This window comes from Ixodes scapularis, unplaced genomic scaffold, assembly GCF_016920785.2.
Source record: "Ixodes scapularis isolate PalLabHiFi unplaced genomic scaffold, ASM1692078v2 PGA_scaffold4__175_contigs__length_147842914, whole genome shotgun sequence".
Lineage (NCBI taxonomy): Eukaryota > Metazoa > Arthropoda > Arachnida > Ixodida > Ixodidae > Ixodes > Ixodes scapularis.
This window is the reverse complement of record NW_024609879.1, coordinates 16,126,033-16,198,121: the sequence shown is the minus strand read 5'-3', so window position 1 is coordinate 16,198,121 and position 72,089 is coordinate 16,126,033. Positions and strand designations below refer to the sequence as shown.

The following is a 72,089-nucleotide window of genomic DNA, read 5'->3' as shown; positions in this document are numbered from 1 at the left end:
ACGAGTCAGCGTAATTTTGCAAATAAATGCAGAAAAATGACACTAATAAACTTTAAAATATCACATTATTTAGCAATCACTACGTCAACGTTTAAATTGCTCTCTAGGAATCTGGGCCATTTTTTTTTTTTTTTTGCGTAAATAAGCAGAAATTTGTTGGTTTGACAACCCCGTATTTTCACCAAATCTTTGCCGAATTTCTGTAAAAGTTGGGCAAAGATTCGCCAAGGGCAAAGATTCGCACATCACGCAAACACATCAGTCGGAGACGCGCTCCAGGCGTTGGCTCTGGACCCCTAAGCTGAGACTGCAGTGGGAGGTACGTCCTCGTTGGACCAGTGATACGCCTCTCTCTCCCACGTCACCACGCTCCCGGCCATATCCACGCGCGGAGAGCCGGGTCAAATGATAAGAGGGAGGCGGCTGATTGGTCGGTCGGGGACTGTTGCACCTCAATTTTTATTGGCGCTGACGTGATTCCGAAACCGAAACTACGAAGTGATTTTGACGAAGCAGCCTGTTATATTTTATTGTCAGCACACTGTATTAGTTATTTACAGAATATTAGTCGACGAAATAAACTACCTTATTAGGGAGCGCAGTTGAGTACGATTGATCTTGAAACATCCATTGGGGTAGCAAGAGTAGCAAGCAATCCAGTTGGCTGGCTAGCGAGCGCGCCAGCAAATCAAACCAAATACCATGTGCCAACGCAGGGGGGTAAAGGTGGGTGAGGAGGAGTGGCAAATCCCGTGCGCCGACACCCGGGGTCCCGAGTGAACGATCGCAAAAGAGAGCAACAGAGCACGAGAGAAAGAAAGCAACGTTGCCATGGTAAACGCGAAAAGTGAAAACTCTCAGCAATATAAACAGTGATAATTTAACGTTGTAAACTAAATTCTGAGCTATTCTAACGCTTATAAAAAGCAATAAAGCCATTACGCCGCATTAACTTCCCTTTTATCGAAATCTCGGAAATCTGGTGGTTGCGCAGTTTCGTATTCCTCAACCGCGCCCAGCCGCGCCCCACCTGCGAAGCCGGGTATATGGTTTAGTTTAGCGTTAACGCGAGGCCGTACATCTGCGCACTATGCAAAAAGAAAGCTTCGAAAGGAACGCGAATATCTTTCCACCGGTAAGTTCGTGGATTGTTGAAGTTCACGAAACTGTTCTGATGATGTAACCGTGTTTGGGACCCCGAGGGTCTGCCTGGTTTTCCCATACATTCTGGCCGCCGCTTGCGGCAGCCAGAATGTATGGGAAAATGGCGGACCTTTTCCTCTAGAGTTAGTATGTATCAACGTTACTAAAACACTCAGTTGGGAAACTCCCATAGAGACAGCCCTAAATATATGGCCCCAATCTGTCTCCGAGCACCGAGCTAATGACGAACACAACGCCACCATTTCTCCCGCAGCGGCCACTCGAGAAACTGCACGTGACTTCTACTTTTGGCTTTGACAGGGGTGAACCCCTGTCTCCCCGGCGGACGCGCCGCGTTGAACTACTGAAGTTAAAATGCACCTAGGTCGGGACGCGCTACCTAAAAGGCCCGCTGAGGCATGGTTTTATAAAAACAATATTAATTGTTCCGCAAAACCTTGCGAACTAAAGATGATAAAAACATCACGCGCCCATCATTTGGTACTAAACTCCAATAAATTTCATACAAAAAGAGTCTTTTCCGTTTGTTTTTACGCAAAAAACAGCCTTTCAAAAAGCTCGAGGTGACCATAGTACAGACAAATGATAAAGAGTGGCGCTGTTGTCGCATTTAGCTCGGTCTCGGTGGACGCCAGCGGCCCAGGTTTTGACGGCGAGTTTCCCAACTGAGTGTTTTAGTAACGTTGGTATGTATGATCTCTATGGTGCCAACGGTGTATCCAACGAGGTAGGGGTGTATCGGGCAGTGTTGCCAATTTAGCGGTTTTCCCGCTAAACGTAGCGGTTTTTGGTTCTGCTTAGCGGGATAAATTATCGTTTTGCGGGCGGCGGGTTTTTTAGCCGGTTTTATGTCATCTTGGCGGGTTTCTAGAGATATACAACTTTTATATCGATTTACTGTCGACTGTGCACCTTTCATATCCATAATAATAAGAATAATAAGCCACAGTTATCTTCGCTGACTCTCAGTAATGTTCTGGTTTGTAAGAGTAACGCCTGTAACGTCATAAAAACATTAAGACATCGAATATCGAAACATGCCTCCCCGTTTTGTGCGCGCACGCTTGAATAGAATGAATGTTCCAACTTTCCTTTGACGTTTTTGTCACTGTTTCGTGAAATGGACGCGGTGAAGTACGCTCAAAAGTTTAGAAAAGACTGACACCCCCAAAATTTTTTTTTTAATTTTTTGCCAGGCGCTTTATTATGGTGTCGGAGGACTACCCAATTAATATTTTGCAACAGAGTAGCGTATTTTTTTACTAAAGCCAAAAGACGCAACTGCTCGAAACCGAAACCGAAACCCGACGGAGGTCGGAGAAGTGGAGAGAAGAGAGTGAGTGGCGGAAGTCACGTGGCTACACCCGACCGTGTTTTTTTTTTTTTTTTTTTTCTCCTTCCCGGTAGCAGACGACATGCGGCGTATGGGAACTACTCGCCGTGGGATTCTTTTGCAGTTATGTATGTTCCGCTCGTTGTTCTGTACTCCAAGATGAGTTGTTTTGTACATTGAGGAGTTGGAGATGAGTAGTGAGTGCCCGTGGTGAATTTTCATCGGCTCCGAAAAGAATACACCCAAGATGTTGCGTGAAGAGCTGGCTCACATGTCCTGCGTCCGAAACAGAAGTGGCATTGTGCGACAGAGTTTCCGAACGATCAACGGGATCGGGACCAATGGCTGGCTGCAATTCCTGTAGACCATTTACGGGCACCTCGGAAAGCGGACGCTACCTGATTTGTATGCTCCTTGCAGTTTGTGGAAAGTGATTACATTGAGTTCGCAGGTGTCAAAAAGGATAATCCCATACCATCTAATTCAGCGACGTGTCGTCCACAACATTTGTTTCTTATTTTTCTTTTTTTCGTTTCTTCAGTAATAATTGTAAAAAAAAAAAAGAAATGTAGACATCAAAAAATATTTAGAAAAAAAAAAAAAAAAGTTTCACGGGGGATTGAACCCGGCTCTACCGAGTGTGAAGGGGACGTCTTTCCCACTGAGCTACCGGGGCATACCGAAAGTGCGGTATCTTTTTCCTTGATAATAATTCAGCCAATAAACTAAGTTGGAAAGTTTGCTGCCGATTTTCCTCTAGCAAAAGCACTCCCGGGTCGAAGTCGGGATGCACCACGCATTGGCGACATTCTCACCTAGTAAAGAAATCGTACGCGTGCATATTCCACTCGAAGTAGACACATCGCGCTTGACGTTTGCGCGAGCGATGTCTTCAGCCACAAGGGAGCGACGGCTCGGCGACGTCTTCGTGCAAATCGGCTTGGTGGTCGGGCGTGTCGTACGGGATGAATACCAATTCTTTTGACCAGTCCCAAATTTCTCTTTTAAAGACAGACAAAATTCGCCGGTACCGCGAACGACAGTTCTGAAATAGAGGTCCCACGCCCGTCGACCGCTGCCATCGCCGTCCCTGCGAGTCCCACGATACGCGAAACGACGCACGCACAGAATGCTTCCGGTTGTCTGTGGAACTTTTTTTTTCAATCAACGTATTTGCAGCTTTTTAGAAACCACAAAAAATGGGTTTTATATTTTTTTTTTCTATTTTTAATATTGAGTGTGTGCTTTCAGTGACCCACGACTTTGATTAAATTTGGTGGTCGCATCGATACCTTAGAAAACGGCCCGTGACCGCGAAAATGAGAGTGAGCGAGACTCGAACCGGCCAGTTCTTGATCGGCGGTTTTCGGGCGGAAAGAAACCGAATTTCGAGCCGCAAATTCTGTTCTGGGTAGTTGAGCTCTCATATGTCACGTACAACTAAAAACCTCGGCGAGCATAAATACCCTGTCAGTGTCCCTTAAGACTGGCTACTGGAGGTTCCTGGTGATAGCAGACGAGCCAGGTGCCGCTATTTCAAAACGGAACTATCTGAGAAGAATGTGGATTTGGTCATGCACGCTGCAACGAAGAAGCATGTTTCGGCCGCTGCACCTTTCTCCTCTGGTAGCAGACGACTCTACAAGTTGAACGAGTCTGACTATTCGCGACTCCAACTAACTATAGGTGGCGCCACTCATTTTCCAAGATGGCGGGTTTAGTGAGGGTCAGAGATGCGTGCCGCTGTTGAGCCCGTCTAGTGTGCTGGCTTCACTGAGCGACATAAATTATTTCTGGTAATACGAGGAAGCTAATGTTTTATGAGCTCAGGTTACCTCTTTAACCTGAAAACAAGAACGGTGTTTAGCGTATTAGTTACGGAAGGATGCGCGTTTTAAGTCTGGAGCGAAACCGAAACTTACCTCTATTTTGGATTTACTTTCTCGATATAGGTCTTAATTTCGAATTATTTCATGACTCAATATGTGTCTCACATCGAAATTATTTACTTAAAAAAGTTGTTCGCGGAAACTTTATTTTGTGACATACTGTTCGATCAGGCTGATTGATATTTGTAGTTGTTGAAAAAATCAGTGCTGATATCTGTGCGTTCTCGCTGCCTTTCTCTCGCTCAGATAATTGTCATGGGAAATAATGACAATTATCCCAGCACAAGAATAAGAGAATAATTCCAATTTTTATAATATGTCCACGAAACGCATAAACTAATAAACGCTGCTCTCACTGCAACAACTCAAAGACGGAATCCGAGTCAGACAGCTGAAGTGTGTGTGTGTGTGTGTGTTTTTATAGCACCGCGTGACACGTAGGACTTCATATTACATCCAGTGTTTGACTGCTTGTTTTTCTTGATAACTATGTCAGAGTTTTTCATATGCTAAAAAGAGAACAGAATTATATACCTTTCTGGAAAGACTATTATGGTTAAATAGCGTATTCTTGTGATCTTGGCGTTAATTGGAGGCATACATTGCCGCGATTTGTATTAATATTAATAATATTAAAATTCACATATTTGAATAAGTAATTTTTCAAGCTCTAATATAATCTGTTGCTTATGATCTAATTTTAAACGCGCGAAGAAACATGACAATGAAAACTGTGGTAATTATCATCACTGGTTTCAATTGCTGCATTTTAATTACCAATAAAATAAAAAATAGTCTAAAATAAATGGAAACATTTTAGCTAATGTGAGAAATTCATGTAAAATTACATTAATTGTGCATAAGGTATATTGTGCTATCAAAGTCACGACTTTTGACAATCGGCGAAACGCCCAAAGTCGCCGGCAATATACTTCCAAACCAAATGCCCAAAAGTAAAAAAAAAGAAAAAGAAAGAAAAGAAAAAGCTTTTTTATTTTTAATTATTAGCTTTTTCATAACATTTATTTACTTTTGTACTTGCTCGCCGTCATTTTGCCAATCTCAACCTTTCCAGTTCGAAGGAACGCCTACCTGCTTGCACGTCTGCTCGCTGCAGCACGTTTTGTTGGCGTTGGAAGCCGGTGAAACAGTAGTTAGTTTTAATATTGCGTATACTAGCGAACTCAAGCCCCGTGTGTTTGCGTTAGCTTTGCGTGTTCCACACTGCGCTTGCGCGGAGCCCAAAATTGCCGTCTTAGATGGCGCATGGCGATAAGGCGCACGCACAACGTGGGGCATGCAACTCTAACGCAAACGCACACCGCTTGCGTTTGCTTCTATGCGCAATACTAAAACTCTCCAGTAAGGTACAATCCCATACCGGCTGCAGCACTACGTTGGGACAGTGAAGAGTGTTGTTTTCATTCGGAAACGACATTTCGCGAGCCACGATCGCGAGCAGTTCCGCCATGCCCGCTGAGCAGGAGAATCGAGGGACCCTCACTAGAGCGCTTCCCGTTTCCGCCGCAGGAGGGCGAGCGTCGAGCTGGAGACGCGAATAGTCAGTTACAGGTTAAGAAGGTAGCGGCAAATGCCCCTCAAAGGGAATCAGATATCCCTCCGCCACCTCCGCATCCAATAGCGTCCCACCGTTTCCGTGACGTCGCGGCCAACGCGCGAGGAGGGTCTTGCCTTTCTGTACATATTTGCTTTATCTTTCGACTTTGACTTAGCATTGTGGAAGCCACGAGAGGGAGATTAGAGTTCTCCCCCACCGACGGAAACAAATACGACTTTCGGGGATTAGCTTCCCCCCGATGGATACAAAGGCTGCTTTCAGGGGCTCGGTTAGCCTCTCCGATGAATACAAAGGTCGCTTTCTTAAAGAGTGGGATCGGGGACAGGTTGGAATCCATTGAAGCGGAACAAGGAGCGTTTCCAGTGAACTCTTCTTTCGACTGCGGAGAGATTTGAAACGGGCGCATCACACTTGTGGGAGGAGCTTCTCCTACCTTCTTGACTTGTAACCGACTATTCGCGTCGGATGGATGGATGGATGGATGAATACGGCTGAGCCCTTTGGATCGGGCGGTAGCTTACGCCACCTAGCCATTTTGTTTTACCATTTAAGCTTAGAATATTTAAATGTGAAATCTATATTCACACCGCAGTGCAAAGAAAGTGAGGCTATGAAACCCCCTTGCCATCAGTGGATAAGAAAATACCTAGTTTTCTCTCGATTTCTACCACCATTCACTTAATCTTTGCTTGGTAATCTCTACAGATTTGAAATCCACTCTCCCTTCGCTGTCTCTAAAACCCAATAACTTTATTAAATCTATGTTGTCTTCGGTAGGCATAGGGTGAAGCCCTTTACAGTAGAGTATCAAGTGTTCAGCCGTCTCGTCCTCCTCTCCACAAGCAGTGCACACTGTATCAATTTCCTGGTACTTCACTCTGTATGTTCTGGTTCGCAGAACACCCGTTCTTGCCTCAAACAGCAATGAGCTTCCCCTAGAATTGTCATAAATGCTTTCTTTGGCAATAACTCTTTTGTTTAATCTATAGCTTTCCAGAGCCGTCTTTGTCTGCATTCCCTCTAGCCACCAATCTCTTTCTGTGGCCTTAACTTTCTTCTTAACTGAGACTTGCTCTTCCGTATCTTCGCTATAGCCCAAAAACTTTCCTCTTAATTTCCTAGTGCGCTGTCTCCACTTTGTGTCTACACTCCTCATGTATAAATAGCTGAAAACCTTTCGTGCCCACTGCTCCCCGTCCATTTGCCTCAACCTATCCTCAAATTCTACCTTGCTCACCGCTTCCCTGCTCTCAAATGATGCCCATCCCATGTCTCCTTCTACTCCCTGGTTTGGCGTTTTGCAATGTGCCCCCAAAGCCAGTCTACCTACTCCGCGCTGTCCGCGTCGAGATCGAACCGTGTCGCCACCGTGCGGCCGAAATTGGAAACACACGAAAGCGGGGATACCGCCGTGCGTCGTCTGCTCCGGGCGCACGCTCAGTCCATACCTCGGCGAAGTCACTCACGAACTCGCTCACTCACACTCACTCACGCTCACCGCGTCATGGTGAAGGGCTGTGAATGACTTCGTGAACTCGGACGAAGTCGTGATGTGAAGGGGATGTGACTTCGTGAACGCGGAAGGAGTCGTGATGTGAATGGGCGTGACTCCGTGAACGCGAAAGAACCCGTGATGTGAAGGGGATGTGACTTCGTGAACGCGGAAGGAGTCGTGATGTGAATGGGCGTGACTCCGTGAACGCGAAAGAACCCGTGATGTGAAGGGGATGTGACTTCATGAATGCGGAACGAGTCGTGATGCGAAGGGTACTGACTTCATGAACTCGGAAGGAGCCGTGGTGTGACGGGGAGTGACCTCGTGAACTCTGACGCACCCGTGATGCAGTAGTGAAGGACTTCGTGACTCTGGTGTATACGTGATGTGATGGTGAATGAATTCGCGAACTGAATTTGTGATGTGATGGGGACTGAGTTCGTGAACTAGGAGTCAGGACTCGGGAGATGTCGTTATGGATTTGCTTGCTTGTGCGTACTCTTCGCGACTGATAGCCGACTTGACATTTGGAAGTGTCTGCAGCATGTTGGTGCCCCTACACACACAAACATGCTGTGGCGGTTAGTATAGAGTGCAGACGGAGCAGAAACTTGGAAGGAACTTCTGTTAGAGCCCAGAACGAGATTCGTAGGGGTGGTCTGGTAACGTTTGGGGGAAGCAACTGCAGGGGGCGTTTGCTTTGGAGGACTTTGACAGAGGATGTGACTGACACCCCAAAGGTCGTATTTATTTTTATTGTCTAAAACGATGCAAGTTGCAGTCATAGACACGCAAAAAAAACCGCATCGCGAAAAAAAATTTTCCCGCGCGCGCGCGCGCCTTTTTATTTTTGGCGTTTGATTTTCCCGCCTCTCGCCTCCTCGCTTCTTTTGATCGGTGACGTCAAAAATCAGGAAATTTAGAAGCTTTGTAGGCAACATCTCTATAAAATTTAATTACGGCAATCCTAAAACATGTTTTTTAACGCAATTGCGAACGCACTACGGCCCTTCTTTTTGAAATACCAAAAATCGGGAGTTCGTTGTGGTGCCGTCTCCTGGATTTGTATCCTCCAACGGAAAACAGGCGACACCGCTCAAAACCGGTCCGCCTCAACGCGGGCGCTCGCTCCTTTCCTCCTCGCTTTGGGTCGCCATGGCAACAGCCGGGAGTGGTGAAAGGAAGTCGACTCTCAGGTCTCCGCAATTTTTGACGTCAAGGCACCGGTGCCGATCGCGCGGGAACTTCGAATTCGGCATTTGGAAATTGTTTTTTTACTTCACAAATACTGAATTCCCAAATTTCAAATTTTGAGGGTAATGTCCCGGCATCGTTTTCAATCGTTTCGGATAATAAAAAAAATTATGATTTTGATGTGTCAGTGCCCCTTTAAGCGCGAAGTCGGAAAGGGGGAGGGGACTGTGTATTGCAGACGAAGCGGCACCAGCGCTTCCCAGATGGGGATTGGGGGGGAGGGGGGGGATGTTTGGACCGGCACAGACTCAGCGGCGACTCCAACGAGTTTGGCGGACCTCCGGCTCCCTTGCCCCGATACTGCGGGCGTGCGTACCCGCGTCGCGTAGTACATGTGCAGCTTAGCGAACGTTAGGGGAGGCTTTGTCTGTGCGCGGCAGCCGTTTGAGCCTCCTGCATGGCCGTGGGGTTCCGTTTACGCGGCGCGGCTTGGCGGCTCCTCCTTTCGGTGTGTGTGTCTGTGTGTGTCATTGTGTGTGGGGGGCCGGGGAAGGTGTCGTTTTGCCAGTGTGCTATTCTGCCACGGGAGGGTTTCTCTTCGCGTTGATTGCATCTGCGTGTGTCCGTGCGACCATATTTTTGTCTTTTGTAAGCGCGTGCGTGCGCGCACCCCTCAAGGAAACACAAATAAAACCGTCTTCCCGGAGCTTTTACGCGAGTACTGGTGTGACCCTAACCGAGTATACAATGTTTGTTTTCTCGCCCTCGCTTAATAATGCTTACAGATATTCTGATGCTGGTAATATGCGGAACACGCTCGTTTTTATCCGTCCACACGAAAAAGCGTGCGCCGGATTTGATCTGTTTCGGCCGCTTCCGAATTTTTTCAAACGCTATTTAGCATCTAAGATCTCGGGAAGGCTTGACTCTATTCTAGAAAAATCACGGAAGATTACGGGCTTTATCCATATGCCGGAGAATTATGATAATTTTAAAAATGTGAGGAAGCAGCCGATTGGCATCACGGTTTGTCGCCCACGTTTCCTAACAAGCGCGCGGACATGTCCGTTGCAATAAAAGGCGGAGAAGATTTTACGTGCTCTCAGGCGTTTAGGTGGGGGCTTCGCTTGCTGTTGCCGATAATAGTTTTCATCACAGTCGTGCATATTCCCGAGTTCTTGAATTCTAGGAATACGAACAGAGTTCTTCGATTTCCGTTGAACGTGAATATTGACTAAAGAGGTTTTTGTTTCTGTTTATTTGAGCAAAAGTCAGCTACTGGCACGATACTTGTGTGTAAAAGCCGGACCCCATCAGAAAATGTGCGACGAACACGTGGCGAAACTCAATCCACTAAGCAGCCTAGCCTTACTCCGTGAACGGCGCTTCGAACGCGAAGGCGGAGTACGAGTGTTCAAAGATTCTTGATAAAATGACATAAATCTTTTACAAGGGGGGAAGACAGATAGTCCGTCCCCATTTCTGAATTTATCTCTTTTTTTATGCTAGCTAGTTTTGCATACGAACCATATCGGCCACATTTTTCTGGAGTGCTTTTCATTTGAAATCGAGACCACTCTTCTTACATAAGCGCTTAGACACTCGTCTCCTCGCTATTTTCCTGAGCAAGTGACTCAGTCAAAGGTCTGCTGAGTTTTTTTCAACAGCGTCGGAGCGATACGAATGGCTCTCACTTCGATCGGAAGTGAGAGCCCATCACACAGAACCACAAGCAGACCGCGATTGCGTTGTCATCACCGTCATCCTGCTGTTGCAAGCAGGCTACCAATGAAAAACAAGGTGCGCGGTCGAGGTCGAAGTCAAATTCGAAGTGTTTATACGACGTGCAAGTAGGGGTACCAAAACGTGTCTTCCGCGCTTGCGAACGTTATCGTGACTTATTGAAAAGAAGTAAATACGAAGAGTGGCACAACAATCAGCGGGAAACATAAAGGGCGCTCACAGAACGCGCGAAGACGAGACAGAAACGCGCGCGCCGTCATTGGTCAAAACCAGGTGTAAATAGAGGTACGTCAGAGCGTCTGAGGGGTAAACAAACACACGAGGTACGCAAAGAGCAGAATAAGCCTGTTATTTTTAAAACATGGAAAACTATTGAACCGGGCTTGCCGCGTTTGTTTAAACTTTTTTCATGCACGTCGCCGTGCTGTTCTGGGGCACGTATCGTCGGTTCACTAAAGAGCTTTTACTTTCCCACGCTGTTTAGAGCCTGACATGTCCAGTTTTTATGACAGGCTGTGTTCCCCGTCTAGAAGTGTGGACGAGCTGTTTACCCGTCCTCCCATCTTGCATTTCCCACCAGACCTTGTTCCAAAATGACCTTTCTTTTGTAACGAAAACAAAATTAAGAACCTGCCTCTATTCATCTCAAAGACTATGTTTGATGTTCGCTGAAGGCGTCCTCACTGGCTCTGTCTGCTTGAAGAAATCACCGGTTATCAAGGGGAGTTGAGGGAGCGAAGACGACCTCTGTTTCCCTTCCCTTCGAGGTTAGTTAGCTTGCTTCTCCTTGCTAACGTCGTCTTTAATTTCACTAGAAAAACGATAAACGGTAGGGAGTTCTTGTAGACGGTTTTTGTGCTCGGTAACGATACCCAATAACGATACTACGCATGCACTAAGACGGCAGAGGAGTATCGGGTATCCTTACAGGAATTATTGGAACAATACACAAAACTCCCTAGTTTCTTAGACGTGTAAACAGGAAGTATAAGCACTTACTTAATTCGTCCCCAACACGCTCGTTTGTGATTAGTGCTTTAGTGTTTCAAGCTTGGGATAAACTTTTGCGTTTCAAGCTTGAGGCAACCTGTAGGTACAAAGTTTGACCTTGCCAAGTGTAGGGAAAAGTTCGCTGTTCGGGTTTTTCCTTTTACGTCCTTTGTCGACCCGTTGTGGCCTGTTCTTTTTTGTTACTGGTTACGTGTGGAGTCTGTCGGTTTTGGTTTTAAGGAGCCTTTTGGTTTTTGTTTTAAGGAGCATCTCTGTTACGCCTGACGCGCCACCACCGCGCCGTTACGTAACAGAGATGAGTTCATGTATAGGTGAATATGTCGCCGAAATTATGTTCTGGCAATACACGAACCAACGAACTCATCTCTGTTACGTCACGGCGCGGTGGTCACGCGTCGGGCGCACTTCCGGTCTGGGACTGAAGGCGGAAGTCCCTATGTGAGACGTGTATTCTAGCGTTGTATTAAAAAAAAAACCTGACAAAAACTTGCCTTCTCGTCAAAACGCCGCGGCTGGGGCTGTACCAAAAGAGTCGAGAAAGGTTTGAAGATCAGTTTTCATGTGCTCGGTTCGTCCGAGAACGTGGATATGTGCCGTGAAAATGGAAAACCAGTCGCCGTCGGACCACGATTGCTTGGGCGGGAAGCAGTTTGGGTTAAATTCACGGATACTTGTTGTCATCAGATTTATTTGTTTTTTTCTGTCATGAAAGCGGGAATATCGAAAAGTTGTTGGGACCGCCTGCATGCGGACGTTCAGTGCGTATTCAAGATCGAACGGCCGCCTGATTGCTCGAACTGTCGTCTGCTCTTTCAAACGCTTCTGCTCGTCGTCTGCTCTTTTAGACGACACCGGCCCGTGGACCAAATGTTGGCCCGGTACTTGCGATAAGAAGTGAGTGCGGAGATGTTAATCGTTGCTACCAGTGACCATCAACGACTTGTTATGCCTCATTCACTTGGTCCGATTCTGCTTGCGATTTTCAGCATCGATGTTGAACATCTCAGCTACGGTTCACGCTGTTGTAGCCCGAGCGACGTCATGACTGAAAATTGCGACCGAAATTTCATCATGCGAATCAGGCTTTAGCGTATCCTCTGCGGCGTTTACGCGGAATGAATCGCCGCATGTCACAATATTCACGCGAAGTTTTGTGGTGTAGCGAGCCTCGGTAATTTCGCTGAGGCTGCTCAAGTAGTCAGGCATTGCCAAGGAAGACGTAGAATCAACAATTCCAACGCAGAAAAGTGCACGGGGACTCACACCGCCGCCGACAACAACGCAATTCAATGGTTTGTTTATCGGCGACGCGGCGAGCTTCTTGCCCACACCCCATCGCGCATGCCCGGCTACGATGGCGTCGGCGAGGAGCGCTCCAGTTTGTTTGTAAACATGAGTTGGTGTATAAAATATAGTGGAAAAATGATGTGAAATGAGGTGCCACTGAGCACCACGTTTTACATGCTCACGTCACGTCATGTGAGTATAACGTTAGAAAATTCATAAGTCTAGATACTTTAGTCCTTGTCATTCGCAGAGTTTTCTCCGTAGGTAGCAGCCGCCTGCATTACTGGTGTTCTCGCGGAAAGTGGCGCACTAGCTCCCAATCAATCGCACAGCGTGCCATCCTGACTGAAAGCAATGCCAAGGAGTGAAACTTGAAGACCCTGTCCTCTAATAAAACGCTTCGTAGAGATTCCCACCTCAAGAACTTGCGTCCCATCAGGTTTCCGAGTCTATTATATTCGCGAACACCGCCCCGTCGGACTTTAGCAAATGATTGACTCTTTGTCCAACAGATGTTTAGTCGAACTGTGGTAAAGCTTTAAGGTGGGCCAGTCGGTGCATAGTGCACAGTCTTTGTAGCAAGTTCGGAGCCCTCACCGGCCTGGCCGGAGCGGCTTGGTTGGTTGTGAACTTTTGACAACGACCGTTCATACAAGGAAAAACGGCGTAAGAGGACCCAAGGAAAGCAAGTAGAGGACAGACAGCGCTGTGCACGTGTCGCTGTTCTACTTGTGTGTGTGTCCTTTTGCGCCGCGGTTCCTTTCATGTTTAGTCGAACGGAGCTTCGGATGCGTAGGAGTTTAACGAAATACGGAAACATGCCGCCCACAGGTATCGACATAGGTGTAGCGTGCCAAGTACATTCAGCACATTGCGCTATTGTACTTATATTCAGTGACCGGTGAAGACCGCAGTGCAAGGTCTGCCTTCAGCGCGAGGTTTCTAGCCTCCGGGTCACCACTGCGCATCCGACTGTTGGGGCTGGTATACGTTCTCTGTGCCTCGACTCTCGAGGCATGCGTATTTTGCGCGCCCCGGGAACTTTGTCTTTTATTGATTTTGTATGCATGATATTTTCGTGGACCTGCGTCACCAGAAAAGCACAAGCTTGCAAGCGCAGCGAATGCTCGGCGGAAGGGAGCGAGTGCGCGCTGGGGGCGTCGAACTGCAGTTTTAACCAAGTTAAGAATGCAGTAAGCTCCGCATTTTGCGTGAGCCCACTACAGTATAATTAGGGCTCCGCGTTTTCGAATAAACCCTATGAAATCCGAAGAACACTTGCCGTTTAAACTTTTGCCGAATCGGGTTTATCCGAAAAACCCCGAATATTTGGGGCTTCCAGAAGTAATAACGCCCGACAGGTCTTCATATTTCCCCGGAATTTACAACAAGCTTTACGTTTGTCATCCTTTCTAGTTGAAACTTATGAATTTATCCCTTTATTATAGAAACGTGGTAGCTTCTCTTACGACCACAGTCGAAGTCTCGCATATGAAAAGGCTGATTTACTAAATTCGGAAACTGCTGTTTTCTAAATTTAATTCGCACCACCGAAGAAGCCGACAAACTCCGAATTTTGTATACCATTAAAGAAAGCTCCGAAAAACACCCCGAATTCATTGTAAAAAAATTGCAGTGGCTTAGCTCGGCTATGCCAGGATATACGTAGCGTAAGCTTAGGTTCAGCTGGTTATTCTTAGCTTTCCTGGTTGTCTACGATTAGCTTGATTATCATGCTTACTGCTGCTTCAATGACACGGACGGTTTACGGATTATGTGACTACTTCGGGATCCAATGAGTTAAGCTTCTCCGCTCTTCTTATTGCGGAGGGGGCGCCGTGTAACCGAGCCTTCGGTTGCACGTCAAAAGATCCCCAGATGGTCCAAATTAATTCTCCGCTGGGGCGTGCCAGATGCCCGTCGTTGGTTTGGCCAGCTGTGCGCCGTGTTATGTATCAAGCAACCAAGCTGCCGCCCAGAACAACCGGACAGCGCGAGCCATGATCTCGAGCGGGTCCACGCGCGCAGCGCGTGCATCGGGGACTGACACGTGTGACGCAGCACGGCTCGCCAGAAGCCACGCGAAACTGCTCAACCTCGGCCAGTGTAGCCTACGCTACAAAATAAACTCCTAAAAACACGCTCCGATTCTATTCAAAAATGAACTCCGAAAACACAGTACGCTCCCTATAAAACGAGTCTATGCGCAGCCAAACCCCGGCGTAAAACAACGAGCGCGAGGCGCGCGTGAATCGCGCGCCTCGCCTCTGTTCAAAGCTGAAAAATGTGGAGTCGACCGCCATCATTAGTTATCTCGACTGCATTTCGCTCAAAGTAGGTTGAGCGACACGAACACGCTCAGAAGTAAACATATTGCTTTGAGGTGAATGATCCAATGAGTGGTTTAATTAATGATGAGGTGTCTCTGACCTACGGGTTCGAATAAAACAGATTTCATTGCTTCGGCAAGCTGCAGGTCGCCTCTTGAAGAGGTTTTTCAGGGGAGGCACTTACTTTTTTTATTTATTTGTTTAACTGACATACCCTCAGGGCCATCGGCATTACAAGGGTGAGCGGGAGTTAGAAGAGAACAGAACAGAGCTGTACACTTTGGAGCGCAGTCTGAGCTGTATAGATTATTAACGGCAATTTTAAACATATAGTAAGTGGCAATTGTGGCAACAGATGAGGGAAGGTAGTTCCAGTCCCTGGAATTTTTGGGAATGGATGACTCTTGTTTTGGAATGTCTACTTTATATATATATGATGAAATCCGTGACAAAATATTACATGGGTGATTCAGCGGTCCGTTGTGAAGTATTGCGTTATTATGGTATCTCTTATGAAAGTGACATCATCGCGCTATTTTACGACGTAAGTGAGGTAGGCAACGATAGGCTGGTTGCCATGGATCATAATTTTTAAGATAAAACACACAAAACAATTTTGTACTGATCGAACGACGGTTAGCGAGCGAAACCTGGCCCACGACGTTTCATCGAATGACACTTTAGCGAATGGCGACGTTCATTTAACCGAATAGATAAAATGGAGGCCGCCGCCGTCTTGTTTTCGAGCTTGCCGAACCTTTGGCGATGGACGCTCGAACTTGAGTTCATTTAATTTTCCCCAAACTATAGCAAAGCACCCCTTGCTATCGTTCCGAACAGACCGCCTGGCGCGGTCTGTTTGGATGCCCAGTTTGCCGCCCCTACAAATGCCTAAACGTCGACTCGCGTATGTGATCTCTATTCGCTAAAATGTAATTCGCTAAAACGTCTTCGTTCATATATTATGGACTCGTATTAATGTTTGTAAGATGTTTCACAAAAATCGTGCACGCAGGTTCGTGTCTGTCTCTCCTTTTTGCCACCTCGGTGAGCGGTCGTTGGCAAAAATATAAGCGCCTTCTTTTTTTTTTTTTCGTAGAAAAAACCGTGCGCAACGAAAGTAAAAAAAAAAAAAAAAGACAGGTTAGAAGATTTTGAGGTGGGGTCCCCTCCACAATCACAACGCCGACAACCAGGCGAAGTCTAGGGAACCTTCATGTGCGCTTTGCTAGGGTGATGCCACCCTTTGTAATACCGCTCGCCGACAAACCAGCAGCCATTTTGGTTCTGGGCATCCGTGGGGCCTTTTCATTTAAGTAGTTGCCTGACCGGCGGGTAGAGGGCGCTGGCGCATTCGGCGCCATTAGGTTGCTTCAATTTGGTCGGTTTCGGTTTCAACGTACACGCGATTGTGATGCTGTTTCATGCCACTTTCGAGTGATTTTGCGACATGATTTTTTTTTAGTAGCCCACAGCGAATGAAACAATAGTATTGAGCCACTTGGCCAAACACGAAGTGGTTTCGAGCCTAAATTGCGATCTTTTTTTTACTAACACCATATGCATCTGATTCCGTCCATCATTAATTTCGGCCAGGTTCGGCGGTGAAACATCTGCGCTAATGCACAGGGAAAAGTATCATTGTCCACGGCCGTACCCGCGGACACTAATTTCAAGAAAAAAAAATAAAGAGCAGGACAAGCTCCGCCTGCAGCGTGCGCTCGTTGCCTGCCGCCATGCTTTGGCTGTGCGTGCACCGAGCGGTACGGAAGTAGATAGCTCGCGCTCAAGTCATATATTGAAGTGATCATCTTATATTGCAACAGACTATATTGCATGAGTGCTTAGGGAAAAATCAGGTCGACAGCATGATTAACAATCTCCTGAATCACAAAGAACAGATGAACTGACGAGTTTACTGTTCGATGTTTGGTTTCCGTATACCAACATTTTCTAACTTCGAGACTGGAAACGTCTTTTATAATGACTAGAAAAGTTTAATATAATCAGGTAGATTATATAAAAAAGTGCTAATGTCTCGGTCTGTTTTATTTGAAGAAATTAAGCGCTCGAAAGATATTTTGATAGACCAGCCTAGGCTGACTAGAAAATTTCTTTAACTAAAGTGCTCATTTACAGCATTTCAGAATATTGGCCTTATGAAATAAACTTTTTGTTATATGGACATTTGCTTGCTACGTTCTCAAGGTATGAGAATGGTAAGATAAGTGAATGCCAGACTTCAAAATAAAGTCTGATATTCATCTTCCGCAAAATTTGCCGAATGAAATTGAAGAGTGCAAAAGAAATTCCCTCCGATAAGTGTGGCTCATGTCGAACGCCAGGCGCCACTCTGTGTAGAAAGCTGTTCACTGATTTGAAACGATGCGCTTTGCACATTTTGACGTCGCCATCTCCTGAAAGTAACTCCCTATTCGCCGTCGACAACCGGCTGCACTCGGGTGATTTTCATGCAGAAGGATTCTTTTCGGCGTCACATTTTATTAATCACAGGCACTATCAAGCTGTCGGTGGCAGTTTCTTACGCGGGGAGTTCAAATATTTGTGTTCAGATAAATTAATTGAAACTGCATGATTATATTAAAAATGACTTAAGCAACTGAAAAACTATGGACATGGGACCAAGCACGATTCACAATTCCGTGGAATTCATAAATAAACCGACAAAGCGAATCACACATGCGATTAAGAACGTAAAACAAATATAGGTGTGATATTGCGAACAAACAAGTTGCCTAATGTTAAGGTACCATTATTTCTAGCATAAAAAATAATTCAAACTAAATGTTTGTTCCCGCGCCTTGTCCACTAGTTCCCTAGTGTAATCAAAAGAAACTGTTTTCGATATGTTGGAACTACCATGTTTTCAGGAAAAACACGTGGCTAATTACGCTGAGTGTTTTTGTTTTCTTCCTTGACACCAATGCGCACTCATATATATAAAAACATTGGGCTTCCTATTGTAAATGTTCCGCCCTTATTAGCAACCAAACCTCAGTTCTCACAAGTTATTGGTATTTGAACCCTCGAGGCTCTCTTCAAGTCATATATGTATTCAATGTGCGCAAGTGCTAACGCTGATTCCTGTTCCTATAAAACCTTTCACACGTATCCCGCACGCCGACGGTAAAAAATATTCAAAACGTGTTACAAAATCAACTACAAAAGTTGCGCGCATATTGATGGAATGCAATTGCATGGTAAGGATGAGTATAAGACAACACCTTACGGAGTAAGGCAAGAGACGCGATGAAGCGCGACGAAAAACACGAGTTCAACGCATCCGCCAAGGCGCGGACGGGAGAGCGGAGCAACAAGTTGAAGCAACCTAATGGCGGCCGCATTACGTGATTCCAAAATGGCAGCGCCCATGCGGCGGAGGGTGAAAAGGTCTTATCTCACAAGTTCGGAGCAGGGAAGTCAAGAAGCCGCTCGCTCTCCACAGCATGCGCACACGATGAAGAAAGCGCGAAACAAAACGAAAATAAAAGAAACGGGACAACAAAACTAAAAGCCAGAGGGAACTAGCTAAACAAACAAAATGACAAGAGCAGGGTGCGTCGCCCGGCCCAGCCCAATACTCCCCCCCCCCCCCCCCCCACACACACACACACACAGACACACACTGAAACACACATCTGGAGTCGTCAGCGCCGCTGCGAAAGAACTTCGAGGATGGCTGAGAGCCGGAGGCAGTGGCGGTGGCCGCGGCTGCAGGGGCCGACGCCGCTTTCCGTGACCTCGGTGACTCGGTGACTCGGTGAATGGCTGTGACTCGGTGAACGGCTGTGACTCGGTGAAGGGCCGTGAAGTCAAACCGGTCGAACGACTTCATGAACGGGATCAGTTCACGGACGTGAGGGGAACGACTTGCTGAACTCGATGAGCTCGTGATGGGACGGTGAGCGACTTCGTGAATTCAGAGTTGGCGGTGATGGGATGGGGAATGCTTCATGAACTCTGTCGGATTCGTGATGTGACGGTGAAGTACTTCGTGAACTTGACGGATTCGTGAAGTGACGGTGTATGACTTTGTGAGTTCAGAGATTGCGGTGACGTGATGGGGATGAGTTTGCTGTCCGGTTGAACTCCGTGATGTGAATGGCCGTGACTTTCGGACGTCGTTGTACTTTGTGATGTGAAGGGCCGTGAATATTAGACATCGGTGTACTCTGTGATGTGAAGGGCTGTGACGTTTGGACGTCGGTGTACTTTGTGATGTGAAAGGCCGTGACTTTTAGACGTCGGTGTACTCTGTGATGTGAAAGGCTGTGACTTTTGGACGTCGATGTACTTTGTGATGTGAAGGGCTGTGACTTTTGGATGTTGCTGTAATTAGTGATGTGATGGTGAGTGAGTGGGCTCGGAAATGCCGACCTATGGATTTGAAATCCACTCTCCCTTCGCTGTCTCTAAAACCCAATGACTTTATTAAATCTATGTTGTCTTCGGTAGGCATAGGGTGAAGCCCTTTACAGTAGAGTATCAAGTGCTCAGCCGTCTCGTCCTCCTCTCCACAAGCAGTGCACACTGTATCAATTTCCTGGTACTTCACCCTGTATGTTCTGGTTCGCAGAACACCCGTTCTTGCCTCAAACAGCAATGAGCTTCCCCTAGAATTGTCATAAATGCTTTCTTTGGCAATAACTCTTTTGTTTAATCTATAGCTTTCCAGAGCCGTCTTTGTCTGCATTCCCTCTAGCCACCAATCTCTTTCTGTGGCCTTAACTTTCTTCTTAACTGAGACTTGCTCTTCCGTATCTTCGCTATAGCCCAAAAACTTTCCTCTTAATTTCCTAGTGCGCTGTCTCCACTTTGTGTCTACACTCCTCATGTATAAATAGCTGAAAACCTTTCGTGCCCACTGCTCCCCGTCCATTTGCCTCAACCTATCCTCAAATTCTACCTTGCTCACCGCTTCCCTGCTCTCAAATGATGCCCATCCCATGTCTCCTTCTACTCCCTGGTTTGGCGTTTTGCAATGTGCCCCCAAAGCCAGTCTACCTACTCCGCGCTGTCCGCGTCGAGATCGAACCGTGTCGCCACCGTGCGGCCGAAATTGGAAACACACGAAAGCGGGGATACCGCCGTGCGTCGTCTGCTTCGGGCGCACGCTCACAAGCATGGATCTCGACGACGCAAGCCCCGTGTCAGGCTGAGCTTGACATTCCTTATTAAATGTTCTATGTTTTTGTTGCCGTTTCTTCTTACTAAAGGTTGTGTTGTATTGTTTCCCATGCGTACAAATTCAGTAAAGCGATTATAATTAAGTCGGAAGCTTCCATAATCTTAGTGTTTGTTTGTATACAATCGCTGGTCCCACGTATTTTTGTTATCTTGCACAAACCGTGGCTTTCATAAAGCATTGAATGTTGAGTGGGTCTGTGGTTTGATTAGAAAATTAACCCGACTGATCGCTATCTCCTTTAATATACTAATCAATCAATAAATCCGTATGTTGATTTTTCGACGGTCATATTGTGTGAAAGACGTTAAAACTACACATTTTTTACTGGTTTTACTATGTCATAAATGACATATTGCATTCACATTCTAAACTTCACGTTGTGAGTCCTACGTAAATATGAACGCGAAAAGCCTTTTAAAAATATTTTTTTAAAGTTAATATTGAAACAGTATAATCACTCTCGGTGAAATGACAAGCACGCTGAAGTGGTTTACCGTGCAAGCCTGTGTCACAAAAGAAATAAAAACGTCAAAAATATTAAAGCAGGCTTTTTTTTACTTTTTCGTCACTCCTTGTTGAACCGGCGAAAAAAATCGCAAATAAAGCATTACTTGAATAGTCTGAAAGTTAATCGATGAACTGCCCAGTCCCGATATACGTTAGGTGAGGGCGGAGGGTGATCGAAATGTCTCGTGATGGTCGCTAGCCCTCATCAGTAAAAGAGTATCGCTGCGGCCGATGCTGTCTGTGTCGTGGTGCCCGTCGTTTGTTGGGATTGCAGTCTACTGTGTTTGAATACAAGATTATTTAGCCAGAAATTTATAGTATTAGCCTCTTGACAACCGCGGCCCTCACCGAGAAAATTTAAGCGGGGGAATCCACACTACCGAGAAAAGCATTTAATAACAGGAACATTGCTGCGTTGCTCGGTTACACTCGCTTGTTACAGTCACGGCAGATATATTAGAACAGTTTGTTTCACTTGTTTCAGTTGTCTTGCCAACCGTGCAGTTCGTAGATCTTAACTAGAAGAGACACTCTCTCCTCATCGCAACGCTGTAGATTTGCTCAGACTTCAAAAAACTTACCCACACTATGGCACAGTAAAAGGACATAGGAACTCAATAGCATGGTAATTTCCAATACATCTTTAACTTATCCTCACTCTAAATATTTATATTACTGCAAAAGCTTGAAGTTAAAAAAAAAAGCATAGAAGCTGCAATCTCACGGCCCACAGTACCAGTATTATGTCATCTGGGTTGGAATTTATTTTTTTTTTTTTAATTCCCACGTTGATGAACCGATACATCCATTTTAAAAGAAACAAATATTTAATATAAATACTCCAGTTCAGCCGGAGACAGGCATCCGTCGTGGTGATCCATGCTTTCCAACGTCTCTCTAGAGCAGACGACGCTCGCAAAGAAGCGATTATATAAATTTAGGCCGCACGCTGGCAACACGATTCGATCTTCACTGAAGCACCGAACAGTACCGCATCTTTTTTCGCTAGAATTGTTTTCCCACCGATAGTATGCGACAAAATAAACGCAAGAATCTACGCCGTCTCGCGCGCGAAAGTGGAGAGCCTATGGTATGGTGTACTAGAAGGGGAGGTGTGCCAAGCCCCGCTCGGTTCCGGGGGCCTCCGCCGGACGCTGTCGCTTCGTGGCGCTGCTAGGCAAAGCGCGGTAGATAGAATACAGCACGCCGCTTCGAACGTATGCAATGCAGCCGTGTGGTTATGTTTAAAAAATGTTTTTGCGTTCGTCGCGTTGCTTGTTTGAAACATGGTTGCTTTTGACAAATACCCTACTCCAGTTTTTTGCCTCTGTAACATAATAAAGTAGTGTTTACTGGTTTTATGAGCCGGGAGCGCTGATCCCGTTCCTCAGCGCGCGAGCGGGACCATACTGGATTGCTCGCTTCCTGGTACTTCTGCAGTGGCATTTGGTTTTTTTTCTCAAACATGCAACATATAAAACTTGACCAGTACATAACCAAAACCTAATAAATCCCCAATATTATTTTTTTTTCTCTCTAATAACCGCAATATCCGGGCCCCTCCCAACAGAACATAAAAAAGTAATACAGGTTCAGTTCAGTTTAGCGGAAACTTTATTGATGCTATGATGCCAAGACTAGTCTTGAAGAAAAAAAAAATTAAAAAAAGAGGAATGCTTTTATTTTATTTTTTTTTTCGTGGTAGATATACCTCTCTTAACGTGTAGGTGTCCAACTACACTTTCTTCTTTTTCAATTTCTGTTCTTTTGATCTAGTTCTTTCGGTCCTGTTTTTGCCTTTCAAGAAGAAATGCATCCGTGTGATGCAGTAGAACTTCACCACTGATCGGGTGAGGCAGTCGCAGTGGTCAGCGCAGCCAACTTTTGGGAGCCCTTTCAGCGAGCCAACGATCTCGTACATTATGCTGGCGTGAAGCTTGGACGTGCTGAACGCCTTTGTCAGGTGGTTTTCCAGTGTCATCACCAGGTGGTACAGCTTCTCGGAGGGGTACAGCAGACCTCCCTGGTCTCACTCCATTGTCGCATCTGCTGGCAGGTGTTGTGCGACGTCGCTCCGCTCTGTGAGGCAATCCGCCTTGCATAGCCTGCAGCCAGTGTCCAATACCCGTTTTCGTGCCACATACCCGGCTATGTAGTAGACGAGGCGACCATCACTGCGCTCAGCAACGTAGGGAAGGTGGTCCAGAACATGCTGGGCCCCATCAAGGTCGCCGACGTCAATCAGCTCGTCGAGCTGCTTGTAAGCCGCTGGTTCGTCAAGAGGCACGGTCTCGGGGGTCAAAAGTGCATCTAGCACGCCAGGTGCTATGCTGCCGCTCACAGGGCTTTTAGCAAGGCTGTAGTAGCTCAGGCACCTCATGATGGCACAAAATTGTGCCGGGGTGGGGTTGTCGTTCGGACCGGATGCTTGCCGAGCAATCCCAAATAACCGTTCAATGCAATCTTGGCTGAGTCTGGATGTCATTATGTAGCGGTAGCCAAGTTTCGTTGTGAGGTATGTCAGCAGCTCCTTTGTGCTGCGCAAGGTTACCCTCAAGACTTCTGCCATACTCTTGCTTAGGAAGCCGCTGCCTTTGGCATGACGGTCCCACCGATCAAGGAAGTCCAGTGTCTGGTTGATGACAGCTTCCTCGTCGCTGTTTGGCCTGCATATGTACCAAGAAAGCAAAGCTTGCATCAGTGTGTACCACAAAACATCGAGCTGACCCTGATACACTAATAGAGCCGAATGATAATGCATCGTGTGCTTCTGTCGACTTGATTCAGTTGTTCTGCCCCCATCTGGCTGTGTGGTAATCTGTGATGCAGGCACAAACACGCTATGCGACGCATTCTGCACGAATCTGCTCTATGTGGAGTATCAAAGTAGATTCAAAATTTTCTCTTTACGCTTGCACTCAGTTTTTAGTTGTTCAATAACATGTCGTTTGTAAGCACCATGATACTGGCTAGAAGAAAAACGATGAGGTGCTAGTAAAAACTTGACCTCCTCCCCCTTTCTCTTGTTCCCTTCCACCCTACTGTGGGAAGTAAAGAGGGAGGCGATTGTTACCCCTTATAGCACTTGATGTAACGTAATCATATTCCTACTTTTCACTTAGTAAAGTTTGCTATAATAAATTGGTGTGCAGTCTAATTTTTAACCTTTATGCCAAGTCATATGACTTGATCACAGGACTGCCATAGGGTATGTAAGATAACCCACAATAGTTACCCTATCAGCATATAGCAGCCGTAAAAACAGTCACCATAGCTAGTAGTCACAGGATTGGTTTATGAAACAAGAAGTTGCTGGATAGATTCCTGGTGAGGCACAAACTGAGAATCTGCCTTAAAGTGCACACTACTATGTTAAAACAAACCCCCTGCATGTAACAATACAAGTTTTACCTGAGTGCCTTCAGTGGTGTTCGTGATGTCATGACACGGATGAGGTTCACCATGAGTTCAACAAAGGCTCGGGTGGGCTCCAAGTTTGGGTACTGCTCCTCAACTTTTCCTTTGTGGATGAAAAATGCATGTAGCATTGAAGGACTGAAAACCTGAAATGCGAGGTCCACCCTCATTTTTTCGAATCCATTGGGGTAGATGTGGGCCCGTGTGAGTCGATGTGCTGCCTTGGGTGTAACATCACTGCTTTCGCATTTCCAAGTGGCCGAGATGTGTTCCCAGTGAGCCTTCAAAATTAAAAAAATACTGGTTTTGCTAAGCAAATAAAAACATCACATTAAAACATCTGCTATGCATTTTCAGTTCACAGGTGCAAAATGAGGGGAGAAACATATAGTAGTGCTTACCCTTCCTTCTGGTGTGTTAAACCCAGCCTTCAACATCAGGTTGCGGACACATTTCATCAAGTGAGGGAAGTCGGAGATGAAGTGGATGAACCGACTAGGATCAGCAGGGTGCGAGGCTTTGCAGCAGACTGATGTAGCGTCGGCGTGCACGCCGAAGCTATGCCACATTGCCCGGTTCCAAGCTGCTCCGTCACAGCACAGGTAGTCAACAAACAGACCTGCCTGTTCGCATAGAATTATCGCCTCGGTGACAATCTTACTGAGCAAGTGAGCCTTCACGTTTCCACTTGAAGCAAATACGCCTAAAAAACAAATTATGGCACTAAGTAAGACATAGATGTAGTCAAAAAAGCAAAAAAAAAAAAAAAAAAAGAAGAGGAATTAACTATTTACCTATTATTTGCGTCCAATTCCCCATAAACGGCTGGAACATGAGTACTAGCCCATGGTCTGCTCTCGTGTGCTTGTCAGCCTCGGGAGTGTGCTGACCCAGGTTCACAAAACCTTCAATGTGTGATGACGCAGTCAGGTCCAGGTGCGCTGCCAGCTTCATTTCATCAAGAACGAGGCCGCCATGACGGGACATCTCGTCCATTTGCAGTGCCTTTGCTTTGACAGCTCGAAATAGGCTGTCACTGAATCCATATGAGGCTCTGAAATTCTGACGTTGTTACGAGGTTAGATAGTCTGGCACTAAAAATTTGATAGATGCTTAGCATATCTCATGACACATACCTTGATGTACCTGAACAAGCACATTCGACTTGGCAGCACAAGAATTCGGTGGCGTCTCAGGTGTTCATATAGCCTCTTGCTTTTCATTCGAAGAATGATGCATTCAAGGAGCCATGCCCTGCTGTATCGGTAGCCACGCAACGACTTTCGCTGTGATGCTTCGAAGCAAGCCCTAACGGACTCCTGTTGCTTTGGTGGCAGCTTTGCAATCTGAAATGTAGATATAAGGTAGAAAGAAGTGAATATTTAGAAAATAAATTAGATGCAAAGTGCCTACGTCTGAACTGTAAAATTCTCATCTGTTCAAGCTACTCACAGTATGCTCAAAGGTTTCTTGGCTGATGCTTGCATTTTGTGCCCTTGTTTGGTTGATTTGGTCCAGCAGAGTACGCACTCGATTTTTTTTCCGCTTCAATGTCCGAAGAGCACGTCGCAGCTTTTTTGCAGCAGTGTATGCAGTCAGGTTTGTCTTGGCCTTGCCGCGCCTTGCTTTCCACATGCGAGACGTCAGGAGCTTGCGAAGATATTTGCAGGACAAGCAAGGATGTCCAGAAACACCTGTAAAATTGTTCGTACATGACATAAATAATTATTCCCACTCAGAAGAAAGAATGTCTCACCTAGAACAGATCCATTGCATTTGTTGGAATACAGCTTGTTTTCGACACGCTGACAGGACTTTTCTTGTATTTTGACCACGGCGAATTCAGTCAGTTCTCCAACACCAGCACATAGCGGCACATTGTCAACGTAGCGCAGGATATCTTCCGCTTGCGAAGGGGTTCCAACACTACTCTCAAGATGTGGAATACCACGAAGAAAGACCTTGCAAACAGAAGGTCCTTCAGCCGTCTGAGCTTCGAAGATCACTGCCCTTTCAAACTTAAGTGGGGGTACCGTGTTGTTGCTGAGACAGACTGTTTGATAGGAGACTGTGTTTGGCTCTTCTGAAAACAGCTGCTCCGACCAGTAGTCTGATGGGCGCCTCAGATTTCTGAAGGTGCTGGTTTTAGCAGTAAGGCTCCCACTGGGTGAGTCGCAGTCGCCGTAAACTGATGAGGCTTCTTGAGTTTGTTGTTGATACTGCTGAGAGGACTGAAGCTGAGAAGGCTGACAAAGAGTCCTTGCTTTTCGGTTGGGCTCTTGCAGTGGTGCCCGTGACTTCCGCTTTCTTTCCTTGGGGAGTGTCTTGCTCAGGTATTTCGGTACGTTTGGAAACTGTGTCGGCACGGCATCAGACGCCAAAGCAGGTACCAGGCGGGGCTGCCACACTTCCTCTCCATTGATGATAAGGCGAGACGAAGAGATTATAAACCTACAAGAAAGAAAAAAAAAAAAAACGGCAATGTAAACACCGATACAATACATTCAGAGCATCTCGAAGGCATATACGGGCCACAGAGCAAAAGCCTGTGCAATATCTTCTGCTAATCGAGGTAGTATTACAAAAGAAAGCTATTGGGTATGAGTTTCATTAGGCTTTTTTTATCACAAAGAAAAAATCAGAAATAGATGACAAAACACTGCATTTAATTTCTTATACTGGCGTGAATCCTCTCAAAGTTGTCACAGCAAAATAATAGTCAAGTAGTCACCGAAATTGAATGTATAGTATAAGCTCTATTTTATTCCCCAAAATAACTAAGAAAAACTACTGCGTGATGCTGTACTCAAACATTTTTTGCCTGTCTTATTTTCAAATTTGGTGGCGATGGCTGAAGGGTTTATATATACAAAACATTCAAATAAGTAAGAAAGGCGGGCTAAAAGAAAAAAGAGCAGACGGAACAGAACAGATATTAGGTACCGGAGTCGGCGGGCGAAAAGAAGGGGACAACACAAATGTAAATGACGGAAAAGATACAGGCGAGCTGGTGAACGTTTAACATCGTGGAAACCCGAGACCAAGGAACAGATATGGGACGACACGCACACCAATCTTGACATGTAACGTGTTGTGGAGACGACACTTCAGTGAGGGCCCGAGACCTACTATCCCGTTTTCTCAAGCCATTTCACGTGAGCACACCATATTTCTGCACAAAGAGAAGCACATACGCCCCCTACCGCGCACGCGGATGTTATTATTTACAGTTCACTCACCTCTTATCGAAGTGCCGTTCACACACTGCCGAATTTGGTTGCAGCCTCTTGTCGGCTCTCGGGATTGCGCGGTCCCACTTCTCGAAGTTAACGGCGTCCTTGGGGGCCCGGAATAATGATGCCTTTTCTTTTGAGTGTTGATAGCCAACGTTGCATCCTGGCACAAAACACCAGCGATCTGTCTTCTTCTTCGCAGCGACTTCCATCGTTGCATCGCAAGCGGAAGGGTCTCCTAACGTGCTCTACGCCTTGCCCTACGCTACGCTGTGCACGACCGGCCGGGAGCTCCCCGCTTACCGCGACTTGCGTAGCAGCGCCGCTTGCCGTCATAGCGGCAGAATCCTACAGGAGGTCCCCCTCTCCCAACGCAGCGACGGCGCGCTTGGCACACCTCCCCTTCTAGTACACCATACCTATGGGGCGGCCGTTCTCCTATCCCCGCTTTGATAATGATGGATGGATGGATGGATGGATGGATGAATACGGCTGAGCCCTTTGGATCGGGCGGTAGCTTGCGCCACCTAGCCATTTTGTTTTACCATTTAAGCTTAGAATATTTAAATGTGAAATCTATATTCACTCCGCAAAGCAAAGAAAGTGAGGCTATGAAACCCCCTTGCCATCAGTGAATAAGAAAATACCTAGTTTTCTCTCGATTTCTGCCACCATTCACTTAATCTTTGCTTGGTAATCTCTACAGTCTTGAAATCCACTCTCCCTTCGCTGTCTCTAAAACCCAATGACTTTATTAAATCTATGTTGTCTTCGGTAGGCATAGGGTGAAGCCCTTTACAGTAGAGTATCAAGTGCTCAGCCGTCTCGTCCTCCTCTCCACAAGCAGTGCACACTGTATCAATTTCCTGGTACCTCACTCTGTATGTTCTGGTTCGCAGAACACCCGTTCTTGCCTCAAACAGCAATGAGCTTCCCCTAGAATTGTCATAAATGCTTTCTTTGGCAATAACTCTTTTGTTTAATCTATAGCTTTCCAGAGCAGTCTTTGTCTGCATTCCCTCTAGCCACCGATCTCTTTCTGTGGCCTTAACTTTCTTCTTAACTGAGACTTGCTCTTCCGTATCTTCGCTATAGCCCAAAAACTTTCCTCTTAATTTCCTAGTGCGCTGTCTCCACTTTGTGTCTACACTCCTCATGTATAAATAGCTGAAAACCTTTCGTGCCCATTGCTCCCCATCCATTAGCCTCAACCTATCCTCAAATTCTACCTTGCTCACCGCTTCCCTGCTCTCAAATGATGCCCATCCCATGTCTCCTTGTACTCCCTGGTTTGGCGTTTTGCAATGCGCCCCCAAAGCCAGTCTACCTACTCCGCGCTGTTTTATTTCTAGTTTCGCATGCACTTCGGATTTCATGCATAGCACTGCGTTTCCAAAAGTCAAGCCAGGCACCATGACCCCTTTCCAAATCTCTCTCACCACCTCATACCTGTTGTAATTCCAAAGTGCTCTATTTTTCATTACAGCTGCATTTCTGTTGCCCTTACCTATTATATACTTTTCATGGTCTCTGAGATATTCTGCACCATCACATATCCATACTCCTAGATACTTGTATTTGCTAGCTCTCTCAACTGTAATATTCTGTATCTTCAGCCTCTCAACTTCATCCTCGTTAAAAATCATGACTGCCGATTTTTCGCTACTGAATTCTAAACCTAATTCCTCTCCTTCCCTACCACAGATGCTCATCAATTCCTGCAACTCTGTCCTGTTGTTAGCCATTAGTACAATATCATCCGCATACATCAATCCCGGTAAGGATTGCTGAATTTTTTGGCCTAGCTTACTGTAAGAAAGGTCGAACCCAAGCCCACTCTTCTCTAGTCTATCCTCCAATCCTCTCAGATACAACATAAACAGCAAAGGCGATAACGGGCACCCCTGCCTAAGACCTCGTCTTATCTCTATTTTCCCTGTCGCCTTTCCTTCCCATGTTATAATCACCTTGTTATCTTTGTAAATGTTCCTTAATAGTGCTGTTAGTCCTTCATCTAGGTTTAAGTTCTCCATTATGTCCCACAGGTTTCTTTGGTTCACATTGTCATAGGCACCCTTGATATCCAGAAATGCCAGCCAGAGCTGTCTGTTTTCTTTTTGCGCTATTTCTATACACTGTGTTAGAGAAAATAAGTTGTCCTCCAACCTTCTCTGTTTTCGAAACCCGTTCTGTAACTCGCCCAGTATGCCCTCGCAATCTACCCATTCCTCCAGTCTGTTCTTTATAATCTGCATTACCAACCTGTAAATAACCGGTGTCACGGTTATAGGACGATAATTCCTAATATCAGACTTATCTCCCTTTCCCTTATATATCATACTCATCCTACTAAGCCTCCATTCATCTGGAATATTTCCTTTTGTTATCATGGTACTCACTACCTCCCTTAGTTTTGCCTTAGATTTAGGACCCAAATTCTTCACCAGCTTGATAGGGATACCATCTGTGCCTGTCGACGTGCCACTAGGGACTCTTCGTTCCGCCTTTTCCCATTCTCTTTGTCCAAAATCCGCGATGTCACAAACTGGACTGCTACTTCCTTCGGTTCTCCTATCTTCCACATGTACCCGTTCCCGAAATTTCTCCTCCATCACTGCTCCTATATATTGTATCGCATCATCTCCCTCTAATTGATCTCCCTGATGCGAGAGTATGAACCTCTGTCTAGCTTGCGTTGTTTCACCGAGTGAGTTCAAGTGCTCCCAAAACTTCTTGGCAGCATTTCTATCTTTCTTACTTACATTACTCATCCATTCCTCACCCTTTCTCTGAATTTTCGCATTGATCAAACTGGATGCCTCTCGGCGACATGTTACAAAATTGTCCCATTTTCTCTTTACTTCCGTTTCGGACTCCCCACTACGCTTGGAATACCTGTGTTCTCTAGAGGCTTCCTGACGTTTTTGTATCGCTTGCTTCACTTCTTTGTCCCACCAACTTTTTGGTCTATGTCCTTGCTTCCCCTTTCGTTTACTCTTAACTTTGTCTAGTTCTAGAGCAAAAAGCCTAGTTAGGCTCTCATAGGTCCAATCTGTATGCCGTTGCCCTGAAACTGCTGCCTCTATTCTTTCAACAACTATTTCCAACTCTTTGTCGCTGCAGAAAGTTTGCTTTGAATTATGTTGTTTAGTTTCAGCATTTACTTCTCTGGCAAAATTCAGCTTAATACGTTTGTGATCACTACCAAGACTTTTGGAACCTTCTTCATCTATTTTCATTACTTGTAACTTACCATATATTTTGTGTGACATGAGTACGTAATCTATAGTTGAATGCAGATTGCCAGTTTCCCAAGTTATGTGCCCGTCACACTTCTGACTGGTATTACATAAAACTAAGTCATGTTTTTCCACCAGTTCTAGTAATATGCTTCCAGTTGAGTCCGTATACCCATCCAGACCCTCAATATGGGCATTCATGTCTCCCATAATAATTATTTCGGAGCCTTCCCCTAGTTCACTAATGTCTCTTGATATGCAATCAATCATTTTTCTGTTTTCCTCTTTAGCACCTGTCCCTGTCCATAAGTAAACCACTCCAAGGACTGTTGATTCCCCAGCGACTTTTCCTTTCAGCCACAAATGTTCGGCGCACTCCTTTCTGATCCTTTGAAAGTTCATATTCTTCTTAATAAATGCTCCAATTCCACCTCCCTTCCTCGTTCCCTCCATTCTGTTGCATTCTTCCCACACATAGTCAGGGTTGCAAGGTGGCTGCTCCATGTCTCTGAGATGTGTTTCCACAAACCCATACACCATTAAATCCTCCTTTCTTAGTTGCTCCTCTACCTCTTCCCATTTTAACCTATTTCTACCACCCTGCATGTTAATATATCCAATGTCTGATTGTGCTGATTTTTTATACCTGTTCTTACGTTTTCTCCTCTTTTTAACCCTGGGTGTCTCTCCTGACTTTGTTGGGTTTTCAGTTACTTCAGTGCCCCCAGGGCCCTCGGTCCCCCCAAAAAAGCAGTCACCGTGCGGCCCATCCTATCCCCCACCCTGTAACCCGTGGCCTCACTGTAGTGAATGCCATCTGCAAAAGGGCGGGAGCCAGCCTCGTACACTTCTCTGTTTACTTCCATTACGTCGTACCGAAGCTGTCGACTCATACCCTTAATTACTCCGTTGGCTTCGACAACCCTCCTCTCCGTTAACCCGGACTGCCCCCGAACTTCTGGAATGGTGCACACAACCACATGCACATTCTCAGACACGTCCCTCAGCTTACGTATTCCCACGTTTAGCTGCTTTCCGAGGTTCTGGCTCCTACCCTTCAGCACATCATTAAGCCCCGCATGAACTATTACTAGGTTCCTTCCCTCCCGGTTATCCCACACCCCCTCACGTGCTGCGGTCATAGCATCCACCATACACTTCCCTGGCTGGACCTCTACGGTTACCCTCTGGTCTCCCTTCACCCTGTTATGTACACCCCTCCTAACCCGTGCTACGTTAGAGCTCCCCACTACCAGTACCCTAGATCCCCCTGGTGCCTGCGCGCCTTTGTCCTGCGACTTATCTCCTGTCACCTGACTGCCCGACGCCTGCTGCTCGAAGGCGCCATTGAGCTGAGGTTCAATCAGCTCCCCAGCGTCGTCGAGCCCGCCTGCCAACAGGCCGGACTCCCGACCACCAGGGACCCCAGCCTGCAGACTGGTGGTTCGTCCCGCTAGAACTGACACTTCCTCCTTTCTTCCCTCGCTACTCTCACTCGCTCGAATTACCCCTTCCAGGCGCTCTACCCTACTGTCACACTCCCTCTTACGCTCCTCTAAACCCGCCTTCCATAATTCCCCCAGCTCTTCCGCCTGCTTCTCGAGGCCGACCCGCTGCTCCCTCTCATGATTAAGCTGCCTAGTCAGCTCCTCTACCTGGGCCTCGAGACCCACCCGCTTCTCTCCTTCTGCCTTAAGCTGGGCCTCAATCTCCCGAACTCTACCCTCCCATTCCCCAGTTACCTGCTGAAGCTTCACACAAAGCCGACACTCGAAACTCACCTCCGCCGCCACCTCCAGGCTCCCGAAACCCGTCTCCTCCAGGTAACACCACCTCCCACACCCCTCGCACTGCACCAACTCGTCCCCACCCTTGTCATGCCGACCCAAATCTAGACCCATGTCTAGACCGGGAACAAACCGTCTCTTCCCGCCAAAAATTCAAACAGAGCCTACTTTGCGAAACTAACGTTAACTGCTGCTGTTCAAACCTAATACTGCTACCGCATAGTCACTTCCAATCAACTCTCAAAAAAAGAGAGAGAAAAGAAGAAAAACTGGCACTTAGCTTCGGATGCTCGAGGAGAACCAGGAAACACGTCCGCTCACCGCAACACAGTCGAGAGACTGTGTTGCGGTGAGCGGTGATGATAGCGCGCCTGTAGCGCCACCTCTAGGTCGATCTCGAGGCCAATAGTCACGCACTGCCGAAGGGTCCCTTGCCATGTTCGTATGCGCTCACTCTGCAATTTTGGCTTCGGATCACCTGGGTGAACTGTGGCGTGGCGAGACAGATTTCTAGTCAAAACAAAAAGAAAGCTTCCTTTCAGATGGCATTGATATGATCTATACTGTTATTATAACTTTGTCAAGAATTAAAGCAAAAAAAGAAAAACAGTTTAACAAGTCGTTTTGCGCTGTGTTTTGGATTTAGCGGTTTTTTAGCGGTTTTCTGGATTCCGACTGCGGGTATTCAATTTTTGAGGTGGCAACACTGGTATCGGGCCATTTGGCGCCTTCGGTAGCTTTGAACCGGCGTTTTAGACTATGCGATGCTTACCGACGCATGCACGATCGCATACGATTCTCTGCTGATACCTGATCAATCGCGGATGAAGTGAGCTACCTGACCTTCCAGACCAGTGGCACCGTAAGCGTCGAGGTACCGCCCGAATCTAATCAAATGTTGCAGCTATCCGATTGTACCCTTTGTCTCCTCGTACAAACAAACCGTTCTTGTTGCTCTGCGACGCCGGAGTACCGATCTCGGGTCGTGGTAAGTCTTGTGCGTGGGAGTGCGTACTTGAAACCATTCTACGGCGAACATCAGTTAGGTAAGTAAGCTCCGTGCCGGGTGAGTGATCGGCCATGCTATTACCATATTCGGCGGTGTTCCATGAAACGAATCAAAACAAGCCTGCAGTGCCACGACTGACAAATGCCTTTTTCTACGAAACCAAAGTGTCTTCGGTGACTTTCAGAGTCCCTTCTTTTTTCGGCCCGCGTAGAAAACGCGTGAACACCTCGCGTGATTCACGAAACAGTATAAGACGCCCGCTTTCTCTACAAAGGTTCTGGTGTTTTCACACCATTCTTGGCGCCCAATTTTTTCTTCCTGAAAGACATAAGAAGAGGATACCAACTATTTAATTGCAGTTAGAATGAGAAAAAAAATTACTAAAATTTTGGCTTCGGAATTTTTGTTGTATGCGGTAGGCAGTGTCACGTACCCTTGGCAGAAAATAAGTTTCTTTGATAACTAAGAGAGTAAGTAAATACACAGTTCTTTGTCTTTTAACTGACTCGCGCCATGTTCTAGGGCCGCTAGTGTGCATGAGTCAATAAGGTGCCAAATGGAGCATTTTTTCTTGGTCACCTTTTTTTTTTGGGGGGGGGGGCGGATTTTTCGTTAAAGATTTCTCTTTCATCTTGCTTAGTTTCAGTGGGAGGCAGGTGGGCTTTGCTTCGGAATATTGGGGCTCACTTTCACCCTGTCATTGGGCTCACTGCGTCAATTGGCAAACTTCCACAGATGCCCGCTTGCAACAGCTGGACGCCCCCTCACCCATGACATCTCTAATGGATTAAAGAACAATCCTGCTTTCACATTCCTGCTGCCCTTTGAACTGTTGTCACGACGCGCAGCAGCGTTGTCCACAACGTCAGGCATGTAAGGCGCTCGTGATGGACGTTTTGGGGCTCTTAGAATGAGATATTGTTGACTCAGTTTTTTCTAGCACACGCTGTCACGATTTACATGTGATGGGGCAGGAATAACTGACGAAACGAAGGATATGGCAAATTTGTATCGAAATAATGGGTGTTGCGGGCATTGGTGTCACTGTTAGTGAGACCGAGCGTTAGCATAAAACTGACCTGATGCTGCATTCTATGTTGCTTTTATATACATTCTAGACTTCAAAAGCTTCTGGAGCACGCATCTACTAATTAAGAATGTACTGAAGCTTCCCAGTGGAGCAAGAAATGATAAAATGAAAATGAGAATTCAAACCCGGTTAGTCCGTTCGGGAGCAAAGTGCGCAGCGCACTCGGCCAGGTGTGCAGCCAGCATGCGCAGCTAACTCCAGCATGAACGCAGCAGTGTCATGTAAACACCGGATTGCTTATTAAGAGATTTCGTTGCTTGTTTCGAAATCTCCAATAACGACACCGATATAAGCATGCGCAAAGGCCCCAGCTAAGTTTCGGTATGGCTATCGGATGCACTGGAATGACCTTATCGTTCCACACGGTAATAAATGATTGGATGGGCATTTAGAGCAAGTGCCCAGCTTTTGTTCCAGACTTGATGAGTTACAATATGGCAAGCTTTGAGAACATGCATTGTGGTGTGAGCAGTTCGGTGGCAGGACGTTTCGGGAGTATAGGGGTACTTCCCACTTGCATGCATCATTCATCATTGTCTGCTTGCTCGTACCTGCTTCAATAACTTAAATATGGGTGCAGTTATCACGAAGCTTTCTTATGCCACCGGAGCAAAAGCAGCAGGTGTGCAAATATAACGTCTGGTCGTGTGAGGTAAGACAAAAACAAGAAACTGCTTTCGCGCGCTTCCTTTTGCAGCTAACGCTTTACAGTGATGCAATACACGGTAAAGTCCCCCCACAGTTCCAAAGAAATACTCTATGTTCTATTGGCGATATTAGAATGCAGTAGCCTGCAATGTACAGACACGAGGCAATGTGTGCATACACTGCTTTTGCCTAATTCCCCACCATTTTGATTGCCCAGCTTTTTATTTGCAGTTCAGATGCCTCTTGTCCTAGAGGATTGGATAATTCTTTGTGGTCTCAATGTGTTTCTGTACTGACAGCGAGACGGCAACATTTGCAACTTGTGAACACAGGTAGGCAGTGCCATCAGCAACCGAAATTTTCTTCGTGCATTTTGGTTGGATTGTGGTGAATGTAAAAAATCGGTTCTGGACCAATCACTGTCGTTGCTGGAGATCCAACTGCTTTTTGCGTCATCTTCCTCTGTGAAGTGCCGTTCACACACTTGCTACCGAGTAAGACGGAGAGAGAGAGACAAGACAGGTTTTAAGCGTCTTGCGACAGCGGAGGACCTGCTCTGTAGCAACGCGTCCTGCCCTCTGCCGTCACAAGAGGCCTAAAGACCGGTCTTGTCTCTCTCGGTCGTACTTGGCTGCAAATGTGTGAACAGCGCTTAAGAAATAAGTCTGGTAAGTGCAAGCCATTCCAGCATTTCTGCACGACATGCACGGGGATCGAAGAAAGAAAAGATTGTTGAACGCCCCTTGCTGCAATTTTTCGAACAGTGACAACTGCTCTCCCCTCTTCTAGAGATGTTCCACGTGGAGACCTTCTAAGCCATCGCCGAAAATAGCTCTTCAATCTAGGGTGGGGAACGGACCAGTTGCCTCCGTTGCTTTACCTTGGTGCTAGTGTGAAAAGAAGGAAGCTCTCTCCAAAACTACGTCCTCTTGGACTCAGTCCAATCCTTGAGATATGAGCGTCATCGACACTGTTGCAGCCTCTTATTTGAGATCTTTCTCAAATACTTTTTGAATAATGCTGTATCATGTGGTACGTAAAATATATTGTTCAAATGTTGACATATTACAAAAATTACTTGTAGATCATGTAATTTGTGCGTGTGAAATATGCATGCCCTTCGGCTATCTTCTGTTGTAAATTCTTTCTGACAGCTAAGTGCTTTTTTGTTAATTGACACGGCTGAGCGGGCAATGTCGATATACCCATTGTGAAAAAAAACAAACATCCAGTCGCATTCACTCTCGAGCACATACCCCAAAAAATTACAGTTTTTTTTTGTTTTACATGTGTTAGAATTCTTTCTCAATGGCCCTGGGAAAAAGACATACATCATGAGAGGCAGAAAAACAGCAGGGGAAGGCGAGAATTTGGCCGCCCGCAGTGTGATATTGCGCCTACGCAGGCTTTAATATTGCGCATACAGAGGGTGCACCTATCAAAATCAGCAGTCCACTCGGTTATGGTTAACAGGGACACCGGTAAAAGACTAGCTTTAAACCCAGTGAGTGGGCTCAAGAAAGGTTCTCTTGTCCCTGGGGCCAAGCATTTCTTGGAAAGGTGTATAGCTAACAGAAATGCAATATCATTTGTACTCTGCAGGAAAACCCTTCATCAAACTGTGGCTGATCACGAGTGTCCGTTAGTCCGAGCTGCTCACGTAGCCCATCAGTTTGAAAAGAGGCACATCACCCTCTCCCCACATCATTGCTTGCCCCTAGGAACGATGTGAATGTAAAAGATATTTCTTACTAGCTGCAGGAAGATGAAGGAATTTACTGGTTTGGTGAGATTTCGGATACCATCTGGACGCACACCCAAATGCCGTGACACGTGTTATCTTCATGTGCCGGCCACCTGCCCAATGACACTCAACAGACATGATGTCACGTGTAGAGACATTCTTGTTCGATTTTGTTGTTCTTTATCGTCCGCTTTTACTTGTTTTTTGTGTTTTTAACAGACAGTCCACTGCTGCCCGGGCCTCAGCTGTTGGCAAGCATGGAAATAAACATCTACTTATGGCTTCGAGCAAAAAACTGCTTTTGCAGTATATTCCCTCGAACTACTTCCCTCGAACTATGTGGGTACTTTATTAAACTTCCAGGGCAGTATGTGGCAGCCCTACTGACAAATGGACTGCAGGATTTAATGTGGGAAAGACTACTAATGTGGGACGAAAAGGCAGTAATGGCCATCTCCCACCCTGGCACCTGCGATTGTGGGTTGGCTTTTAACGTTGTCGTGACAAAAGCAAACTTTGGAGAAAATAAAAATTGATTCGGTTTAGTTTGATATGTCACCCCTAAGGCAGGTCAAGCCAGCACTGTGCGCATTCCAAAAAGAGCAATCTCCTTGAGAATAAGAAGAGTGGGCCTTCGTGAAAAGACACAAATGCTGACATGGGAAGATGCACAATCAGCGAGAGGATCAAGCTGTAGTGCCAGAGTCTTTAAGAAAAGTGGAATAGTTAACAAAATTTTCTACTTAGTGAAAATATACAAGAAACTTGCTGAGCGTCGTTGAAAACTGTTAGATTAGTGATCTTTAGAAAGAACCGATGAAGCGTTCGGGTGCGCTAAAGTGACCACTTCTGCGAAGAGTGCAAAACCGATAATGCAAAAATGTGGATGATCATCCTACCTTCCTCATTTTCGCATCGCCAGCTTTGTGCCTGTTGCATACGCAGTGACTGCAGTGCCTGTAACGTGTCTCCGACTTGTGCGTTTGCCGCGTCCAAAAAAACGGTTCCTCGATGACGCCATAAAAGTGTCGCGTTGTTGCCGGCTGCAAACCTGACACTGTCGCAGTAGGGGTGGGGTTGTGGACGTAGCAGACGCCCGTTCTGCTGCAGGTTGCTTCCAGCCTGACAGTTCGTGGAAGCTTCGGTAGCCGGGAGTTGAGATGCAGTGACAACGACGCTCGTTTCTTCTCGTGCTCTCTTTCCGGAACTTCTGTGCCCGACCGCCAGGATTGCAACATCTGGCAGCACGACACTTCGGCTTTGGTGGCACCGTTTCTTGCCACTTCGAGACCATTTTCGACACGTCGGAGGAACGGGACGCTGGGCACAACCGTCGGAGACATCTTGAGGCACCGTAGTACAGTTGTGTCTCGTTAATATGGACGCCTCCGTTCCCCAGAAAAACCGTCCGTAGTGCGAGTCGTTCCTAATAGCAAATTGGGGTCAAAACACGTGCATCAAGAACCGTAGAGGGGAGTTTCTCCTTCCCTTCTTTTCTAGCCCAAGCAGGATGAGAAGAGTAGGAAGAGGAACCTTCCTAATAATCCTCTTTTGTGCGTCCCAGACATTGCTTTGTCCCCTCATAGCCTTCGCCATTTGCCAAGTCACGGTGAAATGGTGTATAGAAGAAATGAGCTTTCTCTGTCCAGAGCTTCTCTCCTGTACTCCAAATGTTGACGAGGGCTGCAATGAAGTGACCTTTTAGAGTTCAGTCTTTGTTCCCGGTTGTAGGTCATACACAATCTCGAGCAACTACAAGCGGTAATAACCCAGTTTACTTAGAAGACAAAAGTAAAACATCTTTTGGTGCGCAGCTCTTATCCCGAGACGCAACGAACGTCTAGGACTCTAGGTGCACGCTGTGGCCTCTTGGGTTCACTGATATCTCGGAAAAGTTTTTGAACCTTTTCCTTTTTTTAGACTGGAATACTGGCATCCGTAACCAGGTAGAAATGCCTGTAATTACTCTATTCGTCTTTAAATTAGCTGTCCATAGTCCGGACTGTGGGTTTCCATATTAATGGAGCAAAATTGCATCGCGAAAGACGGATCTCTGAAAATTTCGTCCATAATACGGGATGTTCATAATAACGGGGTTCATATTAACGAAACATGACTGTAGTAACTTTAGTGCACCTCTGCCTCTCCCCTTGTGCTGCTAGTCTTTCTATATTTTACTTGTTCTGTGGTTTTCGAGGACCGTCAACAAATTATTGGAAGTCTATGTTTCTTTTCACCAGTTACAAAGATGATTACAAAACTTTGTTAATTATTTGACCTATTGTGACATTTAGCCACCTTACATTGTGTCCTCCATTTTTGTATAACTCGCACAGATCATAGTGTGCCTTTTGCTGCTCTTTTCGTTGAATATATCTATTTTAATTAAAATCAAGCAGCCTGTATACTCGATGTCAACTGCAGCATTCTTGGACAAAGGATGCAGTTTTTTTTAAACCTTGACCTTGGTGGAGAAAGTCGTACTACAATGGAGCTGTTGAGACCACGTTGCTGGACCACGTTGCTTTTCTTATAATATCGGAATTTTGATCTCTAAGGTGCGCATCACTGGTCTAAACAAGTTGTGCCCTTTTATAAACTTTTATGATTTGGAAAGGGCAGATGCATAGTGCATAAAAATGTCAGAGTTCAACTTGAGCGACAGACGGTGGCAACTGACGCTGACCAACCTTCACGCAGCATGCCCCAAAAGTATCTTTGGCAGGCTTGCAATCAATCGACCTTCACGAGCATCGAGGTATTGCAAGCCTGTCAAAGATGCCTTCACGTGCATGCCACATATCTTTGAAAGTTGGTCGTCGTCGCTTGTTGCGGTTGTCGCTCAAATGGGAGGACTAGGGTGTAAAGTTTGTCAATGCCAAAACGAAATTACATTTGGACTCGTCATGTTGTAGGGACTGGAGTGAAAGGCTAATTTTATAATCCAATCAACTAGGACGGCTTAGGGTTGCAAACGACTTGGAATGATCGGGGCATGACCGTATTGCTAAAAGTGTAATAGTGTTTTTATTTATTTGTAGCACTCCCAATTGTAGTTTTGCTCTTCGCATTGACACCCGGTGTCAGTTTTGTTCATCATATTGCTGCCTGCGGGGCCAAGAAAGCAGGCATAAATGATAAAAGTTATGTCTGGAGCAAGAATAAATGTGAATCTTCTAGAAGTCCATGACCGAGCGTTGCTTTCTGGGCCCTGCGGGTTGCAATCTCTAGCATCAGTGTAGGCGTGTGTTTCGTAACCATTGACATTCTAAACTTTGCAGGTCAAACTCTGGGCATTATCTCGAAGGAATTGTGCTGAACGGCACATTACCACCTTGGAGAGAGAATCAGCCATCAGCCCAGTCAGCTTTTCGCAGCTCAGGGCCCCCATGCTACGTTCTTCGTTTCACGAACGCGGCAGTCGGAAAAAAAATTGGTTCTAGCCACAGCTCGGCCAGTTGCATGCAATGGTGCACACTGCCCTAGCTAAGCCAGCCGACCCACCTGGTCTGATCCGTTTCCAACTCACCCTGATGAGCAAAGCCTACGTGATATGGCACCACTGTTGCTGTTTTATCATACCTTTTCTGGACTCCAGAATGCATACAGGGTGTTGCACTTGCACCAAACTCTTTCATTGATTCCTTTGACTTTAGTCACTGACAGGCAAAGTGGAAGCTCCTCACACCTCTTTCCACTTTAGCATAGTGAATGTTGGAGAGGAAGTCACCTCTCTATCAATCGCTCTGCTAAAGCGGAAAGGGGGTGGGAGAAGCTTCCACTTAGCTTGTCACCAACTATAGTTTAGTGTATGTGACTATTGATCTTTTTTTGGTAAATTTACACCTTGAGTCGCAATCGTAAGACAGTTTGATCACCTTTGTAGTGCTTTCTAAATGTTTTTGTTACAGTAGTGTTTTTCTGAATGTTTAGGGACAGTCTGCTCGTTTGTGCACAATTCTCGCTCTTTAACCTCTCGATTTCCCTGTTCAACAGATTGGAACCCCTGATTTTCATACTCGATGCGTGCTAATAATGCCATCTATTTTTTTTTTTTTTTTTTTTTTTTGCGGTTTGCACTTGGGCCAGTTGCTTGAGTAAACATGTTTGCAAAGACGGCATCTGAGGACCACCATATTGCTGCTGGCTCGAGTACAGCGTTCTGTCGAGCGCTCTTCGGGTGTAAGAAAGTTTATATGGCACCACATAAAGTAAAAACATGAAAGCTTCATTAAAATGGAATACAATTTTAATGGAATGGTATTCCATTCCATTAAAATGGAAAGGAATACCAAAAAGCAGATCCAGCAGGTGCGATTGTGTGGTACACTTTTGGTTCCTGAAACCTACATTCATTAAATTTGAGTATGATTGCACTACCTATAGCCGCTAAATAAGCTATGCTTGGGGTATCGGCACTCCGCTCCCCAATCTGCTAGTGGGCGTCGCCATCTTGGTGCTTAGTGCATGGCAGACGCATCTGCTGATCGTCGCAATTAAAAAATGTGACTTCCTCAGCTTTATATACGGTGCTTGGAACCTCATGTGATTATGTTTTGCTCTTTCGCAAACTGTTTTAACATTTCTTAAGGACGGCAAAGCGTTTCCTGCGATTTTAGATAAAGCTGCTTATTTAGTGGCTCCAAGTTGACCGGAACTTCTCTCCATAAGAAATTGCTAAATGAGTGTTGCACAATGAAACATGTGGAGGACATTGTAATCCATGGACATGCTGCGCTCAAAAATTGTGTATTTGGCATGTGCACAGCACTTCCATCTATTATGGTGGCGAGCAATGTTTCCGTAGCTGCGGAGTATTTGCACTTATAATATTTTCAAAGAAGAAAAATCCTAAGCCTACTAAAATCTTGAGAACATTGCAAGCAGGGTCTGGGGAGCAAACAATGTCTCGGACAAGAGTATGAACGCTGTTAGTCTCGTCCCACTAGAGCGACAAACACCGAGTTTTGTCCGACGACACCACAAAGTTCTGTGTCGCCGATGCTGTCCCACTGCAACGACCAACACCCGCGACAAACGCCGACACGCGCCGACAAATGATCGACGACGGACGAGTTCTTGTCTGTCGTTGGACTTGAAGCGCAGCAAGCAGTCCCACTGAGGAACATGTCTCGGAGACAAACTTATCCTCGTCGCCCGCTTCTGCCTTCCGTTGCCTCCCTTCCCACCCTTCTACCCTTCCTCCCGGAACGAGAAGCCCTTGGCGGCCACTCGGCCACTCCTCGTTCCAGGCCCCGCAATTCCGGTCCCTCGATTGCACGTAGTGGTCGTGGGCGCGGCTTGCTTGCTGGCGCCAGACGGTCCTGTTGCGACAGGGAATTTGCTGTGGCTGGTTTTGCTCGCGAAAACTTGGTGCGCGAGATGGTGCTTCAAGACGCCGAGGTCTACGCCCCTGCATCGGGATGGATACACTCATGTTCGAGAACTGACCAAAGTAAGACCGCTCACCATGAAGTAGGACACGACGTTCCGAGGCAAGCCATTCCGGCAGACGAGAGACGAACCGTACGGACACATTCATCCGACTGCAGTCACGCAGTCCAGTTTTGTTTAGTAGGGGGGACAGCGGGGAGGTACCAAAACAATGGCAGCAGATGACTGGAGGTGTCGGGAAATTTGAGGGTAGCTAAAAAGTTATTAACAGTCCTGTTATCTTAATACTTCCATAGGTCACACTGTCTTAACACCGTGTTTTGCGCGAAGCCACTGTCCCTCCAGTCACTGCTGTGAAGGTATAAACGTATCACGTCTGTTCACTTGGGACTGCAGTGTGGGAAACATTGGCCGCACTACTCGTGATTTGCACGTAAGAGCAACATGCTTTGATGAATGTTTTGTGGTCGGAGGGTGCGTCCAATGCCGATTATTTTTACACGGTACAGAGTCCGCGACTGATGATGACGTGGAGCATACACGTGAACTGACCCTGTCGTATACGCATGTTACAGTGAATGATGTAGCGAATCATTTTCAAATCAGCCAAGGGTCTGTCTATGCAATATTCTACGACAGACTTGGGTTTAGAAAAGTTGGTGCAAGAGGGGTAGTGAAACGTTTGCGCGGATAATATTTTAATCACCCTGACACTTTAAAAAATTGACGCAGTTTCGTGCGTATCGGATTTTTCATTTTTTCTGTAGGAATAAAAACCCCTTTGGAGGCTTGAACTCGCCTCGTATGAATAACTAAAAGCGAATAAACCTTGATCTGCCTTTGCAGCAGTGCCTGACCTGGCAGCTTTCGACGGCGACTGGCAGAGCACAGACTGCGAGGGCACGAGAAGCATTGCCGGCCAGGTACCTGGGTTTGAGTGGCGGCAGCGGGAGGTGCACTGCGGAGGGGGGACAGACGGCGGTGCCACCTTTGTCATCGTTACGACTGTTGCAGAAACGCCTCCAGGTACGAAAGGATGCACACTGGAGTGGAGGAAAACTGTCCAGCTTTGCTGTTTGTCAAAGAATGCTGTTCTTGAAAAACTAAAATTGTGACAAAATTGAAGTGGGTTTTAAAAACAAACTAAAATTGTGACAAAATTGAAGTGGGTTTTAAAAACATTGTTTTTGATCTATAATTCACATAGAATAAAACCCTGGAATGAACGAAGGACAGACACTGTGCTGTCCTTCATCCATTTCAGTGCTTTATACTTTCTGTTGTCAACTATAGTTTATCCAGGATGCTCTGCTACGTGTATTGGATCTACAAGCAGAGACTTGCGCGGATAACAGTTTGATCATCCGATCCCTATCCACAGACTGTATCCACACCCAAATTGCATCCACAGACTCTTTCCTGACAAGGGCCATAGGCCATCGATCACCGGTGATCAATGATTTCTAAGCGCTATCAAGAAATTAAATTTAGGGCGGAGAATTATGTTCCACAATCTCGTGTCTAGGGAGCTGAACTCGGGAGCCGAAGAACTCTAGTTTCAATTTCAACATAGCTTCCAGCTTTACCGCAAGCTGGTGGGCTGTCAAAAACTGTCCTGGGAACAGTGGTTGCACTTGTTTAACATGGCTAACTGGTTGTATCAGTCTTTGAGACAAAGATGGCATTATTTGCATCATTCAACTGTATTGTGGCATATTTTTTTAGACCTCAAGAACTCGGAGGCACTTTAAATTATGTTATCGACGTCACTTAACAGATGGTTGTCGCTAAGCATCACTATAATTTCGAATGCTGCTTTGAGCTGGCGTGCACGTTTTATGTTTCCAACGAGGTGGACAAAAATGCTAAATATGAAGGAACTGCAATCAAGGCTATGGCAAAGGCAAAGTAGAACAGAAAGAAAGCACTCTGCTGGGTATGTGAGGTGTATTGTCTGTGTTTCCCCAATATAAGCATTTCGTGCTTGAAAAGCACACAGTTTACGGAGGCTAACTCTCCGACAAACTACAAATAGACGTCAGTTATAGTACACGTAACTTTCAGAAGTAACCGCAGTGGGTGTGAGGCATATCTTTTGTATTCTGAATTTTTCTGATTTGTTGTTTAATCTGACATAGCTGTAGAAGTATTGGTATTTATACGTTTTCCACACATACATTGTACTTTCAAGTCATAAAATTTAAAAATAATTTCCCGCATTGTACCAACCTGTGATTCTTGTAAAAGTACAACTAATAGACCATTTGCAATATTCCCAAGCGCCCTGGCCCGCACTCGAGAAATCATGGGAACGGTGTTCCTTCAGCTCCCTAGTGACCTCTAATATCGACCCAAGGACCTGTCATATCCCCTTTAAAATTTCTTGTCATTTCAGCATTTTTGATACTATGCAGGTAATCCACCTTTCAACCTGGCTGAGCTTCAGAAAACTCTTTCAATATTATCATTCTCGTGATTGTTGTTTTAGCAGGAATTGCTTAAAAAGCCAATAATTCACAACAACAAAAACCAGGATTTAGCTCGGAGTCCGCGGGGCTGTTTATAGCATTTTTAGCGTTTCTACCTTTAATAGCAGCATGATAATTGTAGCATCGGCAAAAGCTGCCGACTACAAATCCGCCAGTTTGGCGCCGACGCTCGTGAACTGCCGCGAGCCCAGGTCAGGGAGCACGAGAGCGGCGTTGGCTCGAGAATAAAAGATTCGATTCTTGCCTGACGAACGGACCAGCCCATGTTTTGATCGCCTTCGCGACAAGTGGTGACCCGGACGTGATCCCGGTGAATTTTTTTTTTCGGCATCGCCTCCCGCAACCAGCAATGGACGCAGCCGATCGTTCTGCAGCAGCGAACGGAGATCCCGGGCAATCCCAAGGCTCCACCGTACCCAGGCAACAATCACTCGCTGGCGTTCACTTCAAACTGCCACCATTCTGGACGAAAAATCCCCGAGTATGGTTCGCCCAGGTCGAGGCCCAGTTTCAAGTTCACCGCATCACATCGTCGCTAACCAAGTACTTTCACATCGTGTCGTCACTCCCACCCGAAGTGGCCGATGAACTCGATGATGTCCTGGCTGCTCAGCCGACAACGGAACCCTACGAAAATCTTAAAGCAACGATTCTCGCTCGCAAGACAACGTCAGAGCGCGCTCGACTACAGCAACTGCTTACGATCGAAGAACTCGGCGACCGTAGGCCTTCTCAGATGCTGCACCGTATGCGGCAGCTGCTGGGTGATCAGGCGGCTGATTCCAATAGCCCCATTCTGCGAGAACTGTTTCTACAGCGACTGCCACAGAACATGGTTGCTGTCTTGGCCGCGACGGACATCATGAATCTGGACAAGTTGGCTGAAACAGCAGACCACATCGCGGACTATTCAGCCCCCAGCGGCGTTGCTGCCGTGTCGACCCCTTCGACGCCTTCAAGCTCTTCACACGAAGCACTCCACGCGCGCCTGGAAGAACGGCTCGACGAGATAGTGGACACCCTTGCTGCGATGCGAGTACCTGGTCCTCCTCGTCGTCCATCTTCACAGAAACGGCACCCAAGCCGCCGTCCACGCTCTCCTTCTCCGCCTTATTCTCGTAGAACAGCCTGCTGGTATCACCGCACATTCGGCAGCGATGCGCGAATGTGCCACAGGCCATGTTCCTGGTCGGGAAACGAGAAGACCGGTCACTGACGGCGGCGTGTGACAACGGTCAGCGAGAAAGTCGCCTATTCTACGTCGTTGACAGGACGGCAGGCCACCGTTTTCTAGTGGACACTGGAGCTGAAGTCAGCGTAGTTCCAGCCTCACTTGCTGACCGACGGTGCGCTCCGCAAACCTCGCCGCTCCAAGCAGTCAACAACTCAGCAATTGCGACGTATGGTCAGCGCTCTTTGACCATTGACCTAGGCTTACGACGAACCTTCCGCTGGGTTTTCATTGTTGCCGACATTCGCCTGGCCATTCTTGGAGCAGACTTCCTCACTTATTACAACTTGAGCGTAAGTTTGCGTTATCGTCGTCTCATCGATGACACCACTCGGTTGTCAATTCAGGGTATTCAGTCAACGATGACAGGCACTAACATACGCCTTGTCCGTGGCCAGGGAACAAAGTACGCGGCTATTCTCGCGGAATTTCCGACAATCACAGAACCTACAAACCTAGCAACGCCAGTGAAACACGGTGTAACTCACCACATCATCACCTCGGGTCCTCCAGTCTTTTCCCGGCCCCGTCGGCTCGTGGGAGATCGTCTCGAAATTGCGCGACGTGAGTTCGATCACATGCTGCAGCTGGGGATCATCCGTCCCTCAGCTAGCAACTGGTCCTCTCCGTTACATATGGTCCCAAAAAAAGATGCTGGGGACTGGCGTCCATGCGGGGACTACCGCGCGCTAAATACCAACACAGTTCCTGATCGGTATCCCCTCCCTCACATACATGACTTCTCCGTTAACCTTGCTGGAACCACCATCTTTAGCAAGATCGATTTGACAAGGGCGTATCACCAGATTCCCGTAGAACCTGCGGACATTCCAAAAACGGCAATCACAACACCGTTCGGCCTTTTCGAATATGTCCGAATGCCGTTTGGATTGAAGAACTCCGCACAGTCCTTCCAGCGCTTCATCAACGAGGTCACGCGAGGTTTTCACTTTGTATTCGCTTACCTCGATGATCTGCTTGTAGCAAGTCAATCACCAGCGGAGCATGAAAGCCACTTACGACTCCTTTTCGGCCGACTGCAGGAGTACGGCCTAGTTATCAACCCTAAGAAGTGTGTTTTTGGTGTCGACGACATCGAATTTCTAGGGCATCGCGTGACAGCCGATGGCATACGACCATTGGATACGAAGGTCCACGCCGTCCGGGATTTCCCAACACCAACATCGCTACGCAAACTTCGGGAATTCCTCGGGCTCCTTAACTTCCACCGTCGATTTGTGCCGAAGCGCGCGCAACTCTTACAACCACTCACCGACCTGCTAAAGACGAAGAAAGGTCCGTCTACCCCCATCGCGTGGAATGACGAGGCCGCAACGGCCTTCTCTGCGGCCAAGCAGGCCCTAGTAGACGCAACGCTGCTACATCACTACACACCTGGTGCTCCAACACGCCTCACCACAGACGCCTCCAGTACAGCCGTCGGAGCAGTCCTTCAACAGCTTCAAAACAAAGAATGGTGTCCTCTTGGGTTCTTCTCGCAGAAGCTAAAGCCTCCTGAGACCAGGTACAGCACGTTCGGACGCGAACTGCTGGCTGTGTACCTGGCCGTGAAGCACTTCCGTCATATCCTCGAAGGCACGACATTCTACATACTAACAGATCATAAGCCGTTAACATTTGCTTTCCGGGGAAATCACAGCACATACACCGCTCGAGAGATCCGCAACCTCACCTATATCTCGGAGTTCACAACCGACCTACGTTTTATTCAAGGCACAGCTAACACCGCTGCTGATGCTCTCTCTAGAGTGGATGCCATCACAACGCTTGTAACTCCGGTCGACTTCGAGGCAATGGCAGCAGAGCAGCGTAAGGATCTTGATCTTGAGAACTTTCCAACTTCACCATCCTCACTAGTTCTCAAGGAAGTGCCTTTACCTTCCTCCACGACGACCATCATCTGCGACACGTCAACGGGAATTTCACGACCCTATGTGCCACTTACCTACAGGCGCATCGTGTTTGATCTACTTCACAACCCAAGTCACCCCGGCATCCGAGCAACGCAGCGACTGCTGACGGAGCGTTACGTCTGGCCCAGCATCAACGCCGACGTCCGTCACTGGGCCCGCAGCTGCCTTCATTGCCAGCGCGTGAAGATCACGCGGCACACAACTACACCCCTTCAACCTTTCCGACCGCCCGATGCACGTTTTGATCACGTGCACCTGGACATAGTGGGGCCACTTCCACCATCTCAGGGCTCCAGGTATCTGCTCACCTGTGTAGATCGGTACACGCGATGGCCGGAGGCCATCCCGGTCCCCGACATCACAGCAGAAACCATCGCCAAGGCCTTCGTCGGTGGCTGGGTGGCGCGCTTTGGGTGTCCCTCCGTTGTTACAACTGACCGCGGCCGGCAGTTCCAATCTGGTCTCTTTTCGGCCCTTGCGACGTTGCTTGGCATCCGTCACATACACACCACAGCATACCATCCATCTGCGAACGGTATGGTGGAGCGACTGCACCGACAACTGAAGGCAGCTCTCACCGCGCATAACCAACGTGAGCGATGGAGCGAGAATCTCCCTATTGTCCTACTTGGCATTCGTGCCGCACTAAAGCAAGATATTAATTGTACGGCGGCGCAGCTCGTTTACGGCACCACCTTGCGACTACCGGGTGAATTCTTTTCCCCGGCGTCAACAGCAACGACTCCACAAGGCACCTATGTGGAAGAGCTACGCCTGTTGTTCCAGGATGTACAACCGACTTCACCTCGCTTGCCCAAAGACCGCAATGTCTTTGTCAGCCAAGACCTAAGAAACGCCACACACGTGTTTGTGCGCCGTGACATCGTACGCAAGTGCTTAACACCGGCCTACGACGGCCCTTATAAAGTCATCGATCGGAAAGAAAAACACATAACCATTGACGTCAACGGACGTCATGACGTAGTGGCAATGGATCGTTTGAAACCGGCCTATCTCAACGATGACAGTACATCGTCCCCATCCTCGACCGCGAGCGTAGCGACGCCAACACCTCATCGGTCACGCCGACTACCGTGAAGACAGTGATCCACGTGTTTTGACAGGACTTCTGTCGACCATTTCTCATTTCGAACTTCCCCAAACACTCCAGTCAAGTTTCACCACAACGTGAACCACATGCCCAGCCATTTGCACCACGCCCTAGTACCGCTGCTAGGGACAAGTCCCGATGACCATACAGTCCTCTTAGGACACTCTGTACGCTTTCATTTGTCATCCAGACACCAGTTGTTGTTTTTTTTTTTTTGTTTTTTTTTACTTTACTCCCTTTCCTTCTACGAGGGGGAGCCCTGTAGCATCGGCAAAAGCTGCCGACTACAAATCTGCCAGTTTGGCGCCGACGCTCGTGAACTGCCGCGAGCCCAGGTCAGGGAGCACGAGAGCGGCGTTGGCTCGAGAATAAAAGATTCGATTCTTGCCTGACGAACGGACCAGCCCACGTTTTGATCGCCTTCAATGTAAGAGATTTCTGCAGTCCATAGAGGTTGAGGGGTAGACAGCATGCAGAGTATCAAAAACGCTGACATTGAGGAGAAATTTTTAAAGCAATATGACAGGTCATTGGGGTATACCAGGCACTTGTTCAGGGTAACTCTAAATTAGGCTCAAAAGCTGTGTAGCCAAGAATAGGGTCAAAATTATCAATCACTAAGGTGCTGAAGGAACACCGTTCCAATAATTCTTTTAGCGCGGTTCAAGGCGCTTGGGGGATATAGCAAATGGTCTATTGGCCACATTTTGATGTGTCATATTGCTTCATATGCAAGTTGGAATAATAAAAGCGTTTGCAAGAATCCTTTGAAAATTGTTACTTTTCTCGTGGTCAGAAAGAGTTAAATTATTGTATCTGCGTCCGCAAATTAGGAACAGTATCCAAATTTGCAATATGCGCATTCATTTTACATCATGAAATCAAGCAAGCATGAAAAGAAAGGGCATCTGGGTGGTACCTTATAAACCATTTGGTTATCTTTGTACAAGGAACTATTCAAGTCGGAATAAGTAATTTTTGTTTAACATGTTTCCGACTTTAAAGGCGGACCAGCAGAAATATTCCGCCCGGCGGAAAGTCCTCGCCCTCTTTCTTTCTTGAATTGTAGCACGGCGAGGCGAGGGGAAAGGTCTCCTTTGCGCCGGCTTCTTCTGAGAGGATAAGCCGAGATAATCCCCATTTTGAGCGACGGGCGATGGGTGCGGCAGCAGCGACCTTGTGACTTACGGGTATCTTCAGCTCCTATCGCGTAATCTGCCATATTTGTTTGGCGCTCGCTAAGCCTAGCCCCTCAAGTGCAGGTTTTACGGAGCTGCAAGGCTGCGCCCTCGCAGTCACCGAATTTCAGCTGTCGAAGTTCTTTGGTTTAGCCCGTGGCAAAGTAAACGCATACTTGGGAGCTGCGGTGCATCCCTGCACCCATTGAAGGAACGTTTCATAGATTTTCTCGGTCAATCAAGGAGCTCAAAACACATGCGCGAAATGTGGTGACTTGAATATGTAAGGATGACTTACATCTTCACAAAACATTCCATCTTAAAAAAAAGGCTTATCACGCTCGAACCTGCCTCAAATTGGGATCGATATAAAAGAAAACGATGTACCAGGCACAGGCATCTTGTAGAAGGTTTCTGTTTTCCAGCAGCGAGCACAAATGTTTGTGTGTGTGTAACTCACAGAGTCACACTATATGATGGCCAACGAATGTAGATCACATTTATATTTACGCATCCCAACCACATGAGGCGAGAAGGCAGCATCTGGAACAAGCCCTGATGCCCCCCCCCCCCCCCCCCCCCGGAGTCTATGGGTACCTAAAAGTTTTTCACAATGTTAAATATAATTCTGTGTCACGTTAAAATAATTGTCTGCTTTTGCTTTAGTTTCTTTGAGACACCCCAAATACTTCGAAGTGGCGGCCCGTGCTATGATGCCCATACAAGCAAAGTTGAACCATAACACGACACGCTAGACTCGCCAAAAAGGTTTTTAATACTGTCTTTTCCGCTCCATAGCCGCACTCGATAAAAAACGTAAACAGCGAGTCTAGCTTGCATTTCGTTGTGGGGTACGGACTGTACGGTTGTCAAAGTGGCTAAAAGCGACTCACAAAAACTTTCTAATATTGACATCCACCCTTGAACCTTGATGCCCTCTCACCTCAGGTGGTTATTGGAAATGCGTAAATATGAATTTCATACCTTTTGCTGGCCATCTAGTTCTGCGAGTTAGGCACACAACAGGGCATTTTAGTAAATCGTTTTCAAGGGCCTGCTGCCACTTCAGGCGCGCGCTTCAGAGAATGCATCGAAATAGCAGCGCGAGCTCCCGCTAAACATAGCGTGGTCTGAGAACAGAGACCTTCTAAAGAATGCGCGCGCCTGGTACATCGTTTTCTTTTCCATCGATCCCAATTTGAGGCAGGTTTAAGCGTGATAAGCCTTTTTTTTTTAAGAGGAAATGTTTTGTGAAGATATAAGTCAGCCTTACATATTCAGGTCACCACATCTCGCGCATGTGTGTTGAGCTCCTTGATCAACCGAAAATATCTATGAAACGTTCCTTCAATGGGTGCGGGGATGCATCGCAGCTCCCAAGTATGCGTTTACTTAGCCACGGGCTAAACCAAAGAACTTCGACAGCTCAAATTCGGTGACTGCGAGGCCGCAGCCTTCCAGCTCTGTGAAACCTACACCCGAGGGGCTAGGCTTGGCGGGCGCCAAAAAATAGGGCAGATTACACGATGGGAACTGATGATACCTGTAAGTCACGAAGTCGCCGCTGCCGCACCCTTCGCTCGTCGCTCAGAAAGGGGATTTTCACTGCTTATCCTCTCAGAAGAAGCCGGCGCAAAAGGGGGCCTTTCCCCTCGCCTCGCTGTGCTACGATACAAGAAAGAAAGAGGGCGAGAAGGACTTTCCGCCAGGCGGAATATTTCTGCTGGTCCCCCTTTAATACTCAACATCCTTAACACTTTCAGTACTGCAATATTTTTTCATGTAACATCGCCAAAATCATGAAATATTTTATTCCTGCAAACTGTTCAGCTCGGTCCGTAGAGCACAACCATATAAAAGTTTTTTTTATCAAAAACACATCATAAAAGGACTAAAAATAATTTTATAAATGTGGAAAAGGGGGCTTCACTGCACATCTGGTGGAAAAAGTGGGCTTCACTGCACATACTCAGTTTACTTTATTCATGAATTTACATAGCAATTCTGTCAACATCAGCACCTAGTTTAGAAGACTACAGGCTTAGTCAGTCCCAGGACATGGTGTTCAAAAGTTTGCCTTTGTGTGGTATGTGTGAAAACACGGTATCGCACACGGGGCGACACAACAGTCTGGACCCCACGCCCTTGTTTCCCTGCGAGCCTTTTTTGTCTTTGTGCAGACAATGCATCTTCTTGTTGGGCTCTCTTTCTTCTCCGTTGGAGGTAGGTAGTCGGGGAAGTGTCGCTCAGTCAGTTGCGAGAGAGTGTTGTTAAAGAGCCTCTTTTTCTTGGGTCGACTCTGGTCACAGTTCAGTTGGATGAGTCCGTGCACTAACTTGAGCCTGAACTCAAGATGTGTGGTGGTGTTACCACTCCTCTTGTAGAGAATGAACACATTGTAATGGTTATGTCTAGCAAATGACAAACACCTTTTTGTTGTATATTTTCTCTCCGTTTCTTGAAGAGGGGTAATAGGAAAGATTTTGGTCGCTCTTGTCTACGCAATCCTTTGTGTTGTTCTAATCCATTACTATCTGTGGCTTTGACGCAACTTCACCTCTCTGGTTTGTTACATCCACCATTGCCGCAGTGTGCACCGTGCTGAAGAAGGTTACCATCTTCTTGTCCTTCCACTGAAGTGAGAGGCACTTGCCTTTTTGTAAGCTTCAGTTTGACCTTTCTCGGGTTGTCTTGTGGCGAAGTTCGGCATACCCTTGTGTCCAGGTCGTGCTGTTCCGTAAACATGTCTTGCACTCCAGAAGTGCTTCAACTAGTTCTGGCGAGTTCTAATAGTTATCCACGGTTACACAGTAGCCCTTATCGAGAAGGGGACTCGTCAGGGACAATCCACACGTGTACCCATGGCCACATCTGCGTCACCAACAACAGCACCTTTCCCAGTTTACATGAGCATGTTCCAGATGTAACCACTGGAGGACTCGCACAATACGAAAAACTTGACACCAAAACGGGCGTGTTTCAATGGCATGTACTGCTTCCAAGAGAGCCTGCTCTTGAAACGAAGAAGGCTCTCGTCAACTGACACATCTCGCTCGGGTGTAGAGAGTTTAAACAGTGCCTCCTTTATAAGTTACACTATGCCTGTCAGCTCCGAGCCCTGGCAAGCGGAAGGGAGAGGGCAAATAGTATCTGTGGTTGCCGTGCGGTAGAGCCACCTAGGCGTACAAACCCGCCGTGTAGTGAAGCCAACCATCCCTTTCATATGAGATTCAATGATGTCGCCCCAGCAGCACCGACAGCAAGATCTAAATGTTTTTGACTGACAGCTCGTCGTTTTCAACGGAGTATTACTTATTTTCCTACCTTTTCACCCGCACACGACCCAGCGCCAACTATTTCTATGCGTGCGATTCAAGGTGACCGCCAAAGCCCCAAACTGCCGCCAAAGCAGACGGTCGAGCGTTCTCCGTGTTCGCGCTGCAAAAGCTAAGCCTGGCCGTGCTTGTTTCGTAGTTTCGTGTTTTGTCTTAGCAAAACCCGTTTGAATCAGGGCGATCACATCCAGAGCAGTGTTCCACATGTTGTTAAAAAAACATATATGATATATCTTCAATATTAATGTAAATACAACATGCTAGAAAAATAGAAAGACCTCTGCCAGGCGGCACTATGTAGCCGTACGTGCCAGAGGTATGTGCGTGCACATGCGTGTTGTGAGGTGAAGCATCGGGCCTGGACACCTCTTGGAGAGAAGCTGACAGGCATAGTGTAACTTATATATAGGGCTCCGTGTTTTCGGAGTTTATTTTTCGTCAAATTCGGAGGGTGTTTTTCGGAGTTTATTTTTTGCCGAAGATTCGGAGTTTATATTTTTTTCATTCCTAATTCTCTGAAATTCGGAGTTTAATTTCGCCGTGTTTCCTATTAAAAATAAATAAATAAATAATAACCGAATGTAAACGTATGCCAGGTAAAAAGAAAAAAGAAGACGCGCTTGAATCAATTGAAATATTTTCAGTTGAATTTGGCGTTGGTGCCATTGCCATTGGCAATACTAATGTATCCATCGGATTTATAAACAGCGCGAAAAGACGAGGACCAGACAAAGAAATAACACGGGCGTAGCGCTGTATATCCACGACAAAAGTCACACACAAGTGGCACTTCGATAAACGCCGATACCTTAAAATCAATAAACTCCCGGAGGTAGTCTCTAGGAAGCTCATAGTCATCCCATCCTATTTCATCAATCTAGCTCGCGGCCGTGTGAGGTGGAGTGGTTAAGGAGTTAATAGAGAGTTTGAACTGCCCCTCTTCCCAATTTTATACAATCCCTGTGGTCCATAGCTTTCACTGTTACTAATACATACCCTTTCCTTTCTCTAAATCACGAATCGCATGGCCCAAACCGGAAACCAAAAGAGTGACTTTTGTCGTGGCCCGAATGTACAACGAACGACCTGTTGTCCTGAATCAACCTTGAAGAGACAAGCGGCAAGACCCCTGTTGACAACGGTCCGAGATTTGAAAGATAATTATGGTGGAATTTTCCCAAGACCATTAACTCTGTGCTAATCAAACTGTAAAAAAAAAAAAAAAACACTGACACATAAATAATAGGAGTTTATCGGATATATCCGACTTGACCAAAATTTTACCGGTGGGTGTTTTTCGGAGTTTTTCGGATTTATCCGAAAACACGGAGCCCTACTTATATAGAAGGCACTGGTTTGAAACATCTACGTCATTAGGGAGTTTTAGAATAGCGCACACTAAAGCTTTGCGTACGCAAAGAATAGCGTCGTCGCCACTGCGCATGCTCCAAACGCAAACCAGGTTTTGCGCTTTGCGTGCGCAATTTTAGCGTGCGCTATTTCTCGGAAATAGCGTGCGTACGCAAAGAGTCTTTGAGGTCTTTGCGCTTCTCCTAGGAGGATTCGTGATGAGAAGTTGGCTAAAGCCAAGACGAGCACAGTTAAAAAAAGTGGCGGCTTCCAGGATTATGCCGGCGGCTGTTTTGGCGGCGTCGTGAATGCGACGTCGGCGGCATTGAAAACTGCAATTTTCAATGCGGGACGACATTGTACTCGGTTTGGCAGGGATCACCGACAACTTGATGCTTGCGACGCGCGAACATTTCACGGCGAAGGAACGATGTGCGAAGGTCAGTACACGAGACCTCTCTTGCCGAGGCGACGCAAGCAGACACGACTGGTCAACCGCTCGCGTCGCGTTCTCATGTTTAAACAAATTAAAATGCTACTCTGGACCAAAAAACTCGTTTTTTTTTTTTCTAAAGTTACAGCATTTCGTGTGTGAAATAAAAAACTTTACTGTATCTTGGTGGCGTCGCAAGCGCGAGATGCTTGGGCTTTTGCGTCGCGGCGGAGAAACACTATTCTAAAACTCTCTTACGTCGCGTGCGCTAATACAAGCGCTAAATTTAGCGCTAGCGTGCGCTAAAATTGCGTGCGTTATTCTAAAACTCCCTATTGTGGTGAGCACGGGCCACATTTTTTTAAGCTTCGGGTTCGGGTGCCCGTCGACTGGCGCCTCGTCTGTGAAGTGTAGAAATTTCATTATCAGCATGAAGCGGTCGCGGCTCATCACGTCTCCAAATGCAGGCGTGTAAAGAACCTCCCTTGTTGACCTGTAAGATTTCACGTCTGGTTTCTCGATGACCCCTTGCAGAATGATGAGCGCAGAAAGGTCATCACTTCTTTTTTGTTGATCTGTCTCCACTTTTTGAGATGGGAAGCGTGGTGCGACCGAAGAAACTGGATTGCGTAGCGGTTGGTTCCTGCAATGATCAGATCGAAGAACTGTTCAAATTATTCGACAGCCCCGTCACTTTCTTCCAGTTCGTTCTTGCACCCTGGTGATCCCACAAAAAGAAAACGAGATGGCGCACGAGGAATATCAGTCACGTTGATCTTTGTCCACACACGTGTGGTGTCGAAATCATCATCAATCTCTGTGTCGCTCTCGTCCGAAGTCAAATAATCAATCAACGACTCACCAGATTCAGATACCAATTTGTAGTCACTCACTTAAAGTTTCAGAAACTGTGCGCTGTTTCCTTCTCTTTTTTTTTTTTCTTGTTTCACAATGCTTGGAGACGCATCGCGCGGTTGTCTGGACGACGTCATTTTAAAAGTTCAGTGTAGCCAGGAGCCTTACGGAAAAACATCTAAATTCAGATAATTTCGCTGGTTTTGACTTCTCTTGCCATCTGTCGGTCGTTCTAAGAAGCTCCGTGAAACAGACGAGCTGAATTCGATCTAAGGATCGTTGTATTGATAATGCAGGCTCTGTACGAGCTGTACTCGTCTTCAGGATTACTCGTGCGTAAGTGGTGGACGAGCTGTGCTCGAATTCCGTACTGAAAAGGTTCATGGTTGTCTTTACCACTCATATCTCCCAAGAGAATGGAAATAGTAAAAATCGTCCTAATCCTGAAAAAGGATAACCAGTAACAAACAGTTAGGATACTGACCTATATGTATCAGCTCTATATTTTGGAAAAATCTTAGAAAAACTAGTAAAAAGCTGAATATATTTTTTCCTCCACTCAAACAGTGTATTGCATCCACAGCATTCTGGCTTCAACCGTTGAACCTCATCAACAAAAGTATTTTACAATCTCAAGCAATACTTTCAACTCACAAAATGTAAACATTTGAAATATATAAAATGCATTTAATGCGATTTGGATTCTTTTCATATTAGCTAAACTTAGAAAGCTAAATCTACCAAGCGGGGTTTTGCGAATGGTTGCAATCAGGTTGCCGTGCACCGTTTGTAGCAAGATTACAAGTCTACAGGAAACACTCTTTTGTGTTACAAAGTGAAAGCGTGATTGTAGCAGTTATGTAGAGGAGTCTCAAAAGCTTGAAGGAGAAATAGGACCCAATTACATTTCTGCAAGGAATGTCGGCAAAGTTGTTCTGGCAGGCTTGCGTCCTGACTCAGGACTGATTACATTTTTACGACATTATTGATAGTGAAGCTACCCGGAATTCTTATGAATGTGTATTTTTGCAAATTTCAACTGATGCTGAATGCAACCTCAATGTTGTTTCCACAATTTTGATGTTTTGCCTGGCCTGTTAGGATGTCCAAACTTTGTTTTTAGTATGTGATCCGTGAGAGTTAGGTCTTTGCATAAATTAGCATCTAGCAGGTGTGAGAATAGCTTCTTGTGCCCATGTAGATGCCATCGTAATCAACTTTGATAATGTTTGTTATGACATTTGATTGGCTCATGTTTTAGATATTTGTTTCATCAACAGATTTAAAAAGTATACAAAACAGAAAATCTCTATGCATTCATTTCTGTCTGTTTTCTTGGGGGAAAGGGGGGAAGTGACTTTTGTAGCACTTTTAATGTTTCTAAATCTCAGTTCGTGGGTGTCAATACAAGTTTCACATGGGAACATGTTTTACCTGATGGCATTGTTTTTCATCTCACAGATGAGGAAAATTGCACACTACTAATATGTTCTCACGTCCTTCATTTCCCATTTGGTGACTGCGCCGCAATTATTTAGTTTACCTTAATAAACAAGCGAATAAAGGTATGCTGCAAACAAGAAACGAGCAGCAACAGCAGACAACGGGCGAAACGACCTTCTTTCTGAGAAGCTTCTCAACCTTCCCACTAGGCGGCGTCGATTTCGCTCGAGTCGCCAACGAAGCTACTCAAAGCTCCAAAAGAAGTTTTGTTATATTTTGATCAACCTTTACATTTTCCCCGTGTTTTTTTTATGTTCCCGTGAAATTATTACGACAATTTTTACCTCAATTTGTTCAGGAAGAACTACAAAATACTTACTGAAAAATACCGGCAGAGTGCCTACCCTACTTCTACTGAAAATTGGGTTAATCTAAACATGGGCGCTTCTCCGGTCGAATCGGGCACTTGGCGCATAATTTGCAGAATTCCGAAGTTTGGAAAATGTTAATAGTGGGCGCTTGGAACGAAGTGGGCGCTTCCTTGGTATTTGACGGGAGGGTGGAATCATTGTGCAGGATTCTCTGAACATTGTTTTCCAGTCACTGTCAAAACTTCAATTGAAATTCTTTGAGCTTTGTGTCTTTTTGTCAACACGCTTAGCCTTATGCAAGTTCTCGCGGGGTTCTTCTACGGTTTCAATGAATGATAGCAGTGAATGCAGAAAAAACTAAACTATGGAGTAAAGCTATTTTTTTATGCTAAGTGTGACGAAACGAAATTTATCAACATAAATGGGACCTTATTATGGTTTATAATTAGGGTTTTTGGGCTTGATTAGACAATATTTTGTGACATTGTATCTGAAAAAATATAAATAGCTTTATAATGTGTGGCAGGTCTTTAGCTTCTAATCCATTTCACTCAAGAAACAATAACTACCCGTACTACCTGCCAAGTCTCCCGTATTACCCGGCCGACTCCCGAATTTCGACCAATTTGTATGATTGACAGAAAAATCTCCTAAAAAACGCTAATCATTCCCCCCCCGCCCCCACACTTTTTTTACTCGCACTTAAATAAGTGGTTTTTGCCGTTGTAACACGATTACAGGCCGCCTCACTTAGGAGCATTTAGGCGCGCGTTGCGGGTCAGCTTCTTGAGGGCTGCGAAGGGCAAGGGGGATTCCCTTTGATGGATTGGAGTAAACAGCACAGGAGGGGAGGTTTGCGCCACCTTTCCTTATACAGGGACTTTAATTTGCCCTGATTGGGCTTTTTGTGCTGCCCAAACAGATGGGGCCGCTACAAACCAGATCATCAGAGAGGAAGCACCTGGCTATGAGGATGGCGAGAGCAACGCCCCTCCTCAAGTCGTTGCGGACGTACCGGCCATTCGACGGCCAAGGAGACCCCGTCGACGGACCACTTACCGGTGCAGTTTCTGCCCTTACTCCAGCCTTTACTCGGTGGCCGTCACATCTCACGAAAGAATGCACATTAGAAAGAAGCCCTTCAGTTGCCGCTATTGCAAAAAGTTGTTCAAGCAGGGCAACCGCCTGTACAATCACGAGAGGACTCACACCGGCGAAAAGCCATTCAAGTGCGAGCTCTGTCAGCAGTCGTTTGCACGGAGCGCTTCCTTGTAGCGTCATCAAAGAATGCACTCGGGCGAAAGGCCATTCGTGTGCGGCGAGTGTGGGAGTGCGTTCATGCTCAAGAATACCCTGCGGTCTCACGAGGGGACGCACACGGGTCAAAAGCCGTTCGTGTGTGGCGAGTGTGGGAGTGCGTTCAGGCGCAAGGATACCCTGCGGATTCACGAGAGGACGCACACGGGAGAGCGGCCATACACGTGCGAGACATGCGGACGAGATTTCGCCGATATAAGCACCTTGTGCAAACATCGGAAGAGGGGGCACAAATGAAAGACGCCCGACCCGTGACACCTAATGTCGCCGGATGCTGGGAAAGTAGTGCCAAGCGCCCTATGTGGTTGCCATTTTGGTTCATTGGAGCAGCTTCTTGGTCTCCCCACTTGCAGCGATAGATTGCTTTATAACAGCATTTCTTGAATGCCAAGATTTTGTCATCACGTACCGGCGAAACAGGCGCATGTCTTTGCACCACCACTACATGCAGCGTCCGTGCTTGGCAGCATGACAAACAATTTTCCTGTCTAAATATGTAAGAACACTACCATTGTCAAAAATCTGTGGAGGTAGGCAAGATTGATAAGTGGATTCTTTGCACATGGTCAAACGCTTTTAGATTGGTGAGGAACACTTTCAGTGCAAAGTTGGTGCATAGTCTATTATTGTGTGACTGCTTCAGAACCCTTTCGAGGTCTTCTGCGTCACCGGCAAAGCACCAGAGTCGTGCACACTTAGAAGTTGAGGTGATGCGGCCGTTTGAAGTCTCAAAACAGTAGAAACGATGCTGCTTTAGGAAGGAGATTGATGGCATGCAGAAAAAAAAACTTGGGAGTTACTGGGGCACCCGGAATGCCTCTCCGACTGCTTTGAGGGAGCAGAGACAATGAGTGACATACATTGTCAACTCAAACAGCTTTGCAAAAGCTGCACAAAGCAAGAACCTAGGCAAAAAAAAAATAAAGAAAAACCCGGCAAGATATCTTCTAGCGCAACGTGCCGTTATATCGTGCCCTTGAAGATATGTTGACGGGGCCTTGAAAGTCCTTTGAAACCCTCCAATTTTTGTCTTCAAAACATGTGCAAGCCCTGGTTGATTTGTATTTCTGTCTTTGTAAATATTTTTGTGTAATCATTGCGTTCCTGTTTTAAATGTTTGAGCTAGTAGCCCATGTACACGAGTTAATTTTGTGTGTATTGAGAGTGTATTGCCATGCAGACATGCTTTAAAAATACTGTATTTTTTCTAGTATATTACACGATGAAACTTAGCGGGATGAGCTTTTCAGGCAACTTTCAACATAGTACTTGATTTCTACATTGATTGCTTGTTTGCAATTCTCCAGAATTGCAAACAAGCCATTTTTGAGAATTGCACTGTTTTTCATTGTGATCTAATTATCAGGCAGAAACACCACAGGAATCGAGTTATGTTCCATAGTATTTGGAGAAAGGCTGTTCTAATTATTTTACTAACACTCATAGTTTACTTTCTACATATTGATGTTTATGAATATGTGTGTATGTTTTTATTGTTTTCTATTTGTTACTTCTGTAATATTGTTTTCTTTTTTATCTTAGTTTGAGTCTTTTGTTCATACAGCAGTGTGGCTCTGGACATTTAATGACAGTGCAGTGTTTGTGTATGCTTTTTTTTCTCTTCCACTATTGCATGAGTCTAATCCAGACTTGGTGTGGCCATTTTCTTTGTTTTGTTTTTCTTTCTACTTGACCGAAAATTTGCTGTTAATAAACAAGGAGAAACAAAATATGCCGTGATCTGATCTTTCCAAGAGTTTAGCAAGAAAGCCTAGAGTGGAAGACACCAACCGTAGAAACAGCGAGGACATACTATTTGCAAAATTACTGGTTTGGCCGGCAGCACTAGATGTGTTAGCAGGAAAAACAAGCTGCCACTTTTCCCTGTTTCAAGAGTGCAGTAGAAGCTCTGCCCCCAGCATGCGGTCATTAGGTCTGTCCGATTGGCCAGAACTGGCCGAACTAGTTCAGCAGTGCAGGAACTGGCACATTCGATTCAAGCGGAAGTTGCGCGGCTGCACTGGCGCATTTCATTCATCCCAATTCTGAACAAGTTTGGACCCAGTTCCTCAAAACCTTGCACTTGCTCCGGACTCAGTTCAGCATCCGTGCAGAAGCAGACAACGAGAGCAGATGACACTCCTCATCCGTCTCTGCTCGTGGTGCCATTTCTCGGAGCTCTTGCTCAAATGCCTGCGAAGTTTAACAAGAACACCAATACGAAGGTTACATATCCTCTCATTTATGCAAATAACGTATCCATGGTGGACGTAGAATCAATGGTAGGAATTAGTTCAATTCTTATATTCTGAAAGCGTTTTATGCACCCGCTTGCACAGGTTTGGCTTCCTGTGGTCAGGGTTGAAAGATTGGTTCACATAAACTGTTTATTTTGGAAGTTACACAGTGCTATGTTCAGATTCTTTTTAAAGGGCAGGAAAAGTATCACACTCTTGGTAGTCGCGCCCCACCTTCAGTAGCTCTTTAGATGCGAACTGACAATCCCAATATATTGCAGAGGTCTTTGATTTAGTACATTGACACTCGCATGCCGCGTAGCTAAGCATAATACTGCATGTTTTGTCCGCTGGTATTTGTGCCCGCCCACTAGCGGGCCTGGGAAAAAACGCTAGCATTAGCTTGGTAATTCTACGCGAATCTTGAGAATCAGAATAAACGCTTCAACTTGATGTCATAGTGACGTTCGATAACTGTTTTGGCCAAGACAAGGCCTTCTTCGGGCCTTCATCTTCGAAGTGACCGCTACTGTGCGCAGCTGCCAGTAACTCTTGATGCGAAAGCATTCTCGTGCTGCGAACCTATTGTCGAAATGCGAAACTCGAGAGACTTGGGATGAGTCTACTTTGCTAACTGAACGTGAAGGACACAAACGCTTTAGAAACGATTGGAAGCGGACGGCCATTAAAAACGCAGTCAGAAACACCTTTCATGGAGAGAACACTTTTAGAACACTCAAATAAGAAAAACATCCACAGAAAAAAATGAAAGCCTTTTACAACTCCCTGTAACGCCGGATTAGAGCGCAGCTGTTGAGGAGGAGGATGGAAGGGTACTGAGGAATAGTTGACTCCTTGAGGTCACGTGACCTTAGGGGGGGGGGGTCTTGTGAACTCGGGGTCACGTGGCATCGGGGGGTCACGTGACCTCGGGGTGATCCTCGTGAGGGTAGCCATCGTGACCCTCATGAGGGTAACAGTCATAACCCTCGTGAGGGTAACCCTTTTGAGGGTCACTAACCCTCGTACCTCGTGAGGGTAAGGCAACCCTCGTTACCTTACCCTCACAAGGGTTACCCTCATAACCCTCCTGAGAGCAACCCTCACATGGGTTATGAGGGTTACACGCGGTTACGGCGACGCCGCTCAGGCCAGAAGCGGGTGCCTAAGAGCTGCGTTATAGAAATTTAATATATGCTTTAAAACTAAGGACACGCGAATGGTCTCCTCAAATTGCGAGTATTTAAATGTAGCCTGTGACATGGCGTAGAGAAACAAGAGCCAAAAGATGCAGACGACGCCCTCTGCTTCCACTCCGGAAACCTATCACGGCGCCAGTCCTAGCGTGGTGGCTGCACTGGTTCTGCGCTGCCGCTGCATGACTCCTGCACTCCTCCGAACTCGAACAGAACTACCATAAAATCCCGAGAGATAGCCCACCTAACGCCAAGAGGAAATCGGTTGAAACTGTGGAGTGTGCTAATTTTCGGTGTACTATCAAGAAAAGTCTAAAAAATTGCTATTTTTAGGTTGTGTCTCCCAAGCTTGTTAGGGTGGCGAGGGGCAACAAAGCAAAGGTGACTATTTCCCCAGTTAGCAACGTCCGCTTATATTCTGCCATAGGTAACTAGCAGCATTTATGCCAAGGCCATCATTGATCCCAACACTACTATTACTAGGAGAGGGCTATCTTTTGGTGTTTAAAAAAAATAGCAGATCAAGCTAAAAATAAGGGTGGGCTATCTTTCGGGAGTGGGGCATCTTGGGATTTTACTGTTGTTCAGAAACTTTCTGGTCGAATCGAACGGGTTCGTCTGCTTCTTCTACAGGGGGCGCCAAGCTCTTATCAGCTGGTTGAAAAAATAGAATTGTTGTTCTGAATTCGGTTAATAATCGTGTTTACTCCAACTTAAAATTAGAAGAAAAAAACGAAAGCCGTTTACAACTCCCTGTAATGCCGAATTACAGCGCAGCTCTTGAGGAGGAGGAGGGAAGGGTACTGGGGGGTTCATGTGACCGGGGGGGGGGGGGGGGGGGGGGGCTCACGTGATTCCCCAGAGAAATTTTTGCGCCAGATTTAGCGGGGAAATTTTTCCGCTAAATGTAGCGGGGAAATTTTTGGGCTAGATTTAGCGGGGAAACGTTTCCGCTAGATTTAGCAGGAAAATTTTTCCGCTAGGTCTAGCGGGGAAATTTTCCCGCGATATTTAGTGGGGAAATTTTTCCGCTAGATCTAAGGGGAAATTTTTCCACTAGATTTGGCGGGGAAATTTTTCTGCTATATTCAGCGGGGAAATTTTTCCGCTAGATTGAGCGGGGATATATTTGCGCTAAATTTAGCGGCGAAACTTTTCCATTAAATTTAGCGGGGAAATTTTTCTGCTCTATTTAGCGGGGAAATTGTTTTGCTAGATCTAGCAGGGAACTTTTTCCGCTAGATCTAGCGGGAAAATTTTTCCACTAGATTTAGCGGGGAAATCTTTCTGCTTTATTTAGCGGGGAAATTTTTCCTCTAGATTGAGCGGGAAAATATTTCCGCGAAGTTTAGCTGCAAAACTTTTCCGCTAAATTTAGCGGGTAAATTTTTCCGCTAGATTTAGCGGGGAAATTTTTTGGCTGGATTTAGCGGGGAAACGTTTCCACTAGATTTAGTGGGGAAATTTTTTCGCTAGATCTAGCAAGGAAATTTTTCCGCTATATTTAGCGGGGAAATTTTTCCGCTAGATCTAGTGGGAAATTTTTTCCGCTAGATCTAGCGGGGAAATTTTTCTGCTAGATTTAGCGGGGAAAGTTTTCCGTTTTATTTAGCGGGGAAATTTTTCCGCTAGATTGAGCGGGGAAATATTTGCGTGAAATTTAGCTGCGAAACTTTTCCGCTAAATTTAGCGGGGAAATTTTTCTGCTAGAGTTAGCGGGGAAATTTTTCTGCTAGAGTTAGCGGGGAAATTTTTCCGCTATATTTAGCGGGGAAATTTTGCCGCTAGATCTAGCAGGGAAATTTTTCCGCTAGATCTAGCGGGGAAAATTTTTCCGCTAGATCTAGCGGGGAAATTTTTCTGCTATATTCAGCGGGAAAATTTTTCCGCTAGATTTAGCGGAGAAATATTTCCGCTAAATTTAGCAGCAAAACTTTTTCATTAAATTTAGCGGGGAAATTTTTCTGCTATATTTAGCGGGGAAATTTTTCCGCTATATTTAGCGGAGAAATTTTTCTGCTAGATTTAGCGGGGAAATATTTCCACTATATTTAGCGGTGAAATTTTTCTGCGATATTTTGCGGGGAAATTTTTCCGCTAGATTTAGCGGGGAAATATTTCCGCTAAATTTAGCTGCAAAACTTTTCCGCTCGATCTAGCGGGGAAATGTTTCCACTAGATCTAGCGGGAAAATTTTTCCGCTAGATCTAGCGGGAAAATTTTTCCACTAGATTTAGCGGGGAAATTTTTCCGCGAGTTCTAGCGGGGAAATTTTTCTAATAGATTTAGCGGGGAAATAGTTCCGCTAAATTCAGCTGCGAAAGTTTTCCGCTAAATTTAGCAGGGAAATATTTCTGCTAGATATAGCGGGGAAATTTTTCTGCTTTACTGAGCGGGGAATTTTTTCCGCTAGATTTAGCGGGGAAATATTTCCGCTAAATTTAGGGGGGAAATTTTTCCGCTAGATTTAGCGGGAAATTTTTCTGCTCTAGTTTGGAAATTTTTTCGCTGGATCTTGCGGGGAAATTTTTCGCTAGATCTACGGGGAAATTTTTCCACTAGATTTAGCGGGGAAATTTTTCTGCTATATTTAGCGGGGAAATTTTTCCGCCAGATTTAGCGGGGAAATATTTCCGCTAAATTTAGCGGCGAAACTTTTCCGTTAAATTTAGCGTTGAAAGTTTTCCGCTATATTTAGTGGGGTTTTTTTTTCCGCTATATTTAGCGGGGAAATTTTTCTGCTAGACCTAGCAGGGAAAATTTTCCGCTAGATCTAGCCGGGAAGATGTTTCCGCTATATTTAGCGGGGGAATTTTTCTGCTATATTTAGCGGGGAAATTTTTTCACTAGATTTAGCGGGGAAATTTTTCTGCTATATTTAGCGGAGAAATTTTTCCACTAGATTTAGCGTTTCCGCTAAATTTAGCGGGGAAAATTTTGTGCTATATTTAGCGGGAAAAGTTTTCCTCTAGATCTAGCGGGGAAATTTTCCGCTAAATTTAGCGGGGAAATGTTTCCACTAGATTTAGCGGGAAAATTTTTCTGCTAGATTTAGTGGGGAAATTTTTCCGCTGGATCTACGGGAAAATTTTTCCGCTAGATGTAGCGGGAAAATTTTTCCACTAGATTTAGCGGGGAAATTTTTTTGCTTTATTTTTGGAAATTTTTTCGCTAGATTTAGGGGGAAATATTTCCGCTAAATTTAGCTGCGAAACTTTTACGCTAAATTTAGCGGGGAAATTTTTCCGCTATATTTAGCGGGGAAAATTTTCCATTAGATCTAGCGGGGAAATTTTTCCGCTAGGTATAGTTGGGAAATTTTTCTGCTATATTTAGCGGGGAAATTTTTCCGCTAAATTTAGCGGGGAAATATTTCCGCTATATTTAGCGGCGAAACTTTTCCGCTAAATTTAGCGGGGAAATATTTCCGCTATTTTTAGCGGCGAAACTTTTCCGCTAAATTTAGCAGAGAAATTTTTCCACTAGATTTAGCGGGGAAATTTTTCCGCTAGATTTAGCAGGGAATTTTTCCGCTAAATTTAGCGGGGAAATTTACCCATAATGCACCGCATGGTTACGGCGACGCCTACGCCGCTCAAGGTGGAAACGGGCGCCTAAGAGCTGCGCTCTAAAAAATAGTGGGTAGACCTAAAAGCATCTAGCATTGAGTATGTCTGTGCGCTTTTCAACGTCATTAGATTAGCTCAGTTTTGCAATTGCTCATAGACACTGCATGCATGAGCAGTACACCCCCTCACTCACCATGACTCGACTCCCGTTGTTCGACGAGCTGCACGGCTGTTGTGGTAACTGCAGTGTATTCTATGGAATACATATGTTTCAAATCGCAACGTCTACGGTAGATGGCATTCCACCGTTCTCTATGGTTACTATATGGAACGCAGAGTTTGTAAACGAAAATCTAGATGTCGCTTCGAACGACAGGAGGCGGACTGAAGTTAGTGAGGGGGGTACCTCCTTCCACGGGAGTTCCACAACTGAGATAATCTAGTAATGTTGCTGCTATCTTTTCGATGAAAGCCAGTCGGAGCTCAGCGTCGTTCTGAAATCGCCGCAACTCCTGCACAAGAAGCAGACGACTTACTGTCCACATTGCCTTCCGTCTATAATGCCTGGAACACGTCTTCGACTCTTGTGCTTAACGCACCCCAAGAAATGGTCCCTCGATTTCTGCCTGGCGACGTCATAGAAGCGTTGTGCTTTCATCGGTCACAGTTCAGGCAGTGTCCCAGCTGCGTTGGTGGATTTGGCAGACGCCTGTTCTGCTGTGGGTTGCACTTTGGTGCAACGCGACAGTTCACGGAATTTTCAGCCATTAAAGGTTGGGACACTGCAACGAAGGCGACACTCGCATTTGCTCGTCATTTTTGCTAGCATTTCTACGACTAACCGCCAGGATCGCAACATCTGACTGCGCATAGGCCGCGTTCCAAAATTTACTCTATCTTGCTCCAGGGTAAGGGTTGTGTATCTTGGCGTCCTAAAATTTACCCATGTCTAGCGTTTTTCAATCTGTGTTGTCATGTGAGAGGATTCGCTAGAGTAACTCCGATGGAATCATTTGGAATAAAATTTGGAACATAGCCGTATCCAACTGCTCAATAGGGGCCATGGGGATTATGGCCCGTATTTGCAATAAGGACTGCGAGGAGGTGCCAAAAGCATTGTTCATCTGCAAATGTTTTCGCCTGCCTTCCTCTTCGCCACGCTAAAACACACCATATGAGCATTTGCGACCGATCGCCGCTGGAGGTGTCAGCCATTAAATTTCAAATGCCACGGCTTGACATGAACCCTCTACAATCTAGGCTTTCTAGCATGACAGAAAGCCTAGATCAGGGTGGCCAAGCTGCGTCTTGCGAGCCGCATGCAGCTCTTTGCGTGTGAAAGTTCGGCTCTGACTCCCTCCCTACCCCGGCCCCTTCCACCCGGAACGCGTTTTAAATCGAAAGACAGGTTGCAGTATGGTACTCTTGTGCTACTGCTACCTCACATACAGTTGGACTGTGTAAGGATCGACGAGAGCTCCGCGGGTGGGCCGTTAGCACCAGGGAGATTTGGCTGGGTGGAAAGCACTGTTGTAAACACTTCCCTTGGCGGGCGACCTCGAGAGACAGACGTACTTTACGACGCGAGGTTCGGAACGCGCGTTTTCTGCCGAGAGAATCGGAGCGTGCGTTCCGGGCCGGGAAAATAAAGTTACACCACCACCACAACGCAGTGGCCGGCGCTGTTTACACGGCGCGTTTACATCGGTTTAGTCTTTCTCGCCCGAGTGTGGGGGGGTCGCGGCAGAACGGCAACGTCAGACCGCCTCTGGCAGACTGAATTGCGGGATGGCTCACTTAGTCGGCGCTATCCACACTGGGGTCGGTTGTCCGCTTTGCCATGCGAGAAATGGCTTTGCTTGCATCCGAACCAGCCCGACCTTTGACCGTGAGATGAACGCAGACCGCGGGTTCCCACCCGGGAATACAGGCAATTCCCACGTGGCGAGAAGGTGAGCCGATTGGTTGGCGGTGGGAAACGCCTGTCTCACAACAAGTCGAGGATTCACCGGTCCACTAAAAGGGGACGGACCAACGAGTACCTTGGATCAGAAACTCAGCGAGTAAGTTTAGTTCGTGCTGGGGCTCGAGAGCTGTCGCTCCGTAATCGAGTCAGGTCATGGGATTCCGAGGGACTTCTGTCCCTGTAATTGGGACGTAATCCCACGAGCCAGCCAACTCCCGAGCTTGGATAAGCTAACACCCGACCACCTCCTTCCCAACCCCGTACAGGGGAAGTTATCATTTCGCAGTATTGTTTATCTTTGTATTTTCATTTCCTACCAAAGTATTAAATTGTTTATTGAAAAGTAATCCCCAAATTCAACTGAATTAGTCGTCGACGGCCAAGGGAAGCAACTTCGTCTCCGGCAAGACCCGCCCAGCTTCCCACAACGAATTCGCTTGTCACCCCATCCGGACCTGGCAGCCCAGACGGCGCAAGGTGACCGAGCAACCAAAGAACCCGTACTGACTGCTTTTGACTCTGATAGACTGAAGGTAGTTCGAGTTTCGTTTATTGCACTTTACAAAAGTTTGCCCCCTCCCCCGCGGCTCCTAGAAGTCTTCTGGTCTTGTTTGCGGCTCTTAGGCCAGGTGGACGCCTGCAAAGACTAGCTGCAAGTGCTGCGTTCTTGCGTGGCGAGGAGGAAAGCTGGCGAAAACGTCTGTAGACGATTAATGCCTTCTGCACCACTTAGCTCGTATTGCAAATGCAGCCCATTAACCGAGGGACCCTGAGCGAGTAGCTAAACACACTCTATTATATACGCTCTCTAGGATATGGCACTCTGGCTTCTGCGACATTGTTTGTTGCCACTTCGCGACCACTTTTGATTGGTGATATGCCGAATCATCCAAAGTTTGGATTCGGAAATTCTGCGCTTGCCGAACGTTTGGAGGAAAACCCAGCAAAGATTTGACAAAAATTCAACAGAAATACTTGCGTTTTTTATTGTTTTCTTTTTTTTTTTTACTAGCGTGCTTTTTGCATTTGGGGTTTTATCTGAGTTTAAGCACCTTCATACAAAACTAAACCCAAAACGAAGGCACTCGATCTTGCACATCGTAAATTTCTAAGCGCCACGTTCCTAAACAAGCTATAGGCTGTATTCACTGGCGGTCATAGCTGAGCTCACTGCTGCTTTTTACCAATGGGGAAGAGGGAGAGGGGAGAGCTGCTTTTGTACGAATTTTGAGTGAAAATAATCTCCTAGAGGGAGAATAGCAACGTCTGGGGAAGCCTTGGACGTAAAAAGGAAAGTCCCCGTGAGAAGAGAGTTTTACCTTCTCTTCTTCTTTTGTGATTGCCCGAGAACCGACGGGAAACTCCTCCCGAGCATCCACCGTCGGCAGTTACCTCAAATATGACGTCCAGTGGATACCACTTCTACTTCGTTTCACTCTAAGTCCAGATGCAGCCGATGCTACCAGCTGATTGGACCAATCAGACAGCGTCAAAAGCACACCATCAGGATCTTTGTTATGTTTCTGTACGTGTTCTATTCATCGCTGAACCAATCATAAACAGAAATGGCCAAATAACTTGTGCTTTTGGAACTGCTTATTAGTTTTATTTTCTAGCAGTGTCGGCTGCGTCTGGATTTGAATGGCAACTCCGGTCCATAGTTTCCATTTTGGGATTACAACTGTTTTTAGCGCAGTCAGCGTCCCTGCATTACAAGGTGCAATTTTTTTCTCGCTATTGTGCGAAGTTTTAAAGATATGGACGCCTCAAAGTTTCGTCTGGGGTGCAGTCAACAAAACCGAAACTAGCCGCTCGAGGCCCTGGCAACACTGGAAATCGGCCGCTAGACGGACGTGACGTCGTGGTCGTTCTCATTCAACGAGTATGCGGTCCAAGCGGCGCCTACCTCTTGCGCTAGCCGCTTAAAGATAAAATGTAAGCTGCTTCGTCTTAATTCTGTATACGGGGTATGTACCCAGCATTTGAAAGCTAGCGACTAGCAGGCGAGTCGGCGATTGAACTCGTTCAATGCCAGTGTAGGACGCCGATCTCACTACCCCTCCGCTTCGACTACGGTATAGTGGTTATGGTGTACGCCAAAATCAATACTGTAGTCGTTTATTTCGCTAAAACGGCAGAAGAAACTTTCTGCGGCAAAATACCCAGACTGTTTGTTGTTGTTTGTATGAGTGGTGGAACGCACGCACGGCAGGCATTGATTAACTTTGTACCCGGGGGCCGTCGCCGTGCGTGCGCTCGTCCTTACCCATACCTAGGCCTCTCGCTTTTGCACCAGAGGTCAGTCCCAGACACGAAGCTTTGGAGCTCTCCAGCGCGGGTCACGGCGTCCAAGCACTCGTGTACTGGACTGTATACGTTTTTTTTTAGAGCGCAGCTCTTAGGGGCCCGTTTCCAGCCTGAGCGGCGTCGGCGTAACCGGGGGGGGGGGGGGTCACGTGATTCCCCCCCCCCCGAGATCACGTGACCCCCCCTGAGGTCACGTGACTACCCTCAGGTGACGTGACCCCCCTCAGTACCCTTCCCTACTCCTCCTCAAGAGCTGCGCTCCAATTCGGCGTTACAGGGATTTGTAAACGGCTTTCTTCTTTTTTTTCCTCAGGTGCGTGAAAAGGGAATTTCTAAGCTACAACACTGTAATTTACCACATAAGTTCGTCTAGGTGGTGGATCTAATTTCTGAAAATATAAAAAAAAGGCTTGCCGCACTCAAAAGTAAAACAAAAAGAAGAAAAAAAATCTTGTGATTGGTGCTACTTAGTGGTTGTAGTCTGCCATGCCCACCATTCCCCATTCAACGGAACGTGAATGCTCCATGTTCAACACTGCACTTGACAATTACTGCTTTATTGATCTGAACTCAGGGATGGGCAGTATTTCAAATACAAGTATTTGAAATACGTATTTCAAATACTTTGTGTATTTTGCATTTGTATTTAATTACAAATTGGGTAATGTATTTAACGTGGGTATTTAAATACTAAAATGTGGGTATTTCAAATACAATTGTAATTAACTACAAATTTGTGGGCGAAAATATATCCCTCAAATTTATTGTCACTGCCCAGAGCAGGAAGAAAACAACGTTCTGCACCGAATGCAGTGTCTCTCAATCAAGCACAAGCGTTTAGCAGTGATGGAAGTGCTGCGCCAATTGCGCCAAATTGCGCCAAGGACGCAATCCTGCTACATGTAGCGCCAAATTGTCATTTTACCGAAGAATTGCGCCATGCCTGCGCCGAGATGAGATGTAGCAATAAAAAATAAAAATTGAAGTCTTATCAGAGCGCGTGGCGGTGCCGCGGTATTTTCTGCGCCGCAACTGTTACGCAAACCGAAACTGCGAGGGTGCATTATCATCATCATCATTGAAAGGAACAACGTTAGCAACATCTGAAACCAAAGCCGCAGAGGCTAAGCGAAGAATCATCCCACTAAACAACCTATTTAAAAAAATAAAAAAAAGGGCCGAGCTTGGGGATGTTTTAATGTAGGCCCGCCCTGTTCCCATGCGCTAGCTACCAGCGAAGTCAAAGCTAGCGCGAGCCCAATGCTCTGTGCATTCCTGACTCGCACGTGGGCTCGTGCAGCGTCGGCACCGTTATGGGCTCCATGCGCCCGGCGCGCTTGTAACTTCGGCTGCGCTCACACCGAAGCTGAAACGAAGTATAGTTGAGTTGCACCAAACTCTGGATGTAGTTCTGGTAAAGCCTCACCGTTCTTTTCGGTGCACAAAGCACTGCGCGACTCGCGCG

The 72,089-nt window shown here is 46.4% G+C and overlaps 1 protein-coding gene and 1 pseudogene across 1 annotated transcript; one reads left to right on the top strand and one right to left on the bottom strand.

Moving 5' to 3' along the window:
• Nucleotides 1-22,252: 22,252 nt before the first annotated feature.
• Nucleotides 22,253-27,628, bottom strand: LOC115319210 (transposable element P transposase). The gene is given in 8 exon segments (XM_040221656.3): nt 22,253-23,407; nt 24,153-24,439; nt 24,560-24,861; nt 24,953-25,220; nt 25,295-25,504; nt 25,611-25,852; nt 25,915-26,609; nt 27,398-27,628. Coding segments are annotated over 8 exon segments (3,141 nt in total). The 5' UTR covers nt 27,604-27,628; the 3' UTR covers nt 22,253-22,476.
• Nucleotides 27,629-41,144: 13,516 nt separating this feature from the next.
• LOC121837719 lies at nt 41,145-61,037 on the top strand (annotated as a pseudogene).
• Nucleotides 61,038-72,089: the final 11,052 nt, after the last annotated feature.